At 34.4% G+C, this 71,030-nt stretch overlaps 1 protein-coding gene across 1 annotated transcript; it reads right to left on the bottom strand.

The window, feature by feature from the left end:
- Positions 1 to 18,010: 18,010 nt before the first annotated feature.
- On the bottom strand, positions 18,011 to 67,476 carry LOC138698114 (trypsin-1-like). The gene is made up of 5 exons (XM_069823846.1): positions 67,310 to 67,476; positions 54,619 to 54,689; positions 36,684 to 36,772; positions 26,417 to 26,561; positions 18,011 to 18,624 (listed from the first exon to the last, which is right to left on the bottom strand). The coding sequence occupies exons 1-5, from the start codon at positions 67,356 to 67,358 to the stop codon at positions 18,214 to 18,216; spliced, it is 765 nt and encodes a 254-aa protein (XP_069679947.1). The 5' UTR covers positions 67,359 to 67,476; the 3' UTR covers positions 18,011 to 18,213.
- Between the last annotated feature and the right edge of the window lie 3,554 nt (positions 67,477 to 71,030).

Genomic DNA, 71,030 nt, shown 5'->3' with positions numbered 1-71,030 from the left:
GCACAACGTGCTAATGATATTTGATATCAGTCTCATCTTGTTGATATCTCATTTTTACCTTTAGCTGTTCTAAAGCAGTTGCAGATAGTATTTCTTTACTAAAACCTTCACTGTTTATTTGTAACATAAAATGTCATGCGTAAGAAAGTGTAATAGAATACACGTTTTAACTCTCTTCTTAATAAAAAAATTATCTTTTTACTCGTAACTAAAGGGAAATGACCAGGAAATTATATTGTTTTTCACTTAAAACGATCCGCCACTTATTGCAGACGCTATCGAACTTGTCATGAAAGAACCGCACACACACAGTACAGCTAGTACAGAGTCCGCTCTACCTGCACTGAGATTATGTTGACACTTTGAGAGCACGAGTTGCCCACCCATGGGTATGATTATTCCTTCATTATTAGACAATAGTTTCCAATGTACAAAAACCAAGGCTGCTGCCTATTTCCTACATTACTTATTTAAATATATATTCAGGAAACACGGGTTATTTGGAGACAGAAATCTTTACAAATTGCCTATAGTAAAAGATAAACTTATTTATACACTACACTTTGCTGATAATCAAATTTATTGTTAGCTCAAGACCAAGAGGACATGGATTGTATTAGTAGAAAACTACTAGAAGAATATAAAAAGTGGGGACAAATAATAAACATAAATAAATTATAATATGTGGTAATTGGTGACAAAGCACAAGATTTGATTATTAAACTTTTTAGTGTGAAAAGTACCAAATACATTTATACAAGTGAACCGCTCCATTGAACCTTCCTCTATGCTCTTAGCACAACGCAACAGTGATGTTTGTCGTCTGGAGAATAACAGCAAAATGGAAACTATATTACGATTAGAACGTGACGGGCACTTCTGGAAAAATTATAAAATCACGATGTAATCGTGTTTGACACTCAAAGGGTTAATGAAGAGAAAACAATTATAAGGTACCACAGTGAAATCGAATATTTAGGAATGAAGATAAATGATATTGGAGATAATGAAGAGGAAATAAAAAACAAGGGAATAATAAAGATAAATTTGTGATAACAGCATTAAATGGGGTTTAGTAAGACAAAAATGTTCACAAGAAAACAAAATAAAATATATAATAGCATTATAAAAAGCATAATTATTTATGAAGCAGACGTTTGTACACTAAAGAAAAGAACAAAATTAAAATTGCTTGCTACAGACATGGATTTTTTTGCGTAGAGCAGCTTCTATATCCAGAAATGGTAAAATTAGAAATAGGCTATAATCATTAAAAATATATGAAAATAGATAGTACAATTTTAGACTACATTAGAATGAAACGTAAAACGGATAAAAGAGCAACAGCTACAGAGATTCACACTGGAATGGATACATTAAGAAAAACGCAAGAGAGAAAGACCATAACAACTTGGAGTTACTGTATAAGGCGCGCAATACCAGAACAGGGGATGATCGAAAAGTAATGCACAACAATTTTTTACAACATATTTAATAGGTAAGAAAATGGATAAATGATATGTAGAAACTACAAAGAAAATAATTGTGAACATTTAGCGGCAACATAATGAGTGTCTAAAAAAGAAAATAAATTGCCTTGTGTTCAATGATAGTTAACTTCAGGCTAATTAGAGTTACTAAGAAGGTTATCCTTTAATCTATTCTTGAAAGTGTTCATTGTCTTGGAGCCCCTAATATTTTGTGATAAGAATTTCATTGATAAGTTATGTGATGGAGACTGAAAAAGATGAGGAGTAACAAGATGTCCTATGAAGGGTTATACTTAGCGTGCCACTGATGATTGATCTGGTATTTAAATCGTGGTTATTGTGTAGACAAGAGACAGGATATGAAAGGCAATTTGGTGATGATGCGTGAAGAAATTCGAAACAGTAAACAAAAAAGAGTGTGAAATTCTACGATCCTTCAGTCGGAGCCACGAAAGACTTGCGAAGAACGGTGATATGTGACCATATCGCTGGATGTTGCATGCGTTTCTGACGCACATATTCTGAACATGCTGTAGCTTGTCTGGTAGTTCAGAACTTAGGTCACTTAACAGAAAGTTACAGTAGTCAAAGTGCGGCATTACTAGGGTTTGTACTAGGGTACGTTTCAGTTGCTGGTGCAAGAAGTTTCTTACGCGACTCAGACAGTGAATTAGGTTATTATCGAACTGGAAACCAAGATTTCTTTCCAAAGAGGAAAGGTATAGGGGCTTGGTGTGTGTTATTATTATCGATATAGGTTACATTCTCTTTCACTTGCCAGTACATCCTACATTTCTTTTATCATTAGGCCTATACATTTTTACGTCAGAAGTGGTAATCTACTAACCTCAAATCTTTTTAAGTGACTAACAGTCAGTAATTATCTTTCTTCAACTTAAGATAACTGAGCAAACTTTAGTCTATTTTTCATTCCTTCATTACGAAATTATCTTCTTTGGTGTGACACGTGTTTTATTACCTTAGATTATACATTTCAGCTATTGATAGCGAAGTTAATTGCTTTCTATTTATTACGAAAATTTCAACAGACAGGCAGCTAACATGGCTGTGTATCAGTAGCCTACATAAAAATTAATCTGACTATTTATTTCTGTTTCCTTTTTTCATTTCAAATTTATTTTTGTGCTGCCGTATTTGAAAATATTTGATTTTATTTCCTTCCTTCCTCTGATGTAGCGCATTATTTTAATATCGTCTTGCAATGCATTGCAGTTTGAGGGAGGGTATATCATTCTGGCACTGAATAAACAGAATAAACCCCCTTGATTGTGTGGTCAGTAAGGCACACTGCTACTGCTAGACAACATAGGACAACACATGACAAAGGACAAACACACAGTCCTCTGAAAGATATGTAAATATTTTCCATTGCCTACACCGGGGATCAAACCACGAACCGCTCTGATGGAAAGCGCGTAAGCTACTTATAGAGCATGGTTGCGGCCTGTATGAAAATCTGTAACTAAATTTTGTATGGATATAAACGTTATTAGTTCCTTGTAATTAATTTCTGATTACTTTTATACAAAACTGACTTTTTAAAACAATCAAGCAGAAATAATTATCAGACGGACCTTCGTAAGTACATAGCTGATGTTTAAAACTGAGATTTAAAAAGAGATACCTTTCAATTACAATCCTAGAATCTCAATATGTATCTCCCTGATCTCTAAGTTTACAATTCATGTTTTGATTTTCTTTCTTTTATTTTCATAACCGCTAGGGTTACATTGATTTTATAAAATTAATTAGTATAGACATCATTTACCTATCAAACGTTCGTCTGAAGGTGTTCTCAAGAGGCAGTAAAATTCTGTAATTATTGTTTATCAGTTTTTATAGGAATTTCAATTTGTTTTTTTCTGCTTACATAACGGTAAGTCTCGTCAACGTTAAGTTTGCTTCACTTCATGACCCATTCTATCAGTATATACTACGTGAAGGAATCTGAAATATTTATAAGACTTACTAATAGATTTTTTAAGTTTAGAATAAGTTTTTAGTTACTTTATTGAAATAATAAGAGATAAACTTATTAATATTGCAAACTAAAATGGGGAATTATTTCATTTTTATATTTTTTTTCCTCAAAACATTGCGTGTAGGAGGAAACTTCTGGATTATAATTGAGACGTGAGTAAGACATAAGTGATAAAAATTAAATTAGTGTTTCTTTGATGGAATTGAGATAATTGGATATAATTTAAAGTCACAGGGAGAGAGCGTTCTCAATTTTTACGTTTTAAAACTTTTGTCCCATAAATTGACACTACCCTGGTTTTTCTATGGTATCCTAAGGCTTTAAGAAAAGTATCGGGATGAGCTCTAAAAATGGACGATCTACCTATCACTCACCAGTATACATTTCGGATTTCCAAAGTCTAGCGTCCTCTTATCTTCGCTTGCAATGGAGTGTTGCCATTAGCAATACAGAGACTGTTGTGGGATGCGGCTGTCTATGCTGTTGTGAGTGATTGTGAGCAGTTGACTTAATTATCCAGTTGTTTTATATTTTTCCTAGTTTACTGTTTTTTCGATTTTTCCTCCCTGGAATATTTACTTAATACTGTTTTTTCGACTTTTCCTCCCTGGAATATTTACTTAATTACTTGCGTCCCATAAGTGGTGAGAATAAATCGCGACAAGTTACTTTAGGCTATGAGCTCACATAAAAGTTAAGATGAGTCGTCCTAAAAGTTAAGATCAGTCGTCCTAGTGTGCCTTTTAGCTTACACTTCTTCCTTTCTCCCTCATTGATTCTTTGATGGTCATTGATGTTTTAAGAGTTTCTTAATTTTGGTAGGGTTACGTAACTAATAAACACTGTTTTCTTAGTCCCACGACATTGGAATTAGTATAGGTATGCACAGGGTATACGACTACATTACGTCAGTAGACACCCTGCTCACAAACATAAGTAACGCACACTACAGGGTCACTCCACAACATATTCCTTACTACTAAACAAGTACAGTATTCTTCTACCCGGAAACCTTCAACTTATAGTATCCTTCAGTTTAGCAATGTTTATGAAGTTAAATTTTACAACAGAGACTATTGTAAAATAGGTTTAAACATATCATTCAGGGTAGGATCTGTGCTACTATTATATCGATGTGTAAGTTAAAATTTTACAACAAAGTTTATTGTAATATGGGATGGATGCCAAAGCGCCTGCACTGCGTGCTCTAACGAACCCGCACAACATTTCCTTAAGAGCGATTAATGTAGCTTACTTCATCTTGTTAAAAAGTGAACCTTGTTGGATTTGTACTGCTTGTAGTATGAGCACGCAGTGCAGGCGATTTGACATCCCTGTAATATAGGCTTAAGCATTGCATTAACAATAACATTTTAAGTTAGAATTTTACATAAAAGATTATTAGTCCACACCTGTGGAGTAACGGTTAGCGCGTCTAGCCGCGAAACCAGGTGGCCCGGATTCGATTCCCGGTTGGGGCAAGTTACCTGGTTGAGGTTTTTTCCGGGGTTTTCCCTCAACCCAATATGAGCAAATGCTGGGTAACTTTCGGTGTTGGACGCCGGACTCATTTCACCGGCATTATCACCTTCATCTCATTCAGACGCTAAATAACCTAAGCTGTTGATAAAACGTCGTAAAATAACGTACTAAAAAACAAATAAATAAAAGATTATTGTAGGACATACTCGTATTATAGGCTTAAACATGTTAGGAGTAAATAGAGTAATATTTTAATTTAAAGTTTTACACCAACGATTAATGTAATATAGGTTTAAACATGTTAAGAGTAGTGCCTCTGGTACAGTAACATTTTAAGTTAAAAATTTACATTGGTAATATAGGCTTAAACAATTCATTAAGAGTAATGCCTGTGAAACATAACAAAATTTAAGTTAAAGTTAATAGCAAAAGCTATGTTTATTATTTTGTAATACGCGACAGAACCGTCCTTAATGTAGGAATAGTCTGTTTTAATCGTACATCACCACGCACCACTATTCTTCGTCAATAATTCGGCTTATTGCGTAATCTCCGTACTCACTTAACTTCAAAGGGTAGAGCTAAGATTCCTATCTCTAGTAACTAACAATTACTTCCTCTGACATGAAAATTGTGAGAACATGCCGAATACATAATTATCATTTCACTTTATATGAGATGGCAAATAAAAGACACGTATTACAGCCATTTTCGTATAACTGTTCATTTTGTGCTATTCTTTCAAATAAAGAGTTGGCCTAATTAATTTTAAACAGAAATCATTGCGTTTCATAAGAATAACTTCCATTTGATTTGACTTATAGATAATGAATATAATAAAATCCTCTCAGTAGTTTTGAAAAGATTGTTGGACACAAAGAGGGAGATGGCATGGCAGAAACGACTTTTCCTGTACTAGAGACGTTGAAAATGCTGGTATGTGTGAAATATCGGACTGTGCTCTTTGAACATGACCATATCCTCTCTTTAGATTTTGTATCCTAGCTACAATAGGAAAGTAAAAATTGATGCTAAGCACATGTATTTCCAGCATCTTGGTTTTAGTAATTAATTTTGAAATTGTTACGTCATTGTCGATTTGTGAAACAAAACATGCAGATTTCTATCATTTCTACTGAGTGCTTAGGATAGTCATGTTTATGTAGGATAACAAAAATTCATTTCTGTTCACTCAATTGAAAACTGTGTCGCAGTTTATAAAAGTTATATGTTTTTCAGGATTTAATTCGCATGATTTCTGCTATCTGCACTAGAGGAGCTGTATAATATATCACAATAATAATAATCCGTGGCGCTACAGCCCTTGAAGGGCCTAGACCGGCCAGCCGGCTGCTGGCCTCACGCCCACATGCCGAAGCAGAAGTGGACGATCATCCAACCAGAATGGAGGTATCGTGTGGTTAGCACGATGATCCCTCCAGCCGTTATAGCTGGCTTTCGCAACCGGATTTCACTACCTATCGTAGCTCCCCAAGTGCACCACGATGCTGGGTGGGCACCGGTCCCATACACTGGCCGAAATTTCATGAGAAAATTTCTTCCCCCATGAGGACTCGAACCAGCGCGCATTCCGTAACGCGAGTACTAGGCAGGATGCCTTAGATCACGACGCCACGGCGCCGGACACGTATAATATATCAACAATGGGAATTCCATGCTTGAAACCATTCTAGTGAAATAGGATCAGATGTGATTTTTTTCGAGTTATTAGTGATCTTAAAACCTTATATATGCTTTCTAATGTCCTATTGTATACCAGTAATTCTGTTTTGTTATGACGCTATTCTTAAGCGATATTTCTTGAAAGAGACACAATTCAATTTTTTTTCTTAATTTTCGAATTCATTCATTTTTTTCAACAAGTATTATCAATTGATAATGAAGTATATGAATAAGAATTTATCCTCTATATTTTTATTTTATCTGGTGTATGTTTTTATACATTATGATTCAAGCATTCTCAGTATTATTATTATTTCTCGAATTTATATTGGGTTAACTCTTGTAACTTGCGAAATTTATGATGTTGGAATTACACTGCAGATCTTTACAATAGCTATCATGGCATGATATTGATAACATAGTTTTGAAGCGCTGCTAAGATCTGAATACTTTTGGAAGACACGAAGCTGAGATAATAGTGTTTGATATCTAGAGACGTGCATAAGACAAGATGTTGACTTAAGCAGTGACCTCCTGTTACCTGTTGGATAATTAATACAGTGAAAAAAATATAATATTATAATATATTAATTTTATTTAAATATATTGATTTCTACATAATTTGCATATTTTTATGAAATTCTTTAATGTTTCACAAGTACAATTAAAGCATTTGAACTGTTCGATGTAATGACAGTACAAGTAATGTGGAATTGTATCTTAGCTGATAGAAGGCCTATACCCAGAAGTAGAATTTGAATTTAACATTTTACTTAATAATCATAATCCTAAATGTAATTTCCCTTACCACAGAGATAATGATCTTAATTTCTTTTGTTCATTCTAAATATTAACTTGTTAATGAAAACATGGAGACTTTGGAAAATTGAACGGGTTACATCAGCTGCTTGTTTATGCGGATGACATGAATATGTTAGAAGAAAATCCACAAATGATTAGGTAAAACACGAGAATTTTACTTGAAGCATGTAAGGAGCTAGGTTTGGAAGTAAACCACAGAAAAAACGAAGTATATGATTATGTCTCGTGACCAGAACATTGTACGGAATGGAAATATAAACATTAGAAATTTATTCTTTGGAAAGGTGGAAAAATTCGAGTACATTGAAGCAACAGTAACAAATATAAATGACACTCAGGAGGAAATTAAACACTGATTAAATATGGGAAATGCCTGTTTTTATTCGGTTGAGAAGCTTTTAATATAGTCTGCTCTCGAAAAATCTTAAAGTTAGAATTTATAAAACAGTTATATTAGGCCTACCAGTTGTTCTGTGTGGTTATGAAACTTAGACTCTCAATTTGAGAGAGGAACAGAGGTTAAGGGTGTTTCAGAATATGATGCTTGGGAAAATATTTGTGTCTAGAGAGGGATGAAGTTACAAGAGAGTGGAGAAAGCAGTCTACTAGTTCTTATGCAAGAAAGCTTTTTGAATAATATTTGAAACAATCATAACCTGCTTTGTATTTTTGGGACTCTTTCTTTCAATCTAAGAATGCAACTGGTGTCTTTCAAATACAAAACAGGAATTAATTCACTTCATTAGCTCGTCAATTTATACCAAAAGACAGTTACTCTCTAACAACGAAATGAGGGGCACTTAATTTTTCTACTACATACACTACTCTCCCCAAGACAGCTTGTTTTGTAGGAAGAAAATACTATTAATAGAGGTTAATACCTTTTCGTATCCTAAATTATTTTTTTAGTCTTATTTATCATAAATGCAATGTCTTAATTTAATTTTTAAATGAAATAACATGACTTTTATGCTTGAACTGATTAACTGGTTGGGTTTTCTGCGAGGTTTTTCCCAAATGTAAGGTGAATGTGGGTAATTACACTGCGGATCCTGCGTCTGCAATAGCAAAAATACAATCTCGCTATCACCAATAAATTCAGTTGACAATAGATAACCGCGTATTTTGACACATCATCGTTAAGTAACATAAATAAATTTATTACTTTTTCATATTACAATGAAGAACTAATATTCTAAGTTAGCAAATTAGATAACCATCTATGTGATATTTGAAAGTTCCCTTAAAGTAACTATTTAATTCAGTGACAAATTTCGATGAAGGACAACAAACATATTATTGTATCTACTGATCGTATGAATTGCAATTTATAAGCTTTATTGTGCATCTTGATTACACAACTTTTAACACTATATCACTTCGGAAAACGTATTTTGTGTCTTTCACGTGTTAAATTTTATTACTTCGTTTACATGTTTCGGCCTGCTATTTGGCCATTTTCAGAACTGGTCTTGGCGCCTTTCATTTTGTTTCCTGTGTGGGTGTGTTTGTGTAGTGTAATGTGGAGTCAAAGAGTGTGTGTGTTCTGAAATTGAGTTGTGTGTTGAGAATTTCATTGGGATGTGTTTTTGTGTGTCTGTATATTTCGTATTTTTCTAATGTGTTTAGTTTCTGGCTGTTTGGTTGGATGTGTAGAATTTCCATGTCTGTTTGATATCTCTGTAGTTGTGTTTAGCATTTATGATGTGTTCTACATATGTGGAAGTCTTTGTAATTTTGTTACGGCTGTGATGTGTTCTTTGTAACGTGTTTTAAATGATTTGCTTGTCTGTCCTATATAGAAGTTGTTGCAGGTGTTACATTTGAGTTTGTATACGCCTGTGTGGTTGTATTTGTTTGTTTGTGTTGTTTGTGTGTTGAGATGTATTTGTAGAGTACTATTTGTTCTGGATGCGATGTTGTAATTTAATTTCTTGATTGAGGTTGTAATCTTGTGTGTGTTTTTGTTTTCGTATATTAGTGTGATTATGTTTTGTCTTTCGTATTATGTTGTCTATTATGTTGGAGTTGTATCCGTTTTCTTGTGCTATGTATTTGAGATTGTGTTTAGCTCTTCTCCTGATGGTTCACTGGTATGTTGAGTAGTCTGTGTACCAGTGTTCGGAATGCAGCTTGTTTGTGTAGTGTTGGGTGATTGGATGTATTGTGTATGTGTGTTGTTGTTATTGTTGTGGGTTTTCTACAGACTTTGAATGTGTGTTTGTTGTCGAATTTTGTTATTGTGGTGTCTAGAAAATTTAAGGATTTGTATTAACAAAGGAATAAAATTTAACACGTGAAACACACATAATAAGTTTCCCGGTTTTTTTGAGGTTAAAAACTATAATATTACTTAAAGTTTCAACGCTCTAAATAAAAATATATAGAATATTTATAATTCCATTAATTAATATTGATGTAATTGTGTGTGGACATAATGTAAACTCAGGAAAAACGAAAACTTAATGATCACTTCCAAGAGAGTATACAGCAATTAGAAACTATGAGTATAATCTTCAAAAACATCTATCCGATACCACCTCTGGCATAAGACGTATCTTCCCATGAAGTTCTGCTGTAATGAATGAAATGAATTTACATTTCTTTATGGACATATTGTGTCCCTCCGTTAGCCGAGAACCCAAAAAATCGGTTCTCTATATTGCTTACACAGACTCAAAGAATTTTTAGTGGATTTAGAACAGCGTCCAGTGCTTAGACAGAAAATAGACTACTTAAACTCACCATAAAATATAACGTACAGCGTAGGAGGTAGCTGGGTCAATTGAAAAAAAAAATGTGTCTACAAAGCAGTTATGAATTCGTCTCTGGACCAACCACGACGGCACTTGCTACTTTACATAATCGAATTTTTCTGATAATCTTTAGCTCTCTCCTCGGCTGCTGACAGAACTTATATTATTAATTACTATTAGTTTATTCTGCAAAGTTGTAATCTACTTTTCAGTAAATTTGTTCTACTAGTTTCAAGTTCCAATCTCGTGGAGTGACCTGGTATAAAATCCACATTGTAATTTGCAGTAGCCTATTACGTGGTTAATCTAGACGAAGATTACTATTACTAGACTACTTCATTTCAATACCCTATTATTTTACACATACATCGGTAGGAACTTCTGGTGAATGTAAGAACAATGCTGACGATATTTTTTTTTAACTTATTGATAAGCGTGTATCATAACCTGTCATTAATGAGGTCATTCTCACACGTTACCCAGTATAGGAATCCTCTGTCCGTGCCGTAGAATTGATGCCAACACTGTGTAGTACTCTTAAATTGAAGAAAGAATATCTTGGAACAGGTTCAAAAACTTAAATTTTGGTGATAATGGAGGAGTTATTATCAATATATTTCTCACACTTGCGTAATTTCTCCAAAATGTATGCTTAATGTGGAGTTCCGTTTATTGCCAATGCAGAGAGTAAAGATAAAATTTCGTATAATATGATTTTCTCATGGATCTAACAGTATGGAACAACTATATGTAAATGACGTCAGAAATGCTTGGTGTAGGATGCAGAGGCATGTGTGTTCTGGTATGGCATAGTGAAAGAATGCTTGCTTATTTAATAATTTAAAACTTATTTCATTGTTTCATTTAGTGATACAAAAAATACATTATATTTATTTTACTAATCAGTGCTCATAAATAGGAAAAGAATTATTTATGTTACAAAAATACGATTCTTTCAGTATTTCTGAATACATATTTACTTTACTTTCAGGATTGAATATAAGAAAAAGAAAAGGAAAGCAATTATGAAATGATAAAGAGTATGTAGTATTATGCAAATCTAGCTTTCAGGTAAAGCTCCCTGTGAAGCAGACTTGAATAAATTTAAGGGAAAAATTGTTTCGGGGCCGGGTATCAATCTCGGGACCTTTGGATAAACGCACCAACGCTCTTAAGAACTGAGCTGACCAGGAACTTCACCCGACACCGTCTGAATTTTTCCCTTTATGTCTCTTTATTCCGTTGAAATTATTCAAGTCTGCTTCACAGGGAGCTGTTACCTGAAAGCTAGATTTGTATATACGTTACTGTAGGTACGTTAACGGAAAAAACACAATTTCAAGTCACACAGAGTTTGTGTGCACTCGATGTGGGTTTCAGGCGTCTTGTCAGCCCACTTGAGTTTTCTGGACATAAAGGGAAAACTTGAGACAGTGTCGGGTTAAGCTCCTGGGTAGCTCAGTTGGTAAGAGCGTTAGTGTTTTGAGCCAAAGGTCCTGGGATCGATACCCGGCTCCCGAACAATTTTTTCCTTGAAATTGTTCAGTATGTAGTATTGAACAGAGTGTCAGATGATAAGTCCTTATGCATGTAGATCAGCGATGTCATTTCATTTTATTACGTGTTGTGCTTTAATTTCGTTCCACGAACAGCACACATTCGAGCCTTACCTCCTCTGATATTAATATCCTATATGCAGTCTTATACTAGACGTGATAGAGGGGTACAAACTTAATACAGTGCATCTCTCGACCTCATATGAGTAAAGTGTATTGAAGTCATCACAACGATCTCAATTACTTCTATTTGTACTTTTTATTTTAAATAATAAAATAAAAAGTCTCAAAAATAATAATAATGCTCGAAAGTACGTATGCGAGTAGATGTAAATTTTTTTCTTTCATGAAACTTAATAAATCTAGGCTAACGGGTCGACTGACAGACAATCATGTATGTTCAGTTTTAAGGAGTGCAACTGCTAACGTAATATTACCTATGAGGATTGAGAATGTTATATCCAAAATATACATCAAGCAGTCCTTCAAGTGAGAAAAATGACACTCGTCATTTAAGTAAATGTGTATTTATATTAAAAACATTGGAATTCGAATACATAAACAATGAAATAAAGGCTTAGAAAGTAATTACCTTTTTGTTTTTCAGTTTATGTATGTATTTACGTACCATTATTTGTTTCTTTTTTATTTCAGTGTTTCGTGACAATATAATTCAAGTACAGTACACTGTATTTTCCTTTAGATTAGAAGAATATACTATATTATTTAACGGGAAGTACTGTCAATTGATAAATAAATAGTCATAAGATCATAATTATGTATCACAAATATTTCAATTTTCAAATAATGTTTGTGTCCTATTCTTAGAAGTTGTTACATAAGGGCCATTCCATCGTTACGTATGTTACATTCGGACGTATTTAGATCCATGTAATTACAAAAGTATTCCAGTAACTGAAACTACATATGGAACAGAAGATCGAACAAAAAATGTACTTTCAGAATATATATTAGTTTGTTAAGTAAGTGGAAGAGATTAAATAGTATTCTGATTGAAGTGAGTGTTACGTATGTTACAAAAAATGGACATAGGATTTGAGGTGGTCCATCATCAATTACAATCCCTGTGAATTGTCTGATATAAGAACGCTATCATATTTTTTTCTTAGTAGCTAAGATTATACCCTTGAACTTAGTACCATAGGTTTAAGAGTAAGGTTCATTTTTAATGTCTTCAATTTTTTTCTTCTTTTACGTATTTTACAGGGCTTTGTTACGTATGTTACAAAGTACAAAATCATAGTTATATATAATGTTATAAAGTAAATATAATTATGTATCTTCATTACACAACTTTTAACACTATATGACTTCGGAATATGCATTATATTTCTTTTTCGTGTTAAATATTACTGTACCTAGTTAATAGCCTATGTTTCGGTCTGTTATTGACCTTCTTCAGAAATGGTTGTGCTGGTCTTGGCTCCTTTTATTTTGTTTCCTGTGGGGGTGTGTTTGTGTAGTGTGATGTGGAGTCAAAGAGTGTGTGTATGTTCTGAAATTGAGTTGTGTGTGGAGAATTTCATTTGGATGTGTTTTTGTGTATCTGTATATTTCGTATTGTTCTAATATGTTTATTTTCTGGCTTTTTGGTTGGATGTGTAGAATTTTCATGTCTGTGTTGATGTCTCTGTAGGTGTGGTTTACATTTGTGATGTGTTCTAAATTTAATTGTATTTAGTCAATAATTTGTATGTTTTAAGCACAGATAAATCTATATTTTAGTTATTTATAGCTTGAACGGAACTTATTTATGTTTATTGTCTCTCAAAAACATATGTTCTCTGTCCCAATACGCTTCAATTATGGTTGGGGCAACATTTTTATTATTTTTTTTATCAAATATTACGTCACAAATCCTTTCTCAATGGTAACAGATGTATTTTGATTTCTGTCACGTACATTCACACACATTACTTATACTTCAAGATCTAATCAACCTCAGTCTCGCTATCAGCTGCATAACGACATTTCAGAGTTCTTCTGGCATTTTATTTGGAGGTAAACAAATCTACCAATAAATTTGTACCTGGTTTTATGTCCTGTATAGTTGGATTCCGAGCAGTAACATACTGTGATTAATATCATTACTTATGTAAGATTCATTTCTGTGATTTACTTTCTTGGAATAGATAAAACCTTTTCTTTATTGGAGCACTAGTACGTAAAAAATTGACGTTTACTTCTATGTCTCAACGAAAATAGTTTTTTCAATGGAGTCCAGGGATTGGCTGTATTTTCATTCACTTGTCATTGAGAACTTTCTTGCTGGCATCAATTTCTTCTTCTGTTAATAGTATTACTTTAATGGCTCACTTACCTTCTGAATAAATTTGCATAAATGAGAGGGTGGAATGGAATGGAAGGAATTTAACTGAGGGGGGCACGGGTGGCCCAGCACTGCGATCTATTGAGATCAATTGCGCTAACCCTCGATATGGAATGAGTTGCATGCCACAGATCCCCTACGCGCACCGCTCTGATTTAATTATTACTCTCCTTTATCTTTAGTCGAACCTCCTATCTCGTCGACAGATCTCTTCCCGTTGGAAGTGGCGAAAAATTTTCACTCTCCCTCGTCTATGTCAAATTTCTTTATCATGAAAGCGTGTATTCATTTCTGAATTGTGCTACACTGCCAGCAGAAAGCACTGTTATCGTCAGCGAAGCAGGGAATTCATTCTTTAGTTCATTTAATACCTTTTTACAAATGGCCACACAGAAAACTCGTCATGAAATGTGCAATCGCTGACAACTGCAAAGGAGCAAGTGTAACTATCTTTTAACCAGGCACAGCAGGTGAACTGGCTAATCTGATCAGGCCTTCAATGAGCGCCTTGGATTCAATTCCAGAATATATTGCTGAAATTTTCCTCATTTTCACTTGTATTACAATATGACTTGCTCCGATGTTTTTCTCCCTTGTCTGAAAATTTTTGGATTGTACTTTCTTTAACGAAGGAGTGAGTTTTAAACACAGACAATTGGGACTGGAGTTAATTTACTGCATCCTCAACTCTGCCTTCAGTGTCAAAAAATTAGGGTAGCCTTCAATATATTTCTATTGCTTTCAAGATTTCTGTTATCAGCTGGAAGGACAGACTCACTGTTCTTACAGTTATTGCAAATACCAGTCATTCATTGCTCACTGTCTACATTACAGCATACTATAGCCAATAATACACTGCCACTTATAGGAAAATCAATTTTAATTTGTTATGCAGAGTCAAAAATGCTACAGAAATTTGCTTGATACCTAGAAATACAAACGTTATGTTTTCAGTACTCAAAGAAGTGCTTCACCAATCTAGACGAAATTCATGGCATTGTACTGAAACTGTGTTACGTAAGTTACATTTATTAATCATATATTTCATAAGGAAATAACTGTTCTGTTAATGAAAATTGTTTTACAATTATTTGAATATGCTGCTAACCTTACTTCAACAAAGGAACGGAAAATTTTCTTTACTCGTAATCCTTACATAAAGTAAAATTTTTCGTAGTTTTCTGTTACGTATGCTACATTATGACTGTGAGATCTTAATATGACTATTAGACTTTAATTACCTGACTGATTAAAACGAAATACTGTATAATATAGTTTTTTTGTACCGTTTGCAGAGTTGGACAAAAGTCAGTGGGTAACATTTGTATTCCTACATAAATAAACTTTTTAAATTTCCTTATATTGTAAACATATTAAAGATGGTCCAATTTACGCAATCTGCCCCTAAATGAATATTCTATTGCTTTTTTTAAGTTAACAGAGTCTTTAATCTAACGTTAATTTTTTCTTTCCAGTATGTTTAATTAAATAAAATTGCTTCTTTTCTTTCTTAAATCATGTAATTACAATCTTTGACATTTTTATCTCAATATGACAAAATACATATTTAAGAATGGAAACAAAATAAAAATTTATAAACCTGTTATAAGACAGATACTCAGTTATACAACTGAAGCACAAGCTGACAATGTAAGAACAAAACAAATGATTAAAACCATAGAAAAATGAATATACTAAGAAAAATAGTTAAAAAGACTAGATTGGATCGTATTAGGAATGACGATATTAGAGAGAATGTGAGGTTCAAGCTAGAAGGAGAACAGCAGAATGGAGAGAATATGTTGATAGAATGCCAGAAGATATGATAGAAGAGACAACTCTCCGAAAGGGAAGAGGAGCGCAGGAAGAGCTCATAAGAGATGTCTGGATTCTTGTCTCTGAATGAAAAGACTTGTTAGTCTCTACGACGGACAGAAGAGGAAAAAGAAGAAGAGAACAGTTTTATCTATGGTAAATTCTTTATTTTTGTTGTTTAGTGTATTGGATATTCAATGTACAGGGTCTTTCATAAGTAACAAGTCTATCGAAAAATTAATGATTTTGAATAATTTTTTGAAATGATGTTCATCCTCACGAGAAAGAATCCTTCCCGGTGCCGTACAGTCGATTTGAAAACAAACACCCCCTCCTCTCGTCGTCAGAGATATTAAACAAAAGAATGGTTGTGTTTTAACCTTTATTAAAACACATAAGTATACAGCAGACGTCTCAATAGGGCCTTCTCGAAGCACTTCCTCCTCTCTCTTCTTTAAAGTAAAAGTGGAATAAAATGCTGGAGCAGTTCGTATATCTCCGGATGGCATCATTGTCCGCGACGTTTGAGTAGACATCTCCAACCACTACGATGTAACGGCCCGTCATTGTGTTAATCTCTGGGGAAGGAATGTCCTTATTACCGCGAATGTATGTAGACATAAAGGCTTTCATAAGGAAGGTGAAATTGTGGGTGTCGAAAGTTTCAGTGGGTAAATGTTACCACTTCATTAATCTAAAATATTATCTAATTTGAATCAAGATGTAACACATAGGTATAGTTAAGTACTGAAGGACTTGCGAAAAGGATTTGAGATCAGATTTAAGATTTGAATAGTTCTAATTTAAAATAATTGTTTGTGAATTTCTAAGTTGTTTTTGTTATTTTTAATTATTGAAAACACCACGAAACATATTATTTAATTAATATACTAATTACTGTATTAATATTGGCATATCATAAGAATACGTACTTTAACAAGCAACAAGTTTAATAATTGTAATTTAATTATTATCGTTTAATTGAATTTTATTGTAGTAAATGTAAAATAAACTTAAAATAAAAGAGATATACCAAAAACCATTTACTAGAAATGAAGTATTATTGTTAGTCAACTGTCCGAAGACAAGTCTGAACCTCACAAGCAATACCAACAAGGTACCACTTATGAGGCAACTAGACCAGGAGATAATGGTGTAAGGTGGCCAGTTCCTTGTGCTTAAATAATTACGTAACATGTATGGTTTTGCATTCTTCAAATTTCTTCTTTCTACTCATTGATATATCAGAAAATAAATTTACTATTATTGTTATTATTATTGTTATTATTATTATTATTATTATTATTATTATTATTATTATTGCAAACTACTTAAGAAATTCCTTCCGAAAACAACCGTCTATTGTGACATGCATATTAGGCCCTAAGTACTCAAAATTGCAGCTTTGTAGCATTTCTCCCGCGACAGTTACACTTAGCTCGCTCACGCTTCTAACATGAATCAACGATCGCCTATCTTCGGGTATTGTGCTTATCACTTCAACTGACTACACTATCTACACTTGCTCTCTGTAACAACTTCTATGCTCTGGCCTTGAGATGTCTACTACGGAATAAACGCTGAATTTGAGCAACATTGTTTCCAAGTTCAAACCAGACAGCAATTTTTGTCTTCTGTAATAACATTAAGCAGCTGCGTGGCATTTTATCATTCCAGTCTATCACAACAATGCATATAGGCATGGCCGTGTGCCATTATTCTTGGCGTATTGAAGGCCATGCATCAAATGCACATTACACTGGTTAAATAGCTTCCTTTGGTGGCGGAGAAGGGGATGTTTGTTTCCAAATCGACTGTATGGCACCGGGAAGGGTTCTTTCTCGTGAGGATGAATATCATTTTAAAAAGTTATCGAAAATAGTTTATTTTTCGACAGGCTTGTTATTTATGAAAGACTCTGTATATTCAAGTTCTGTCTTGTCTTGTTAATATTATTGTCACAGCAATATTTTGATCATTCTTTGGTTCTCATAGTATTGTAAAGTGCTGAACTTAATATTTATGATACTAAGGAGAAATAAACTGATTTTGAATTCCTTATGGACACATATTTATTTCATAATTAATTGTCAACAGCAGATGAAAGTTGAATTGAATGCAGTCCACATAGTCACAAAATTAATTTTCATGTTGTTTCATTTAATGAATCCACAAGGGAGCCAAGTATTGCTTCAAATTGTTGTTATAATAATCTAAAGCTAGTATTATCACGCTCCCTTTTTATTGAGAACGTAGATCACAATAAAATTCCAGCTGTACTTTCTATCCAAAATCTGAACTGTGTGACGTCAGTGAACACGGCAGGAAACCTTCTCTCCCCACAGCCGTAGCTCCAAGACATCATGCCGATGAGTCTGTTTCCGTAGATCAGAGGGTCTCCGCTGTCCCCCTGGCACGGTCCGCCTCCAACAAGCCCTGCGCAGAACATGCGTTCCGTAACAGGATTACCCACCGACTCGTAACTGTACTTGCACTCATTGAAGTAGACTATGGTCAGTGTTTGATTAGTCAGAAATTTGGTGAACCACGTGCCAATGATGCGAGCGCCCCATCCAAAAACTGTCGCAGAATTTCCATCCAATGGAAGCCGGAGGCCTATGTGTATGTTGGTATCTGTCCCATTCACATCGTACAAATCATCTGCAGTCTGAAAAGGAAAATAATTTAACATTAGTTACTTACAAATGGTTGTAAGCAACCCGGAGGTTTATTGCCGCCCTCACATAAGCCCGCCATCGTTCCCTATTCTGAGCAAAATTAAACCAATCCCTACCATCATATCCCACCTCCCTCAAATATATTTTAATATTATCCTCCCATCTACGTCTTGGCTTCCTCAAAAGTCTTTTACCTTCAGTTCTTTCAACTAACGGTCTATATGAATTCCTAGATTCACTCATATGTGACATACCCTGCCCATCTGAAACACCTGGATTTAATATTCCTAATTATGTGAGGTGTAGAATAAAATGCGTGCCGTTCTGCGTTGTGTAACTTTCTCTATTCTCCTGTAACTTCATCCCTCTTAGCCCCAGATATTTTCATAAGCATTTTATTCTCGAACACCCTTAACATCTGTTCCTCTCTGAAAGTAACAGTCCAAGTTTCACAACCCTACAGAATAACCGGTAATATAACCGTTTTATATAATTAAACGTTCAGCTTTTTCGAGAGCAGACTGGCTGATGAAAGCTTCTCAACAAAATAAATACAGGCATTTCCCATATTTATTTTTATTATTTTAATATTAACATTGTGTAAATATAATAGGCTTTATTATTTCTTTATTCTGGTTTAATTAAAGCCATCAGGCCTTCTCTTCCACTACATTGTTTATAAATACGTATACAATAACAGAAAAACAAATCAAACTATAAGCATGAAGTAAAACCATATGGAATTATACAGGCTTAGGCGACTCAGACTTTAAATTAGTTTAGCAGATGTTAAGATTAAGTAACATTAATTAATTAATTATGGTTTATTTAACGACGCTCGCAACTGTAGAGGTTATATCAGCGTCGCCAGTGTGCCGTAATTTTAGTCCCGTGGCAGTTCTTTTACATGCCAGTAAATCTACTGACATGAGCCTGTCACATTTAAACACACTTATATGCCATCGACTTCGGCCGGGATTGAACCCGCAACCTCGAGCATAGAAGGCCAGCGCTATACCAACTGCTCTACCGAGGGCGACTTAAGTATCGTAATATTATATTCTAACTACTTAAGGAGGTTAAGATATTAACGAACGTAAACAAGAAACTTGCAATTTTAAATCCAGAGATAAAACACAAATCAACACATTTAGCAATACTTAAAAACAATTGAAAAATGAAACACAGTGTTTCAATTTCGAATTGTGGTCGTGTCCGGAAGACCCTGATGTTATTAGGTGAAGAATTGCACATGCGAGGTATTTCTACAGTGCATTTTTAGTGGGTTATTTTACAACGCTTTATCAACATCTTAGGTTATTTTGCGTCTGAATGAGATGAAGGTGATAATGCCGGTGAAATGAGTTCGGAGTCCAACACCGAAAGTTACCCAGCACTTGCTCATATTGGCTTGAGGGAAAACTCCAGAAAAAAGCTCAACGAGGTAACTTTCCCCGACTGGGAATCGAACCCTGGCCACCTGGTTTCGCGGCCAGACGCGCTAACCGTTACTCCACAGGTGTGGAATTTCTACAATGAAAGACGATAAGTATAAAGAGGATGAGAGATAGAAAGAATTGCTTGATGCCGGTTTCGTAAAGTTGTAATAAATTGAAACAGCGATACAGATAATTCGAATAGAATTATGCATGATTTTAAACAGAAGAGACAATGAATGAATTATTCTTCGTTCCTTCAGACGCACCGATGAAAGTGCTTGGAGGGAAGGCGTTACATGATGAAAAAATATTTTTTTGTGAGAGATCGTGCGTATTTGCTTGGTTTCCGCACAAAACCAATCCGCGGAAAGTCTAAAATTCCACATTCAGTATTCACAACCTAACAGACATAACAATTTCCCTCTTCTTAAAGCTTAAGTGACATATTAAGTTTACTGCTTTACGCTTTTAACATATTATTTTTAGAGACGTTCAATAAAGTAATAATTATAAATTGGAAACTTACCACAGCAATTTCACCACCTAAATTGCACTGTTAATTATTGTTTCTAAATATTTGCAAAAATTAAGTAAACTCTACAACTCCACTAAAGTTACTGCATTCGTGATGCAAATAACATTAAGGAAGCCGTGAAAAAATCAACAAGATTCCAGACTCATTACATAACCTTACCGTTTGTTTTAAGTTCGCATTTATAGACTGGGGGGAAAAAAAGACAGACGTATATCACAGCCTGCTGGAGTATAGTAAACACAGAAAACATTTTAAAGCAACAATGTTGAAGATAGATATTTTTGTTTTGCAAATTTGCCGTCATTGAACAGAAACCAAGATGGAGATTTCATTGCAACTAATTAGAATTTCCTCTTTCAGGTATGTAACAAACGACCTTCGCACAAAATAATGTACGATACACGAGCGGTATGTTTTCTTTCAATTCTCGGAAATTAAAAAAGCTCAACTACGTTTCGCTTTTTCAAACTTTTCCTCGAACATGAAAACTTCAACATACCGCTCTTGTAACGCATATTACTATTTCATACAGCAGAAAGACAAGGTTTTACGCATACAAATTTTCATTATTGCAAAAGATACAATAATGGAAGAAAAAATGTTGAATATTACCAACATTTTACTGCTCTAAGCTGTACCTAACTCCTAAATGTCATATTTAGAGGTATGGTGATGCTAAAGAGGCAAGCAGTTGCACCCATAAATGGTTTTAATGTGAAAATAAGTATGCATGGAATTTTGACCTACAGATTGAAGGAGATGCAAAATGGCTATTGAAAGTAATTTATACTGAAGAAAGATCTAAAATATTATTTTATTTAGTGCATGGCCTGTAAAAGTGATCATACGATGATAACAGTAGGTACCGGTATAAATTGTTGGGATAGATGTGGACTTATTAAGAAATAGTCTCAATTTTAGTTTATATACTGCTAGTGTAAAGTTTTCACAACAGTTCGGATCGATCTTTTCAGGTATGCAACGGTATGTAGGTATGAGTTTATGTGTTAACCGTAATCGGTGACAGAATGGGTAAATTTGGTTTTATAATGTTTGTCTTGAAAGTCTAGTCCGCGTGCGTACTGAGCCTATATCTGTGACCACCTTCATGCGAAAAGAGACAGCTTCACTTACTCGGAGTCTTGAGTCGCGACAAGATCAGCTCAAACTCCTCTCTTTCGAGAGATGCTAAACGGTTAGTGACGTCCAGTGAATGAATTCATGTAGCGACACCTTTTTGATGTAATCATTTTGTCTTTTCTAATTATACATTTGGAAAACAAAACCTTTGTCTTCTTTTCGATCACCACAGTTTAATCTCCTCTAAATGAACAAAGCATTTCAAAATCAAATAATCTATTGAAAGGTAAATTAATTCATGCTGTGTTCCTTCGTTGCCTAAGGTTTCACTGGTCAAATGCCGTGTTGAACTTTTGTGCATTGAGGTAATTCGTTAACATTATTATCATTGATCGTTTTGGGTTTCGGTAATCTTTATACATTTTAAAGTTATGTTAATTTTCTGTCAGTTACATTAATTAAACATGATTTTATTAATTTACATTAATTAAACATGATTTTATCATGTCCATTGTATCTGATTTATAGACCTATTATTGATTGGAGATACCTGCTGCCCATATAATTACCACTTTCCTCAATTACACATTTTCGTACTGGATAACTTTCGGTGCTGTACTCCGGACTCATTTCACCGGCATTATCACCTTCATATCATTCAGACGCTAAATAACCTAGATGTTGATACAGCGTCGTAAAAGAACCCAATAAAATAAAAAAAATACATATTTTCGATGTACTATCCTTTCTCAGTTCCACGGTACGTTTCACGTAAAATGTCACGTTAAAAGAAGAATGTGCTTATTTGATAGGATTATTACACATCACTGAACAACGACTGGCAACAGTAGTCAAGATATTAACAATGTACCAAAACAATTGTAAGTGTCAACACCAGCGTAGCTCAAATTTAAAGAGTACCGGTAAGCTCGCGGGCGTGGGTCCCATTCAGGTGATTACTGGATTAACTTTTGTTTTTAATTTTCCACAACAGTAAAGCAAATGTTAGCTAGTCCATGGTGAATCCTCGGTTTTAATTCGCCAATTACAGTTTCATGATGATTATCATTTCGACCGAAGCTAAATAACCTCTTAATTAATTAAGAATCGTTAAATATCAGATTCAAGAAACACGATAGTTGAATGAAAAATTGTAACTTAAAGATGAAACTAAATACGAAATGTGCTTGTAGATAAAATAGAAGTATAAGAAAATTAAGAAAATAATTCCTATGGGGAGAGAAAGTTAGCAAAATAAAACATAGAGGCTGAAAAATAGTGTAAAAGAAAATATAGGATTTCTACCTTTATATGATCGATGAAGAATTAACGAATAGAAGATTGAGATATTTAGATTCAGTCTTGCTAATTCAGAGTTTTTGCCTCTAGATACAGCGTTTTTCATTGTTAGTTTAGCGGGTAAAATTTGTGAAATTTGTATTGCTTATATAGTGATCTAGCGAGTTATTTTAATACTCACAGCGGTGAAATAATCTTATTTTACACTGACAACATAGCAATTTAGTGGTGTCTGCACTGCATCTTAGCTCTTAGCGGGTTTTTAAGAATCGAGTTGGCAACATTGTTTAGGTTTATTATACATTATTTTATCTGTTATCTCGTTCGACGAAGATTCTTCTGCGAATATTGAATCGAACGTTTATGTTCTAAGAAGGATAGAAAGTCGGAAAAATATAAAGTTGACATTAGAAAGAGAAAAATTACGAGGGATGCAGTTGGACTGCTGGGAACAATCTGCGAAATATACCCAAAGAATAGTACAGAAGTGTATGTAGTATTTATGAACCTGGAAAAAGCTTTGTCGGAAAGGATTGGGTTAAATTTATGAAATACTGAAGCAAACTGGTGTGGATTGGAAAGAGAAAAGGCTATTATGTAAAGGGTGCGGCGAAACATCCTCCCTAATTTAAAGTTTAAATAAAAAACAGATGGATCAAAATAAGGAAACTCTATTAATATGAACTGTATCTAAACAGTGGGAAATTTAGGTTTGCAAGCGTTGCCATAGAGATATCAAATGTCATGCGCAAAACAACAAGAATTGAATAGGACATTGAATACACGGAATTTACATTCAATTAGTGCAAATTGTAATCTGTAACGAATTCCAACTATGCTGAGGACGGATGAAGGACGTGCTTACGCTGTGGTATCGTTTCTGGTAAGTGGCAATTCTGTTGTCGCTGCTCAGATGTTTCCCGGACGCTTAATTTCTTCACGTGGCGACGTCCCCTGGCCAGCACGATCACCAGACCTTGCACCCTGCGATTTTCTTTTCTATGGGAGCATCTTAAGGCGGAGGTGTTCAAACATCGGCCGAGGACTTTGCCAGACCTAAGAAATGCAATACAGGAAGAAATTGGACTTATTCCTCAAGAAATGCTAGTTAGAGTGATTCAGAATTTCCGAAGTCGCATTCAACAATGCATTGATAGTGAAGGACACCATATGAGAGACACGTTATTCAAAAAATGAAAAATTCCCGCTGTTCTGATACTGTTCTTATTAATAAAGTTTCCTTATTTTGATCCATCTGTTTTTTATTTAAACTTTAAATTAGGGAGTATGTTTTGCCGCAGCCTTTAGTAATCATTTTATAAAAACGAGTCAAAATAACGATAAGAGAAGAAATATCTGAGGGAAGTGGAATAGGAAGAGGAATACAAGGATGTATTTTGTTACATGCCCTGTTCAACATAAAATGCGCAGGATTTAGTGCAGAAGTATTTTTAGAACATGGGAGAGGTGATAGAGGAAGAAGAATAAAGGTAGTAAGAGGAAGAGGAATAAAATGTATGTATGTATTTACACGCAAGTGGGTAAACACCTGGTGGCAGTGGTAACCTAATTACACAGAATAAAAATAATACACACTACAATTAAAGTACATAATACAAATAATATAATAAAAATAATACATAATAATTACATTAATAATACATAAAATAACCCAATTAATAAGTGAACCAAATTTTCTATTACAACTCAAATATGTATAGGCCCTACATATGTTTCACATAGATACTGATAACATTTCACTTCACTCTCATCTCACTCACTGCACTGGCACTATGACACATTTCACTAACACTTTAGAACACATTTCACTGACACTATATAACACATTTCACTGACACTATAGAACATACTATAAATGATAACTGATCGAAACTATTCACTGCCATTGTAAAACCATAACTTCACTGACTCACCATGCTTCACTGATACAACAGTTCAAATAAGACAACAATTTACACCCTTATTCATACTTATAAACAAAACTACATTAATGTGCATGATGTTATTGTTTTGTTAGCAGAAGAGGAGATGATACTAAGGGATATGTTATTGGAGCTAAATCACAGTAAGTTAGCATTATGGGATGAAGATAAGTGCAAACAAGATCATGATTATCGGAAGAAAAATAAAGAAGATTGAATGTGAAAATTGGAAATGATGAAGTAGAACAAGTGGACAACTTCATATACTTGGGGCGTACTATAAATAATAGCATGAATTGCTGCCGGGAAGTCAAAAGGAGAATAGCAATATCGAAGGAAGTTTTCCATAGAAAAGGAAGTATCTTATTCGGATCTCTGAAAAAAGAACTAAGGAAGAGACTTGTCAAGTGCTTTGTGTGGAGTGTGGAATTTTACGATACAGAGACATGGACATTGCGACGAAATGAAGAGAAACAACTGGAAGCATTTGAAATGTGAGGATATGGAGAAGAATGAAGAGTATGAAATGGACAGAGAAAATAAAAGAATCTGTGATGGAAAGGGCGGGTGAAGGAAGAATAATGCCGAAACTGACTAAGAAGTAACTGCCTACTGAAGGATGTACTGGAAGGAATGGTAAACGGAAGAAATGTTCAGAGCAGAAGAAGGTATCAGATAACGGATCGTTTGCAGAGACTAATGGGAAGGCGGAAAAGAAGGAAGGTTGGAGAATACTGGGATTGCAGTGAATGACCTGCCCTTTAGTGGAAAACTATCTATGAATGAATAAATGAAGGAGTCAATCTCCTTTATTCTGTTAATGAAATATGATGTAACTATGATGTTTTTTTCTACGCTAAAAATAGTATAAACTATTGGTAACTTCTCTTTGGCGAATGCCAGAATTCTTGGCTTGACAATTTGAAAACATGTTTTATTAATTAAAATTTGAGTATGTACTGTAAATAAAAAGAAACAAAATGTCATTGCTAAGACAGGGCCTAACTGTAATGTTCAGCAAATGAATAATTGTAGTTTACTGCATCACGTGAATATAAGTATTAATGCATGAACTGTTTTCATGTTTGATGGCCGCTTTAAATTACAAACGATGGGATACAATGGTCTTAGGTAGAAGTAACGCAAAACTCTCGCACCGTAATTGGCCACAAGGCCTAATACATATAAGGACTGTGGGGTATATTTATTGCTGAATATTGGTTATTACAGACTGGATGAAATGAGACAAAATAAATGTTAAAATATGGACAAAAGTACCAAACTTCAGTTATAAGTTTAGAAGCATAACATTATAACCTACACTTCTAAGTTTGCTAGCACACAAACTAAAATAAATTAGAAAAACATGCACTAAAGTACACTTCTTTATATAAAAGACTGAGTAGGGTCTGAACTAAGTTTGTTGAATCTTTGTATTAATTAGACATTTATACACATAATTAAAATATATATTTAAAGTACTTGCATTGATAAGTGCTATATCGTAGTCGAGGGTTTTGAAGTCAAAGTAGGGATGAAGAATAGTTGAATTCACAGCAGACACTTTTCCCATTAATCCTCGTATCGGTATCACAAATGCAGATCGCACCCTCAGAAGTTCAGTATCAAGACTAGAAATAGGAAATAAATAAATACTGCATTAAAGTATGTTCGTCTTATAGTTACCGCTGTTAACATCATCATTACGAACGTCCTCGTTCTCTGAGCATACCCTAGATGCCTAGATATATTAGATCAGTGATTCTCAATCGGCGGGCCGCGGCCGCCTAAAGGTCCGCAGAAGGTCGTGAAAAGTAATAATTTTAATAATGATAATGATAATATTAATAATGTTCATGACAATATTAATAATGATAATAATAGTAATAATAATATAATAATAATAATAATAACAATAATAATAATAATAATAATAATAATAATAATAATAATAATAATAATAATAATCTTAATATATAAAATTGAATGTGGGTATGTATGTATGTATGTATGTATGTATGTATGTATGTATGTATGTATGTATGTATGTATGTATGTATGTATGTATGTTCTCTATACAAATCTACACGCTTTGACCGATATGTGCCAAAGTTTGCACATTTAACCTTCATAACCAGGAGAAGAACATAGGCTACATTAAAATTGTGCAAATGGAAGTTAAATTAATTAAATATATAAAAAATATATATAAATAGATCAAATATTCATGATATTAAAATGCAAAATCTTCTACAGTCAGTTGTTCTTTATTATTGTCTGTTGTATTCAACATAGACATTCACGAGGCCTTGGAAATTTTAATACGAAATTGAATTACATTGTTGTTACACATCATGAAGGCTAAAACTACATAATTCATGCAATAAGTATCTTTACGCAGTCCTGGACCGCATTATGAATTCCTCGATGCAGTTTTGTAGATAGTGAGCAGACTGTTTTATCCAATTGAATTCTAGAATTCTTTCAAACTACAAGGATTGCTACCACATAATTTACTTAATATTGAATAGCCATAGTAGACCTACTATTGCGAAATATTGACTCAACAAAATTATACACTAACAAGAATTTGTGTCAAAAACTCATGCGAAACGTAATATGAGTGGCAATATTAACTGGAAAAACGAAAGAAGTTAATGTTTTATCCCACGTATTGCTATTATAGCCATTCGATTTTAAGCAATTATTATAAGTGTTAGTAATATTTGTGATAATATTACAATATTATAGTATTGCAATAATAATATAGAGCCTATTTTACTGTTACTGTTAACCCGTCTCTTATTAATAAGTTATGGTCATTAATGACTTGGCCGTTTATAGAAAAATATGATTTTCTGTTTTGGTAGTGTTCTACATTGCCTTCTCCAGGAGACTGAATTCTGATGAGTATAGTCTCTGTTTCTGCAAAACACCCTGAAATCCATGTATTTGATAGAATCCATCAGTTACAGATTGTAGTTTGGCCTTGAGGGAAATTAAATATATTGTGGGCAGAAAGGCTTAATAATGCATAATGCCGTGGTACGATAAATATTATCATCAATCACAATTTTAAATATCTTAAATATCCCTGTAGCATAAGGTCTTAATGTTGCTAAAACTCTATTCATAGGTGAGATGGAATTATTTCGATTAGTCAGTTTCTTTGGATATTAGTGGCACTTTCTTTAATATTCGTCACTAAGGAGGAGAAAACATAAGTAAATATAGTTCGTTTTGGTTTTATATAGTTCCCTTGCCGAGGTCTCCGATAAGTATAACATACAGTTTATTTAGAAATAGACCAAAATTTAAAACCCGGGCAACGCCGGGTAATTTAAGCTAGTAATATAATAATTATTTAAAGCTGTCCTTTGAAAATTTAAACATCCCATTATTATTTTTCATTGAATAAAGACATAATGTAATTATTATCTTTTCAAATTGATAAATAATTTCATAATTACTCTGCTCTACATTCTGCCAAAGTGTTCCACTGCCTTTTGGATGAGGCTCAACTTTTTCAAACGTTGCTTTAGTATGGCTCCATAGCGTTTAATGTACGGTACAATGCAGAACATAGTTTTGTGATATTTGGTTTGTTTTAAAAACATTGCAGCTATGTAAATGGACTAGACTTAGATCATTAGGATATTGTTAATGATATTAAAGTTAAAACTTAAAACAATGCATTATTATTATTATTATTATTATTATTATTATTATTATTATTATTATTACTTTATTTTCAGCTACTATTACTATCACTATGGGTGAAACTTTAGTAATTTTTACGAGAAAAATAATTCGACTTCGCAGAAAAATTATCATTAACTTTCATTTATATGTTGGCCAATTTTATCAACAGTAATCTCACTAGAGGTTTTGATTTATCTAGAGAAAATCAAAACTCGAGTGGGATTTAATTGACTATTACACGATTAGAAGAAAGTATAAGAAGATTAGAAGTACCAAAGTACTCCAATACAATAAAATATTAATTGACTTACGAAAATACAACTGTCTTCAAATGTATTATTGCACCGTCTCAACAATACGCTATATGTCAGTAGTGTGTTATCATTAGCTGTTTTCTTGTTATCAGTTGTGCCAACTATGAAATCTTCAATGAACTCTGTGGACGGTTACTAGTCAAGAAGGCTTTGTTGATTCAGTTTCATTTTTATTAAAACATTTGCATTTCACTTCAATCATCCGGATCCCAGTAATCAAAGTCACTTGACAGATGATTTTCAATAAATCTTAGTATTAAACAATCTCCGATACGTGACTATCCATAATATCATATAGCAGAAGCTATAACAAACATAACCTAAATAATATAAAAAAGTGTTAGAAATGTTTTAATTAGGGATGATGAAATAAACAAGAAACGTTTTAATTAACGATGATGAAATAAAAAATAAACATGAATAATTTTAAAAGAAACAATTATTGAAAGTACAATTTTCAAATTTGAATGTTTTAGTGGTTGGTAGTTCAGTTTATGTTATATTGGACGTGTGCGTAAAAGAAGTGAACTCGTTAATGTACATGGTGTATCCCTCAACTTATTCAGGATTTCCGAATGATGCTCTTCATTTATTTGTAAATAGGGTTTCAGGGAAGATGCATAGTTATTATTAATTCTTGTTCCTGAATCTCAATGCGAGTCATATTTTTGAAAGTGCTGTGCATCGACTGGAGTGGTTTGTAATATTCTGTTTTTTGACGTCCAGAGCAGTGAAGTTTGAAATATTGGCAAACAAAGAAACAAATGCTGGGGTAGTGATAAAAATAAACAAATGCTAGGGACGCGATAAAATTGTGCGATAAGCAGCCATGATTGGTTGGAAGACGTCCTTTCATACAGTTTTATTGGTCAAAAGCAGTGTGACGTAGTAAAAGTGTAATAGTCAACATAATCGTGCCCAAAATTCATGATTTAACAATTAAAAACAGGTTCTCGCGATGGAAAATCGACATTTTAAAGTGATTTTTCCACACCTATTTTTTCTCCACTTACTCACATTAAAATAATACACGTTATAGGCTCGCAACAAATTTAATGCCAAGAAGTTGAAATTTGTACCTATCTAAATGCTTTTGTTAACACAACTAAAAAGTCTTTCTTGGATAAAGTAAATATTAATTCAAAGAGTAAAACATGTAACATATTATCCGGACACTAAAGTGATGAATTTTTAAACTGACTTTCAAGTCTTTTATACATTCAAAATTTAAATTCAAGACCAACTCGGAAAAAAGATGTAACATCATATTCTTGAAATATGTGATGTAGATGCAGAAAGTAATTTACAAATATTTATTTATAACAATTAATTATTGCATTCAATGGCGGAATAAACCTATATCCTTGTTTAGTCAAATGGATGTGATAGTGTATGTTGAGCTAACGAAATATGCCCCTGATATTATTTTCCTTTCTTCTGAAACATCAATTACAATTTTGTTGGCTACATCCATATTCCGAGGAGGTCTTCAATTATTACTCTGATGTTAAATTATATGCGTGTCAAAGATACTATGCATTTTTTCTGGTCTGTAACTTGTATTCTATGTGATTAGATACATCTTTAAAAATTAATACTAATAACAAGAAGTTGAGAAGTTGCTGTAAAGAAAAAGTTGTATCTAGCTTTAAAAAATGTATAAAATGACAATGTTACACATTTCATCCCTTAACTGCCTCTGTACCCCGGTTGGGAATCACTGTCCTACATTAGGACAAAGGACTTCAGTAAAGTATAGAGAGGAAAAGGGTGCCTTATCATCAAAATGGATGAGAAACACTGCCATAGGTCAGTGGTCGACAACTCATCTCGGTTTGCCGATGGACCTACCGAGGGCGAGTGCATTCATTGTGCTAATATTCTTTATATTTTGTGAGTTCATCCACTACTGGTGTGCTCTGAATTTTTATAACGTGACAAAGGAGTTTACAAATTTATCACGGAGTGTCATAGAAAGATACTGGAAGAATGGAAGATCATTTCTCAGTAGTTCTTATCTGATTTTATAAGTTCCTTGTTTTAAAATTACGATCACATTAAAAATAACTATTTCACTAGCTTTGGTTGGTTGCAACTTAAAGTTGAGGAGTTAAATATCTTAGTATCTTAATAGTGTCTCTAGCCACTATAAATATTCCGCATCCTGTTACTACTAGTAATGAATTTCTCCATACATGCATGGACGAACATTCTATGTGCTTCAGGGATATATTGATCCATGATTCATTTATACAGGGTGTCCCACAGCGGGATCTCCATAGCTCATCTACCTACTTGTTCCTGGGATTATTTTTAGTGAAAAATGTCTAACCAACATGGGTCCGAATTGCCATGGTATCTACAGAAAACACAATTCTAAATTAATAACATTACTTGTGAGTTACTTACAACAATATGCAACCTCGTCGTTAGGATGTAGTTCGATTAATTATAAACAGAATGCGCACACATCGCTCAGCTACATAACTTTGGTTTATAGACATTTCACATCCAAAGTGTCCAAGCTCTGCAACCAAACGATGTTCCTCTTCTTATCAGAAAAGATATGGCTGCAGCAAGATGGTGGACCTCCACACTTTGGCAGGTGTGTGACTATATTTTTAAATCAACAGTTTCCACATCATTCGATTGGCCAAGGAGGTCCAGTGGCGTGGCCACCAAGCTCACCAGATCTATCTCCATTAGATCACTTCCTTTGGGGGCACATGAACTCAGTTGAGAAATGATGGCAGTGTTGTACTGAGAGCGATAAACTCTCTTACAGACGGAGGTCAAAGATGCCATGACAACCATGGTGGTCATTTTGAATCTCAATTGTGACAAATCAGATTGTGTATTCCTCAAAACAAAATTATAAAACAATCACAAGTAATAAAATTATTAATTTAGAATTGTGTTTATGTAGATACCATTGCAATTCAGACCCATGTTGATTAGAACTTTTTCACTCAAAATAATCCCAGGAACACTTAGTTGAGCTATGGACAATCCACTGCGAAACACTCTGTATAATAAAATAGTCATAATATATCAGCATATTCAGTAGTACACAAAGATTTTAAGCATTATTTTTGTACTTAATGAAATGTGAACATAGAAATTATAAGTTGAGTTGACAATCAAATAAAATTTTACTCGATCTACAGGAGTATTTCTGTATCTCAGAAAATGAAAAATAAAACCGACACATAATTTTAAACTGATCTGAAACAAAACCATTCTGTATTCGACTTAGGACGATAAAAAGTGAAATATTTCAGTTCAAGCTCAGTACCTATTTCAAGTTAGAGACATTTATTTACTGCATCGCAGTATTAGCAGTAAAATAAAAATCCACAACTTTGTAAACTCACTGCGAATCCTACGTGCAAGACAAAGTATCCAAATAAGAGACAGGGCCCTAATAAGAGATACATTGTTAACTTCTCCGGTATAATTTGCCATCTCTCGACAACTATGGAAAATCAATGTTTGTGCTTCTAAGGCATCGTGTTCTTTGTCTAATCTGAGTTGAAAGTAAGCAACGAAGCTGAGAGCAAGCAAAGTAATTTTTTACACTTTGAACTTTTTAGTGGTTTTTGTTGAGGAAGTGAAGAGCAGATAATGTAAGCTACAACAAATTTATTATCAATTTTATAAAATTGCTGGCAAAATGTTGCATATAATAAGGTAGATTGCTAATAAGGAAGATAATAATTTATGATCTTCGGTAGCTATTTCATTTTTATTTATTCTGTTCCCTAATAAGAGATAGCTAGGGGTCCTATTAAGAGATATTATCTCTTATTTAGAACTCTTATTTGTATTATGATGCTCACCTTTGAGAGTTTACGAAAAGCGTTAATGATTCTAGTCGTGTCAATTTGTCTGCCAGAACTACACATGAACCAATGTAAGATTAATTGAACTATTAATTAAAATTAATTACGAATTAGGTCAATCATTAATTATCCATTGTCCTCAATTATTCATTAAAAATTACTATTAGAAATGATTAAGTTATCATTATTAATGACTAAAATTAATTATTAATTGAGATGACAATATCAATAGCTAAAATCAATTAAAATTGGCTAGACCGACAACATTTACCTTACTTAAAGATCAAAACAGAAGTGCGTAGTTCGTAAAATATTTCAAATAAATATCTTGTATAATTATCCAAACTATTATATTTAATTGTGATTCCTGGTTTCGAAAATTTCGCCACTACAGCCAGTGCCAGCGTTCGTGGCGCGTGTCCTTTGAGTAAATAGCCAGTCCGTGCGCACTTGTTGTCATTGCAGCTGAGAACGGTACTACCAAACACGTCACGTCACCAATTGGCAGTTGTCAATCTTATTGCCCACTGACTGCGTCAAAGGCAAGACACTCGCACTTTGCGTTTCTGCAATGCGTCCTTGAGTACACTGTCCAGTCAGTGGCATCTGTTCCCACTTCAGCTGAAATTAGTACCACCTCCTAAACAGATGTGACGTCAGCGATCTGCCAATCACAGTTGTCAGCTTTCATGCCCACAGACTATGAAAAAAATGTTATTCGCTTTCAACGTTCCCATTACTTATTTCACGCACCAGAAACGGTGACTTTGGTTATAGCACAGTTACAGAAGCAGCAGCAGCAACAGCAACGACAACCACCTTAAGAGCCGCAAGCTTCAACCAGTGTGGAGTCAAATGTAAAGTCATCCAGGGCAGGAAAAGGAGCTATCATAATATCAACTCTTTATCAGAAACAAATGAGAGCGAGTTTAGATAAGGAAAAACAAAGGAAAAATGGAGCTCGCAAGAAGTTGTTCAAAAAACAACAAAAACGGCAGAAAAAAACTCAGTCCAAGAAGCACTGCTTGAGTTCGTCCAGTGATGAAGAAGCCGATGTAGAAATGCGATTAATTAACCCTAGTGACTCTGAATAGACCTATGGAGAAAATTGTGATGATGGAGAGTGCTTGTTTTGCACTGGATTTTTTTTTCAGATGACACCAAGATCCAGGAGGGAGAAATAGACTCAGTGTTCAAAATGTCGTCGTTGGGCACAAGAAGACTGCAGCACTGCTGAAGAACCTTTCATTTGTCGAACTTGCTCAATAGAGCGAATAAGAACTGTGTCACTTAAAGGGATCGGCAAAATAAGTGAAATCAACTTAAAATTAAAATATGGAGATCGAAGTTTAATATTCTATCATTTATCTTTCTCTAGCAAAATATTAATGTCAGCAATAGTAGCCTAAATAAGATTAGTACATTCATATCCGATTTGATCGATTTCATATTCTTTTCGTAAACGATCTTAATTTCACTTGGAAAAATGCCAACTATACAACAGAATTTCTGTTGAGAGGAGTTAAACCACTGTTGCACTGACCCGTTCAATTTTAAAATGTTCCTGGCTTGAAGTATCTACATGATTTAACAATGTTATATATTGCTTCAATTTTCAGCCAAATGATAATAATTTTTGTCCACGTTCAAAAATAAAGTTAAATAACACACGTATCTCTTATTTGGAACCCCTTTCCAAAACATCATTATTTCCCAGTTTTACTTTTTTTTACAATTTAAAGTACTAATAAAAAAATTAAAATTTGTAATGTCAATTCTAAAAATAGACAAAATGCTGTATGCATTCCAGTCATTGAGATTAAAAATGTCTATTCCCATCCTCATTTATAATCAGTCGAAAAAAAGTGTCTCTTATTTGGATAATTTACCTTATTAAGAAACCAAAAACGTATAACATTTTTATTTTTGCTTACACAGAGTATTTTCAGAATGAGGTATAAAATTTAGGGATGAAACGTAAATACGAAGAGAAAAAAAGTTCCAGTTAACATGAGTCCGCAAATTAACTGTTTGCGAGATAATGCTATTTTTGCTGATTGAGGCAGTGAGTGAACAGAGCGCCCGGATGCGGTAAAACGTTTTCATCCAAGCTTCTTACGTATGCCACACTCTCCCCATCCCATTTCTTTCTAAGTGTGAGAGGATAGCTAAAGAGACGATATGTTGAGAGGTGAATAGACAGAGGAGGAGCTGTTCCTAGATCACCGGATTTAAATCATTTGAATTTTTGTGTGTGGGGTTATGCAAAAAGCCTACTTTACATAACACATAATATCACACATCACCACACTAGAGAACTGCACCATCGAATTCTAAATGTCTTCCAGCAAATGAAGAATGATCAAGGATTTCTCGAGCGCATTCACGGTTCTTTACGGGAAAGATTAGACAGATACATGCAAGTGCATGATCAGCATTTTGAACAACTGCTGTAAAATTATTCAGTTAACATATTCAAACTCTACTGTACTTCTTTAGCCACAAACTTTACTATTGTTAATGTGTGTGTGTGTGTGTGTGTGTGTGTGTGTGTGTGTGTGTGTGTGTATATATATATATATATATATATATATATATATATAGTGCATGTTCAGTCATTTTTCTGTAATGCTGAAGACAAAATTATGAATTTTGCCGTTCTAGTGGTTGCTAAATTAAACAAAATTGTCTCTATGGAACGATATTATCAAATCTAAAGGGCCTTGGTCTGTTGGCACTGTTGCTGCCATACATTTCGTCTGCTGCTCCGGCACACATCATCAGTAGCATGGCACACGGCAACGCAAATATCTGCTTAGAATGCTAGGGACGTCGTTGTAAGCATTTTTGCAAAGAAAGGCTGTTACATAGGTAACCTGAATAAGAAAGCATTTCATTGTAACTTTAGAAATGTGAATTATAACAAAGATAAACCAAACGGTTTTTGTCGGTACTAAAACCCTTTTGACATTTACACATCTCTTGATTCGAAATAATGCAAAGTTAAAGTCCAGTGTTTTCCAATGTGAAATTTGAAAACATCAATTTATTTAAGGTGTTCAATTACAATTACATTAAAATTACTTAGTGTATCATTTTGATAGTGAAGCGCAATACACAGGACTTATAAAAATGACGGAGCTCCTGTATCGTGGAAGCAGCAGGAGACCGGTTCGTACAAACAACACAAGATTAGGAAGAAATTTCCTATATCCTAATTAGTGTTGTGTGAGTGTGATATAGGCTATATAATTAAGGGCAAGCTCAAAACATGACTCCTAGTCCATGCGCAAGGGATCAATTTCTTTCACAGAGAATAAAATTTCAATCCGCTAAATAAATATATATATATATATATATATATATATATTTAGCGTTTGAAATTTATTCTCTGTAAAAGAAATTGAAATTAATTCCTTGCCCAAGGACTATGACTCATATTTTGAGCTTGCAATATAGATCGAGAACTTTCACTATTTGTGAATGTCTAATGCTGGTCCATGACCTTCTCGGGAATGGGGGCAGTACATATGAAAATATTAGTCTTGAGCGCATACAACTATTGTTATGGATGTGTGTGAAAATAGTTAAAGTTCTGCAGAAAGAAAATAATTTCATTGTCATATGAAACGAATTCAAATATTGTTTCTCAATATTTGTACATATTTAACATTCCGTTAGCAGTATTACCTCAATATGTTTTTAAGTATTGCAAACTGGTGCAATTACGAAGATATGTCTAAAATTGTGTGAAATTGCAGTATTTAAGTAGACCTACAGTATCTTAGTTAACGCATTATAATACAAAATTCAATAAATGATTTGTGGTTGTTCTTTGTATTTAAATTCCTGAAAATGGACTGTCAGAGAACGGCAATATAATCCGTAAACTTACCCATGAACACAATGTGCGACTGTCAAAATCCAGTTATACGAGATAATACTGCCAGCGCAGCGATGATTCTTATTGTACTCTACAGATGCCTGAAACAATACAATGATATTTATTGTCATTAATAGCATTAATAAAGTCATCTTAACTTTATTTCGTTTTTATTACTATTATAATCATCATCATCACCATCATCATCTAACTTTTTTATAGAACCTAAGCATATTATACACGTGTAGCAATAATCATGATTCATTTACAGTACTGTGGACTCTCCTAAGTTCGACAAAACAGAATTGAAAGTTCAGTCCAATAAGGGTAGTAAGTGTGGCAGATGAAATGAATACAAATTCTTATTGGTTATCCATCAACGAATAGAGTACTGTACTTGCATTTCCTGCCCGCCCCGAGACTTGTGTATGCGCGTCTAATACCACAGTAGGTTTCGAAAGTTCCGTCACACAAACGGCACAATTCTCAAATAGGAAAAGAAGAGTTCATTAATTTAAAATCAGTGATCAATATGGATGTCCTAATCAATAAAATATTCTGTTTTCCCTTAACAAAAGTATCACTACAAGACAAAGAACCAATGCCCATTCAAACGGCAAACCCATTTCTTAGTGCCCATATAGAGGCGTGTCTAATTCTCCTTTGTTGTAATTGTTCGCGAACTTTACGTGGTTGGCTTTATGGTACTCACAAATCAATGCAGTGAGAGATTTCACCAGGATATTTCTGTCATGGAGAGAAGGTATGCAGGAAAATCGGTACAGAATATGTTAGCAGGCTATTGTTGGAACCTTAAGGATAACGTTTCTGGTGGCAGTTACAAACGGAAGAGTTCAAGAAAACATTTTGAAAATATGAGTAGAAATGTGTTTTCCCCTTTTTTTTCTATATTTTTGCATGGAATTTCTTCCTAGAGCAGCCCTATATTTTTTATTTCATATTTATTCACTTCAATATTTAAATTATTTTCAAGGACAAAGAAAGAAAAGTAGTAAAAAGGAAATTAAATTTCTATAAAAAATAAAAGTGAAAATCCCGGGAAAGGGAAAGGGAGAGGTGATACTGCATTTCCACTTCCAGGTTTGGATTCAGCAGGGTCGAATTATAAATATATACCTACTGTAATATCGTTCAAAGGAGCAAATGAAATTTAAATTTTTCTATCAGTGTAATTAACATTATGAATGAAAACTGGTATGTTAAAAATAAATATTCTACAGAAGTAATATTTGAGCCATTCAGAGCAGAAGTGGTGAAAGTTAAAAATGGGTAATGACGTTTAAATAAAAATTCTGTAAAATACAGCGCAAAGTAGCAATTAATATGTCCTTCGTGCTATCCACTGACTACTAATAGTTTAAATAAATTGAATATTAATTGCTATTTTGCGCTGTATTCTACAGAATGTTTACTTTAATCCTCATTACTCATTTTTGACTTACACCACTTCTGCTCTGAACGGCGGCAAAAAGTAGTGTTTGTGACAAATAAGCTTTTGAAATGTCTGATAGCTGTTTACACTACGTACACTAAAATACATTATTTTCACTATTGGACCATCAAAAAGAATGAAGGCTTACATTGGTCAAACATTTGTTACACTATTGTACGGAATTTACAAAATAAGTCGTCTAAAGTATTATGAAATAAAATACCTTGAATTGCAATATACAACACTGTACATAAGCTAAATAGTGTAAATAATGTTCGATCAATGTAGACCTACATTCGTTATTTTGTTGTACATAGTAAAAATAGCGTATTGTAGTGTACATAGTCTAAATAATTTCAATTGTAAATATTAATGTAATTATTGTTTAAAGTGGTTCATGTTTCGTTCTGCCTCACTTGACGGAACAAGACTCGCGCGAACCGTCAGTCAAGTGCTTCGCTTGCTAGAGCACGTGCGTCTTCTACTTAGAAACTCCGATAATACTTAATCTTGTACCCTCCTGTGACAATACAAAATAATTATCATTTATTATTATTATTATTATTATTATTATTATTATTATTATTATTATTATTATTATTATAGTATCCGTATTCTTGTCCTTATTCTGATTTGTTATTGAGTAGTCACTGTTAGATAACACATTAATATTCTCCTTCTTTTACCCTATTTATTCCTTGTAGGAATATAGAGACATTAATATTAGTAATGAATAAGTAAATTTATTATTTTAGATCTCGTATTTATAGCATTTCATAACAAAATATTATACGATTATCTAAAGGGGGTGCGCCTGGAAACAGTTTTCTCTTAGTATGAGGCATGGAAAAGTGACATGGGCAAGTAACAGTCAACGTAGCACTGTTATTGCGCATCAGCTTTCGGAAATAAAATTTCACGACAGATGTAATTTATTGGCTTAACCTTGAAAGTTCTGGAACTGTCAACCATCCTGTCTAATGCACATTTCACGTTTCTGCAAAAGGTTCGTATACTGACGCTGGATTTCATCTTTATGGATATAATTGAACCATAGGCACACGGTCCATTTAATTCAATTTATCAACCAGGTACTATTTTATTTATAAGCTATAAAGGCTTCCATTTTAACAATTTCATCCCTTTCTAAGCTGATGTCTAGTATACACTGTCCTGCTTTTTGAGCTATTTTATTTAGACATTTTATGGAAGATTGTTCTAGCCTATAGTCCATGTAATCGAGTTTTTATTCTGTTACAACGTGATTTATGCCTCTTCATTTGGTATTATAAATGAGACGATTTTTCTCACTTTTTTACTTTATTTTTGGGTTATTAAATGACGTGCTTTTTGAAGTTTAGGACAATTCCGTAGGAATATAGGACGAATATTTCTTTGTAAAATGTCTTCGTTATATACGTATGAAGTACCATAAATGAAGATTTGCTGTTTTAATAGATACTGCGTTAACATGAACTTGAAATGCATCGAATGGAAGTCAGCTGTATACTAGTCACCTCTAACTTTAACATTTGAGCCTGTGTTTTCTCTCCATACTATGCAACACAAAACACCTTCCCACGTTAAATTCAGAGAAAATTTACACACTATTTTCTTCTCGACAGTCTTATTCCATCTGTAACATAGAAGGCCAACGGTGTTTACTGGAACAAAATATGGTTCTTAGCGAACGCTCTATATATTACTCGCAAATACTTGTTATTTATTCGATGTTTAACTAGATGAAAAGCACTGTTTTCGAGAATGGAGATGATTACTGATTACAATAAGGATGGTGGTGGTAGTGATGGTCATGATAATGATATGACAGTGGTGATGGTGAAAATGATTATGATGATGACTATAAAGGTATGAAAGTGAAGAAAATATAGGAGAGGATGAGGACAAAATGTATCACAATGATTACAATGTAGAGGTGAAAAAGAAAATAACAGATTGTAATATAGAATAAGTAAAAAAAATCAAGGAATAAAAGGACAATAAAACTGAGTTCAGCTACTGGTGTAGGGCAACAATCGAGAGACGAGAAAGGAAACTTGTGACATGTAAAAGATGTAGATAACAAGTTAGTAACAAGGAATCCTTTTCACGAAAATGACAAGTTTTCTCATTATGTCTGTTACGTATTTTTCAACAATTTATTTACTTTAATACATTGCGAATAATATTCCCAATTACAAATTATATTTTGAATGAGTTTGAAGATTGTCCGTAAGGATTTTATTTAAAATGTACCCAAATAAGAAGAAAGCTATATTTTCTTTGTTGCACACATAGAATGTCCTTTATAGAACCATAGGAACTTAATTATCTTACTTCCTTTACAATTTTTACATTTAAATGTTTTTAAGTATGTACAGAATCACATTAGATACAGGCATGTTATTACCGATATATCGTGATAATTTCTAATGCGTTTATAAAGGATGTTTCTAAATTATACCGATAAATTTTGGCTTCGGATAGATAACCTTCATTCAAACAGTTTTTGTTAAGGAACCGATGGGTTGCGACACTTCCTTTCAGAGCAAGAGGTGTTTATGTCATTACATGGTTCGATCGTACTGGAAGGGTCTCAAGTACTTAGTTACGTGAAAAGTGAATAACTATATCATTAATGTTACAGACACAATTTATTAATCCAAACATATAGAAAACACACACAAAGCAAAGCGGGAATGTAAAGCAAAACACTCACTTCAGTGTTAAAATAGAAGGATGGATCCATTGCATTACTATCTCATCACTACAACAAGTGCTGGAACACACGTCCATTGATTTCCAGATAAGCATTGCATCGACATGCCATAGTTTGTCGTACCCTAGCAAAAAAAGCCAGGAATTTCCCTGATTTCAGCTACTGCTCAGACAGTGCGTGTTGCAAGATCTTCTTCAGAGGCAATAGAGGTTTCATAAACCACAGACAGTAATCAAATTGGATGATTGCATGTTACCGAGCTCAGGGTATAAACAAACGCGGTGGAAAAATGATACTGCGATGACAAAGGAAACAAACTGTATGGTAGCATTAAACCCCTCTTGCACTGAAACGAAGCGTCTGAGCCCATGGGTTTCTTAACGAAAAGTGTTTGAAAGATAATCTACCCGATCCAACTGCTTGTCGGTCTAATTTTGAAACACCCTCAATTTTTTAAAATATAATTATATTACAAGTGATGCTGTGAATTATGTTATTCTTTTTCTATTTTTAAGAATTTAAATAATTTTCCAGAAATTCAGAGGATAAAAATTTTCTTCTGTTATCTTCGCTATCACAATTCCTTTCATATTCACACAAATTTGATAAGAGCTTTCAGTTGTGAAGTAAGGAAGACTTTAACAATGAATTAAGAACTAAGTCTAATTTGACAAAAATTAATAAATTTAAAAGTAACTTGATTCAACTTGTCCGTTGAACGAAAAGGAATAGATTTCTAAAATTAATTCACAAATACATACCACAGGGCAAAAGAAATCATCACCGTATTCTGAAAAGATTTCTGGTGGACTGAAGCCGGAACAGGCTATCAAATTGAATTGAAGAACAGGAAAATGGGAGGAGAAACTTTAAAAAGTGCGTGATAACGCGTCCTCACAAAGTAATTTCGAGGCTGAGAAAATTGAATATATGAACTCCAAGCCTGTTGACCACTTGTCTCACTCCTGTTTTCGCTGCTCCCCTAAAAGGAGTACTAGAAAATTTTTAAGGGAAAAAGCCGAAAATAGATATAATCCAATAGTTAACACATGACAGGGGATGGGGAGCTCTGGAGAAGCTGGGTGCAGGGTAGGAAGAAGAAACGTGGGAAGGTGTAAGTCTGCAAATTGAAAGGTACTATGTCCTTTCGCAGTGGGAGTTGTCGAGTAAACTAGTTCGTGCAACAGGTTCGAAGGCAAGGCCGCCGGAAGAAACGCCGGGGGTTGTAAGACTGCACATTGAAAGATGCAATGCAGTGTCCTTTCGCAGTGCGAGTAGAGTCGAGTAACCTCGCCCATGTAAGAGGGTAGTGTATCAAAGCTAAGGTAGGGCATCTCTGCCCGCTCCTTAGATGACTCAATCTATTAAAAACCTTATGAGAAAACGAGAAGTCGCATACAGAACCATTAGGCGAGACAAATGTGAGCAAAATCTGAACGCCTACAAAACACTAAGAAACAGAACTCAGGCCATTCGAAATGCAAAGCTTCTGTACGCTCATAAAATCACCGATCCTTCTGCTAGTACGGTTGAAATGTGGAAATATACACGTTCCAAGGACTGATACAAAAAAAACTTGCATACTGATTATAATATTTCTGTTGACAGTCTTTATGATTGTTTCACAAAACCACCATAAAAATTGAAAATAAAAAATAAAACTCAGACTTTAAGTGAATTATTCGACAAATCTTCACCCACACGAGATAAATTTTCCTTTTTAGACGTTACATCCACTGAAGTCTCCAGATCATTAAGACGGATTAATATAAAATCGCAAGGTACAGATGGAATCAGTGTAATTCTTTTGAATAATATAATTAACATTATACTTCCTATTCTGACTCATATATTCAATTCTTCACTCATAACCGCCACTTATCCTAAAATTTGGAAAAAAGCCATAGTGCGACCCCTTCCGAAAATTAATTCCCTTCTGCTCCCAGTGACATTAGACCAATCAGCATTCTTTCTGCTCTCTCAAAGGCTTTGAAATATATTGTTCACAAGAAAATAACAGATTATCTTAATTCTTATTAATCCCTTCCAGTCAGGGTTCAGGTCAGGCACAGCACAATCACAGCTCTTCTCAAAATTACTGAAGATGCACGCGAAGCAATGGACAATCGACAGATGAAAATATTAACATTACTTAATTTCAGCATGGCATTTAATTCGTTGACGTAGATATCCTTCTCAGCAAGTTAAGTGTATTGTGTTTCTCTGAGATCAGTATCGCCTGAATGGAATCTTATCTTCGCGATCGCTTACAAAGCGTTTCCCTTAATGATAGGTTTTGAGCATGGCTCATCGTGGAGACTGGGATTCCCAATGTTCTTGTTTTAGGGCCTCTTCTATTTTCAATATATACAAACAATGTCTCAGAAGCAATAAGATCTACAACTGTATATCCTCGCCAGTCCTGATTCGGTGAATGACAGTATAAGTAAATTAAATTCGGATTTAAAATCTGTACCCTCCTGGTCACTGAAATTTGGTTTAATTCTTAACCTTGAAAAATCACAGTCTATCTTACTATAAAATCAGAGACTTCTATCGAATTTAACAGATCTGTTTTTCCCCTCGTAGTTGTAAATAACACTGAAATCCCGTTTAGTGCAACTGTGATAAATCTGGATGTTGATGTCGACGTTCTATTAAGTGATCTCAGCCATGATCTGATTAAAAAATTACAGAGTAAGTGTCTATAATGCCTTTGTTCGGTTTATATGCAATATCCGTCTCTATGATCATATCTCACCGTCTTTCAAAGAATTGTCTTGGCTCTGGCTGGTTGACAGACGCAGTTTGCATTGCCTTTCTCTTCTCTATCAGATTTTGCATACACCAATCCTTGAATACCTTGCATCACGATTTCATAATCTATCCACAAATCATAATCTGTATAACCGGTCACGACACGACAACTTATTGTCAGTCCCTTTACACAGATCTTCTGCAGATTCTTCGTCTTTTACAATAAACAATTTCCGTTCTTGGAATTCATTACCTACAGACCTTAGGGGCTGCCCGACCTTAAACGCTTTCCAGTCCAAAGTGAAATATCGTATTTTGGAACGCACAGTGTCTCTGGATATACTATATTAAAATTCAAAATTGTAACTAGTTTGTAAAGTAATCATGTAATTTAATTTGTCATCTAGTTTAAGTAGATATTTAAGTTCGATAATCTTCTGGCTTATGCATATGATTTCTGTTTATATCTTGTCTTAGGCATATCTTCAACTTTCTGTTGTATTAACATTATATTATCATGTATATCCTTTTTATCCTCTGATTGAGTGGAAGAGAAGGTCTCACGGCCTTAACTCTGCCAGAAAAAATAAAGCACGATAATAATAATAATAATAATAATAATAATAATAATAATAATAATAATAATAATAATAATAATAATAATAATAATAATATTCTTTTGAGAAGATTAACTCCATATGTAGACGAAATTACAGGGGAGCATCAGTGCGGTTTTAGCTGCAATAGATCGACTATTGATCAGATGTTTGCATTCGAAAGATATTGGAGAAAAAAATGGGAGTATAAGGGTACAGTACATCAGTTATTCATAGATTTCAAAAAAGCATATGACTCGGTTAAGAGAGAAGTTTTATATGATATTCTTATTGAATTTAGTATTCACAAGAAACTAGTTCGATTAATTAAAGTGTGTCTCAGTGAAACTTGCGTATAGGCCAGTCTCTAACTGATGCTTTCCCAATTCACTGCGGGCTAAAGCAAGGAGATGCACTATCACATTTACTTTTTAACTTCGATCTAGAATATGCCATGAGGGACGTTCAGGATAACAGAGAAGATTTGGAATTGAACGGGTTACATCAGCTTCTTGTCTATGCGGATGACGTGAATATGTTAGGAGAAAATCCTCATACAATTAGGGAAAACACGGTTGAAGCAAGTAAAGCGATAGATTTGGAAGTGAACCCCGAAAAAATAAAGTATATGATTATGTTTTGTGAGCAGAATAGTGTACGAAATGTAAATATAAATATTGGAAATTTATCCTTCGAAGATGTGGAAAAATTCAAATATCTTGGAGCAACAGTAACAAATATGAATGACACTCGGGAGGAAATTAAACGCAGAATAAATATGGGAAATTCCTGTTATTATTCGGTTGAGAAGCTTTTGTTATCTAGTCTGATGTCAAAAAATCTGAAAGTTAGAATTTATAAAACAGTTATATTACTGGTTGTTCTTTATGGTTGGGAAACTTGGACTCTCACTTTGAGAGAGGAACAGAGATTAAGAATCTTTGAGAATAAGTTTCTTAGGAAAATATTTGAGGCTAAGAGGGATTAAGTTACAGAAGAATGGAGAAAGTTACACAACGCAGTACTCCACGCATTGTGTGTTCGTCACCTGACATAATTAGGAATATTAAATCCAGACGTTTGAGATGGGCAGGGCCTGTAGCATGTATGGCGAATCCAGAAATGCATATAGAGTGTTAGTTGGGAGGGCAGATGGAAAAAGACCTTTGGGGAGGCCGAGACGTAGATGGGAGTATAATATTAAAATGTATTTGAGAGAGGTGGTATATGATGATAGAGACTGGATTAATCTTACACAGGATAGGGACCGATAACGTGGTTATGTGAGGGCGGCAATGAATCTGCGGGTTCCTTAAAAGCCATTGGTAAATAATAATAATAATAATAATAATAATAATAATAATAATAATAATAATAATAATAATAATGTCAAATTTTATTTTTAGAACTCTACCGAAATATGTATAGGAAAGGAAACGTAGATCATAGGCCTAATTCCGTAATAGCTTGATGATGATAATATGATAATAAGGATGATGATAGTGAGGCTTAAGTAATGCGATTTCTTATTTGTAGATTGAAAGGAATACCATTTCACTGAAAATATAGTAGTCTTATTTGAAGGCAATATCTCTCGAATACAGTATTGGTGTTTGATTTTCAAAAATCACATGGTGAAATCTATGGTTTTTTCTCAACAGAGTTTATTTGTGCCAAAAAGAATTTAGACTTTACATACAGTTACTATATGCATCCAAGCCCATGACACGTACGCCTAGGTGTCCTCGTTATTTTAAATCCTCAGTTTCTCTTAAAGCTATTGAAGCACCAATTTCCTTGCACTTCTTTTCGCAATAGCAAGGATTTAACAATTGTTTTGCGAAACAACCTTATCGCTATTTTAAACACTACAATTTCCACGAAGATTGTGATTAGAATGTATAGGCCTACTTCTACAGATTGAAAGTGAAATAACCCTGTAGTTTGAAAGGTAGTATAGGGTATACTTAAATCAACAGAAAACCAATATTACGTTTCGTGATTAAAAGTAAGTATTGTTAATTAGAAAACTGAGTTGGAAGTTTCAGTAGTCTGGCTATATCGCCGCTAAAACAGTCCTCTTTCTTCTCCTAATACAAATGGAAGAGGTCAACGAACTCAGGACTGTTTCAGTAAGTGAATTACCTCGCTCCTCCGTCTCCGTCTGCAACGTAACAATCTGGTTGCATCGTTCAGTGGCTTGAAATTAGTGGTTTTAAATTAAATTTATACAAATACCGTACACGCTATTAAAATACGCCAGGGGTAAATGATTATTTATTATATGTCCTATCGATATAAACAAAAATCAATATTTCTATTCGCAATAGTTAAGTACCGAATAAGAGAGTGCGTTAGAAATTTAGAAAACATTTTTTTTTCTGAAAAACTATTAACTTTCCACCAATATAGTATTACACATTTTGTTACATACAACATGAGATATTGGCTCTGAATATCTGAAGGGTTCTTTCACTTCCAGTCTGTATAATGCGGATTAAGTTTTCTGATATGGCAGTTTTTTAGATACGCTGTCTGTATCGTTCATTTTAATAAATTATCTGATGTAAAAATTTTAATTTAAACTAAGTGTAAGGGCCGTTTCCAAGTAACTAACTTTTTGCTTATTTTCCAGACAAGATTCCATTAATTTTAAATTACAGTAATTATAATATGAATTTTATTATTTTCGGTTTAATTATTTTGCAAGGTAGGAATGTTAGCAAAATCAATCCATTGGAAGACATAGATGCAAGAGACACACAAAATGCTAAAAACAACATTAGTGTTTCAGAGGAATCATGCATCCCTTTTAAAATATCTAAATTTAATTTTTTATTAGTTTAGTGAAACTATCACTTCTGAGAGAGGAACAGAGATTAAGGCCGTTTCACAATAAGGTGCTCAGGAAAATATTTGGGGCTGAGAGGGATGAAGTTACAGGAAAATGGAGAAAGCTACACAACGCAGAACAGCACGCTTTGCATTCTTCACCTGACATAATTAGGTGCAGCTGTCAAATGAAAAAGCGGCCGCTCTCTAGATACTAAGTTCCCTTCGGGTATCTCCGCTACAATTCGGAGACAGGCGATGTTACACGTTGTTGGACCAGGATGCCTAATATTTACAATTATAATTAAAGTATACTACGTGTTACTCTTGTAGTGTAATGGTAGCGTTCCAGGCTGGCATTCGTGAGATCGTGTGTTGGAACTCCACCGAGTGCTTTTTGTGTTTCGTTTTGAAGACAGAGAGAAAATATAATTGCTGCTTTCCCTTTTATGACTGCTTTAGTAGGCCTAATTAACATCAGGTTCATGAATGCATTATGCCATAACTTTATCATTATTTGTTATGACATTATGGCCGCAAATGGAAAGAAAGAAAGAAAGAAAGAAAGAAAGAAAGAAAGAAAGAAAGAAAGAAAGAAAGAAAGAAAGAAAGAAAGAAAGAAAGAAAGAAAGAAAGAAAGAAAGAAAGAAAGAAAGAAAGAAAAAGTTTATACTCAAAAACAATATATTTTGTGGCATAAACAAAACAAGCATACTGGCGTCTGCTTAGAAAATTCAAACAATTAAAAGTTAAAAAACCAAACCAAAAGCCACGATTCAATATTTAGTCCATCTTCCTCCAATTTCGATCACATTGCCCAGTCGAGTGCACATGTCCTGGACGAGATTCCACAAATCATCAGGACATCTTGAAGGGGGATTGGACCAATTTTTCCGCATATTATTATGCCCCCGTGGCTCATTTGGAAAGAAAAGTCGGAATTCCGATGTTAATGTCTCAGGCATAAATCCTAGTCGTTCCATTTCTTCTTATTATGTTACAGGATAGTATAATGTTATAATATAAGCAGAGAAAACTAACACTAGTATTATGCAACTTAATTTTTCCAAATCTAATATTAAATTTATATTAATTATATCGCTAAAGAACATCACAGAATATAAATGATACCGGTAACTTGAATATTAATTATTTAACTAAAGAACAATAACAGAATATACGTGATAACTTGAATATTATTCATATCGCTAATTAACGATAATAGAATATAAATGATAGTTTGAATATTATTCATATCGCTAAAGAACAATAACAGAATACAAATGGTAACTTTATTATTATTTATATTGTTAAAGAACAATAACAGATTATAAAACATAACTTGAATATTATTTATAACACTAAAAAGTTATAACAATATAAATGATAACTTGAACATTATTTATATCGCTAAAGGACGATAACAGAATATAAATGATTACTTGAATATTATTTATAATGCTGAAGAACTATAACAGAATATAAATGAGGACCGTTTTCGCAAAACTCAACAAACGCCATTTTAAAAATTTTACAGGAAACGTTTGTTTCAGTTTATTCTCAGACCTTTGACATAGTAACTCTGAAAAAATATATATTGTTTCTCTTTCAGAGATGCATTAATTGATATAAGGTGCAACTATTATTCTTATCTTATTTACTCTGAAAAAAATATGACAAAAGTTAAGAATTTCACAAAAACTCAACATATCCACTTTTTTTAAATGCACATACCTAAAAATTTTAAGTATTTTTCAGTTTCATCTGGTAAAATCCTCATCAAAATTATTACTGCGTATTTTAAAATAATGCTTGAGTACTGCTGAATTAAATAGCAGTTAATTGAACACACTGAAACCTAATTTCAAGCCCTTTTCTTTTTTTTCTTCCTTTCTTTCTTTTTTTTTTCAAAATTTGTTATTGACTCACAAGACCTGTTTTATTTGCATGAATTAAATATTTCTATTTGTGTAATACATTACCCAAATCACTGAAAATCAATATCGTGCAGAATAATCTCAGTGCAATGGTTCATCATAATCCATTCTATTGTCAGAATCTTTCGCACATCTCTTTAGAACATTGTGATAAAATACCTTGTCCTCTTCCGAAATATCATTATGGATGTAACTCATTAACTTCCTCACATCATTAGCTTTGTTTTTGCTGATATGGTTCACCAGTAGTAAGTCAGGTGTTTTAGACATTACAGAAGCACTTGTCTTTCTTGGATTAAACACTTGAACTTCTATTGGTGCAGAAAAATATGTTTTGTATATAACACTTTACACAATTGTTACAAAGTTTTTGGTACGTACTGTAAGTATCCTCATCTCTGACATTTTAAATGGTAATTTGGTTTTACAATATTTTTTCCACCGATTTTAAGTCCTAAGTATGCCAGACTTTGCCCAAAACTTTTACATCCCCAAACATTGCCATAATTTCATAATATTCTGATGGCACTATGATGTATTCATGTGTTCTCAGCTCTTTCTCTATCAATCGAAACACATGGTCCGGAGGCATATACCTTTCCACGGATAGGAAAGAAATGTTTAATTTCTTTAAAAACTTCAGATCTTTCCAGATAACTAAAAAGCATTAGCCATAATTATGCAATTTTTATTCTGAGATCCACAGGAATCTGAAAACGATCTTGGAGTCAAATTTCTGGATTTTTCTGTGAGTAAACATTTTTTCTAAATTACCTATATAATCCTTCAATGTTATAATAACAATGTCTAAACTTAGCTGCACATACAGGGAAATCTTCTCCATTTTCACCTCTTATGAAATATGAAATAGACACATATCTTTCTAGCTTTTTGACGTTCTACTTTACTCTACGCCGTTTAGGTAGATCAAATTTCATATGTCTTAGCAAAAAATTGTACTGTTCAACATTTGTACTATTTCTGTATAAATTGTCTCGAAAATTAATTAGATTATTTAAGCACAAAGAACCTACAGCAAGATTTTTTCCCCCTGTACTCAATGATTACAGTTCATTTTGGATGAATGTCATTATTTTTAGGCCCAACTGTATATTTCTTACTCTTGGATTAACATACTCTGCTCCTAATTTTCGTGCCCCTTCCAGTAGCTTGAACGGATTTCAATACTCAGGGTTCTTATCCATTTTTCATCACTACTCACAATACATGCACTTACAACAGCGGCCAGATTGATACCGAATTGACACCGGAAACAACAAAATATTATATAATATTTGAGCTTCGAAATGTGTCACTGTTGTAAAATGCAAATGTATTACATTGTTGTAAAATATTGTAGCTTGTGAAACAGGATAAAAGTGTGAAATGTTTAGTTAGAGGATATGTTGAGTTTTGTGAAAATTTAAGAAATGGATATGTTGAGTTTTGTGAAAACTCTCTATATTGAGGCTCTCTTTTCACCGGAAAATGTTGAGTTTTGTGATATTATGAGCACTGCATCATTTTCCTCTCATTACAATTGAGGGCCGTTTTAACAAAACTCAACAAACGCCATTTTTTTCGAATTGCGGGTTTTGACGGATTCTGGTCAATTGTACTGAGATTATTCTGCACGATATTGATTTTCAGTGATTTGGGTAATGTATTGCACAAATAGAAATATTTAATTCATGCAAATAAAACAGGTCTTGTGAGTCAATAACAAATTTTGAAAAAAAAAAAAAAAGAAAAGGGCTTGAAATTAGGTTTCAGTGTGTTCAATTAACTGCTATTTAATTCAGCAGTGCTCAAGCATTATATTAAAATACGCAGTAATAATTTTGATGAGGATTTTACCAGATGAAAATGAAAAATACTTAAAATGTTGAGGTATGTGCATTTAAAGAAGTGGATGTGTTGAGTTTTGTGAAATTCTTAACTTTTATCATATTTTTTTCAAAGTAAATAAGATAAGAATAATAGTTGTACCTTATATCAATTAATGCATCTCTGAAAGAGAAACAATATATATTTTTTTTTCAGAATTACTATGTCAAAGGTCTGAGAATAAACTAAAACAAACGTTTCCTGTAAAATTTTTAAAATGGCGTTTGTTGAGTTTTGTGAAAACGGTCCTCAATTGACCAGAATCCGTCAAAACCCGCAATTCGAAAAAAATGGCGTTTGTTGAGTTTTGTTAAAACGGTCCTCAAATGATAACTTGAATATTATATATATATCGCTAAAGAACGATAACAGAATATAAATGGTAACTTGAATATTATTTATAATGCCGAAGAATAACAGAATATAAATGATAACTTGAATATTATTTATATCGCTAAGAACGATAACAGTATAAATGATATTTACTGAAGGTAATTATTTTTTTAGTCCTACAGAATATATCTGTTGTGCTAACAATTAATATCAGAGGAAAAGCATTCGCTTCAGCGCCGGGGATCGAACCCGAGTCCTTGATTCTACGTACCAAGCGCTCTCACCATTGAGCTACGCCGAAGTCCGAAGGCCGCAAAGAGAAAAACACTGGAGGAGGGGAGTTCCATCCGGTGCTGTCGATTGGACTATAGCGTAGCTCAATGGTGAGAGCGCTTGGTACGTAGAACCAAGGACCCGGGTTCGATCCTCAGCTCCAGAGCGAATTTTTATCCTCTAATATTAAAAGTATAAATGATAACTTGAATGTTAATTATATCACTAAAGAACGATAGCAGAATATAAATGATAACATGAATATTATTTATATCGCCAAAGAATTATAACAAAATAAAATGATAACTTGAACAGAGCTCGAACTCAGAAAATTCGATTCATTAAGCGAGCACTCTACCTCTACTCTACGAAACGCAAATAGCATATGCCTACATAATTCTCAAAATGCTTCTACAAGCGCGAGCATCATGTAACATCACCGTGATCCTAAGTGAACTAAGAAAATATTCGCTGTTCACGATTGCGGGCACTTTTTTTTAAGCTGTACATTAAACCCTCACGTTTAAGATGAGCACTACATGTAACACGTATGGGCGAATCCAGAACTGCATATAGTGTAAGTTGAAATGCCAGAGGTAAAAAGGCCGTTGGGGAGGCCGAGACGTAGATGGGAGGATAATATAAAATAGATTTGAGGGAGTTAGGATATGATTGTAGAGACTGGATTTATTCTTACTCAGGATAGGGACCGATGGCGGGCTTATGTGATGGCGGCGATGAACTTCTGGGTTCCTTAAAAGCTGTAAGTGAGTAAGTAAGTAAGTAAGTAAGTACAGACCAGTTACTTTATGGTGACAGCTCTGGCCTGGCGACGCAGTGGTTTGGGCGAGTTCACTGTTTGTTTGAAGGGGTGTTCATTTTAGTCTTCCCCTGGCTGCCTTAGAAGTCACATCTCGGGAGCGTTAGTGTGGGCGTACAGTCGCGCTAAGGACGTACTACACCACCACTGTCTTGTATATTGCAATTTAGTGTGTTACGTACATTTCATTTAGTTACTTAAATAGTTGTAGTGCTTCTGTTTTGTATTGTTTAGTATGTAGTATTTATTGTCTAGATTCACTGCTATGATCTGTTTGTGAAAATGCTGCCTGTTAGAAGCAAACTGAAAGGTCGGGTATTGCACTCGCAGTCGCAAGAAGTCGTGAGTCACGTGTAGCGCTTTATGAAGATAGCCTCGGAAGAAAAAACGTAACAAATGTTGGAAAACTTGTAGCAGAGTTTACCGCTGTCTGAGAGCTGTGTTATCCAAATAATAAGGGAGAGTAAAGCCATTGATAATCGGCGCCGAAATCAACTGTAGACAACTTTAATGAAGCTATCATAAGACGAACCAAAGCACGAGTTCTATATTTCACAGAAATAGCGGCCCACACTCAAATATATATATATATATATATATATATATATATATATATATATATGTAATTAAAATTGAAAGACTATTCACTTTCATGTAGGTATGTCGACTTTAAGGAAAGTTAGGCCTATTTTCAAATTAGGATTTCATTGGAAAATAAAAACACAAAATAATCGCCAAATTGTGATGGAGCATCACAGCATTAGGGCCAAAAGTTTGCAGTATTTGAGGAAAATGAAGAAGTACAGAGAAGAAGGCCGCCCCATCATTCACATGGAAGATGATGATGATGATGATGATGATGATGATGATGATGATGATGATGATGATGATGGAAAAGGTAACAGTGAAGCACTGATGAATATTACCGGTATTTCCACATGAGTATATTTCATTGTTAATTAGTGATTAACTGTTAAATATAATGATTCGATTGCTGCTCATTGTATTTCCACATTAGTGTTTATTAGTGACTATTGTTCCGAACTGCTGCTCATTGTATTTCCATGTTAGTTTATTTCTTTAGTGTTTATTATTGTTCCGAACTCCTGCTCATTGTATTTCCATTAGTTTACTACTTTAGTGTTTATTAGTGACTATTGTTCCGAACTGCTGCTCATTGTATTTCCATGTTAGTTTATTTCTTTAGTGTTTATTGTTGTTCCGAACTCCTGCTCATTGTATTTCCATTAGTTTACTACTTTAGTGTTTATTAGTGACTATTGTTCCGAACTGCTGTTTATTGTATTTCCACATTAGTTTACTTCTTTAGTGTTTTTATTATTGTTCCGAACTCCTGCTCATTGTATTTCCATTAGTTTACTACTTTAGTGTTTATTAGTGACTATTGTTCCGAACTGCTGCTCATTGTATTTCCATGTTAGTTTACTTCTTTAGTGTTTATTATTGTTCCGAACTCCTGCTCATTGTATTTCAATTAGTTTACTACTTTAGTGTTTATTAGTGACTATTATTTCGAACTGCTGCTCATTGTATTTCCATGTTAGTTTACTTGTTTAGTGTTTATTAGTGACTATTGTTCCGGAGAATGAAGTGAACACAGTGACAGGAGCTCAAAATTATGCAGACGCCGCAACGTGCGAGAGAGCAACGTGAGACTTCATTTTTAATATGACTGTATTTTCCTCCCTCAATTCATAAGACGCTCCCTCCGTCTCGGATCGGTCTCCCTCCCACAGTCTAACCTTCTCCTCTCTCTCGTCGACGAGCTGTAACTGTAACTGGGCTGTAAGTAAGTAAGTAAGTCAGTCAGTCAGTCAGTCAGACAGTAAGTAAGTAAGTAAGTAAGTTTATACCTATAGTCGAAATAATAGTAAAGTAAAAAGTCGAGTTCTTTTGGTGGAGGGGATAAATAGTTACGTATATCTAAAACTTGTTTTTGTACAACTGGAAAACAACAGAATTATTACAGGCAGGATACGCGGCCTCTGAGATCAGCAAATTGCTTAGTTTTTTATTGTAGTGAAAACGCTTAACATTTAATAGAACTTAAGAACTACTCCAAATGAGAACATTAGATAAAACTTGTCTAATAGATAACTTGTTTGGCTGAAGGAGAGGTGGATGTGAATATGGTTCCTACATTATATAACGAAAAAATCTGTAAATTGTGTAAGATGTTATTACAATTTATGATCACCTGACTTATGCTCTATTTTTCAATTAAAAGATATATTGTAAACTTGTAAAGAGTTATGGAAGTACACTTTTTATTTTTAAATACTTAGATTGGCTTTGTTTTCTGTAAATAATTCAAAGTACCATGTAAGTATATGATTCCGCATCCGTATCCACTCCATCCAGAATGCGATTGCTTGGGTGATCAGGGAGACCTGTGAAGAAACAGTAAGAATTCCTGTTGAGAACAATTAATATTCTATTTTTTTAGTTAGTCTGTACATAAAATTAAGAAAATCATGTTTTTGTAAATTGGGTTAATATCTTATAAAACGAGTGATTCAGTGAAATCATGAAAAAGAAAAAGAAAAAAGAAGTAGGGAATTCACTACTGAATATTTTAAGATAGGTAACTTGGAAGTGCCTTCATGGCATGTTACGGGGATACCTTTACCTTTTACCTTTAACTTGGGGTCTGAGAAGCCAGATTAAGACAGTACTGCTCCATCGTACTGTAGACTTACATATGAGCCGTTCAGAGCAGAAGTGGGTAAGTCAAAATTGGGTAATGAGGTTTAAAGTAAAGTTTCTGTAAAATACAGCGCAAAATGGCAATTAATATGTCGTTCGTTCTATCCACTGACTACTAATATTTTAAATAAATTGAATATTAATTGCTACTTTGGCTTGAATTTTACAGAATGTTTACTTTAACCTTCATTACCCATTTTTGATTTACACCATTTCTGCTCTAAACTGCTCTTATTACAGTATGTTTCATTCTTCTAATGGTATGTATAGGTCTGTCGTTAAAGCATGACATGTTTTCTGATGTGACAATATAAATAGGATAGAGAGAACCATCTTTGTAAACAGTAGATCAATAAACAAAATATGACGGATTTCCTACATGTAAATAACACTGGTCTGCAATTTTGAAAAAAAATCTGTTGTTTGTATATGATATGCGATTCTTAACGAATTTTTTGTGCTGAATTCGAAAATAATATCCATTTTTTTCCAACACGTGAGGTTTTCATAAAAATCATAAAAATGAAATTAAATTCTAATAAATCAATTTCAATCTAAAAATGAAGTTGTATCATTGCGAAACGTCGTTAAAATTACTTTCAACAAGCATTTTGTGAGAAAAAAACAGGGTTGCAATTGAAGCAGTGAGAGCAATAAACATTCAATGCACTTCTGGTCAATTAATTTTTGCAAATTTGAAATTAAATCTTGGATATTTCCACAAGTGTTACGACTTTAAAAGTTGGTATACTACTTTATTTTGATCTCTAAAACAACCAGAAATATGTTGGGCAAAAAATAATAATTTGGTAAAAATAAAAAGTAGTAGTTAGCATTTTCTCGAAACTTGTGTAAATGAACTTGAATGGTTATTGATCTCACCGCTTCAATTTGATATTAACCAATAACAATCATATTCATAAGTTTACCTCAATATTGTACTTCAAATATCCTCCTTTTTGAAAGAGAATTTTCTTTCACATTTTAAGTAATGAAATTTAAATTATAAACTGTCGTGCCTTTCAAATATTTGTTTTTAACAAATGTCAGGCGCAGAAAATAATAATGATTTACTTTATTATGAAAAATACTACAAGCAACAGTTTTAAATGTCAAAAATTCTGACGTATGGCACGAAAAAGAATTCCATTTTTGTAATCATCATTAAATTCTGATTCAGAAACACTAATTTTCTTCAAAACAACAAAACCGTTGCAGATCAGTGCGAGAAATACAAATATTAAATGTAAGTAATAACTGCACACAACAAATAAGCAACATGGAAATAATAAGCGACAGCTATAGACTTATCTAATCCCGCAGCGCCTTAAACTGGCTTCAGAGATCTCTATATCAAGATGTTCAGTAGAGCATCCACTATTTCCAAATTAATTTTTGCACGCTTTTACTGAATCATTCGACTTACAGTGTTACAATAATTGAGACACTGAGATCAAAAACGGGACTAGTCATGCAGAGATAATTTTGAGAAAAACACAAAAAACTTCACAGACTGCACTATACTTCATTTAACCCCTTATGTTTTTATTGTTACTTTGTACTTGGCCAGATAGTGTTCCACAAGGAGTTAATTTTTTTAGAAAACGTAACATAGTGCTATAGAAAATAGTTTTGAACACTGTTGACATGTCTCCTTTTATGATCTAAAGGAACAGAATTTCATTTAAAAAATAGTAAGTAAAAAAGTAAATCCATGGCGCTACAGCCCATGAAGGGCCAAGACCGATCAGCCGGCTAATGGCCTCACGTCCACATGCCGAAGCAGAGGTGGACGATCATCCAACCAGAATGGAAGTATCGTGTGGTTAGCACGATGATGCCGCTAGCCGTTATAGCTGGTTTGCGAAACCGGATTTTCGTTACCTATCGTAGTTCAAGTACATCACGATGCTGGGTGGGCACCGGTCCCATATACTGACCGAAATTTCATGAGAAAATTTCTTTCCCCTTGAGAACTCGAACCAGAGCGCATTCCGTAACGCGAGTCCCAGGCAGGATGCCTTACACCACGACGCCACGGCGCGGGACAAAAAATAGGAAATAAATTAAATAAGGTAATCTTTCTTCGGTATTATATTACTCTTCTTATATAAACATCAAAGCACATAATTTTTTATAAACAAGTTGACACTTCAGTAAAACACTATCCAATTGGATCACCTTCACTGTCTCACAACTTACTCCAAAATCTTGGAATGTTGGGTCATTTTGTGAATGAAACACTTTGTTAGAAGAAGGGGACTAGTCACTTGACAAGTCCCGTGTTTCAATTTAACGCTAGAATTCTACAATGTTCCAGGTATGTGACAACTTCCATTTCTACATTAAACGATGAAGGGTCGCTCATATCATATGGGAGCACTCTTAACTCTAAAACCCCAAAATTGATGACAAGTCTCGTTTTTAATCTCAGCTTCTCAATTGTAGCCATGAGATCAGTAACCATTCATGTTCATTTGCACAAGTTAGGCTATAAGGAAAGTGGAGAATATTTGTTTCATCCTTGTAATTGTAATTAGAGGAGAAAAATTCGCTGCGGAGCCGAGAATTTAACTCGGGTCCTTGATTCTACGTACCAAGCGCTCTAACCACTGAGCTACACCGAAGTTCAATCCACAGCACCAGATCGAATCCCCTCCTCTAGTGTTTTTTTTCTTTGTGCCTTACTCCAAGTGCGACATGTATGTTGACATATATTGAGTCAACCGCAGTTATATAAGGAGTGCACTCAATTGAGTGACTTGGAGGCCGGGATTCCACAGTATATATATATATATATATATATATATATATATATATATATATATATATATATATATATATATATATGCACTGTTGGGCGAAGAATCTACGTAAAGATTAATTTTTGGTCCTACAGAACTTACCTGTTATGGTAACAATTGTAATTCTGTAGGACCAAAAATTAATCTTTATGTAGATTCCTCGCCCAACAGTGCATATAAATACTGTGGAATCCCGGCCTCCAAGTCACTCAATTGAGTGTGCTCCTTGTATAATGGCAGTTGACTCAATAAATGTCAACATACATGTCGAACTTGGAGTAAGGCCACAAAGGGAAAAACACTAGAGGAGTGGGATTCGATCCGGTGCTATGGATTGAACTTCGGCGTAGCTCAATGGTCAGAGCGCTTGGTATTAGAATCAAGGATTCGGGTTCGATCTCCGGCGCCGGAGCGAATTGTTCTCCTCTAATTACAATTGTTATCATAACAGATATATTCCGTATGACCAAAAATTAAACTTTACGTAGGTTGTTTCAAACTTACCTAATTGATGTTATTTCATATCATTTTTCTGGTTGAATTATAGTTAACAACACAGTAGTATACCCATTTTTAGCGACGTGACGCTTATACAAATATCCAAAAATTAGTTTCAAAATTAAAAAAATAATAATTGTTATTGATTCCATTCATCGAAACACTTGTTACCATTATGATTTTATTGACAAATATGTTCTAATATACATGTTCATGTAAGTTTCGTTTTACATATAATAATAATAATAATAATAATAATAATAATAATAATAATAATAATAACCTTTTATTTTACGGTCACTGTTATTGCCATTTTCCACACCTGCGGCCAGGCTATGAAAAAGAGATAAGGATTGATGGTTCGGAACAATGCTTTCCAGACAATTTTTATATTAGCTGCTTTAGAAAGCTTAATTTTCAGTTCGCCAATGTAAAGTCGAGAAACATTACACACATCTGGCCTCTTCTTACAAATTAGGAATGTGCCTACATAGTCTGGCCTCTATTTTCGTGCCTCAATATGTTCCCCTTTCCAATGTTTCTTCTCCATTGGCGTTTTTTTGTCAAATTACATTAAGCTTCCGATGGAGACTGTTTCATTCGTTTGAAACCGATCTCTCGATCATCACTATAAATGCTGTTTTCATTCATGCTGTATCCAAATTATAAGCCTATACACGCCATTATTTCGGTTTACTATGTTATGACATGGATACTACATAATAACATTGGAAAATTCATTAGACGCACCTGTTATATTAAATCAATATTGCAATAAATGAATACCAACGTACAAAATTTCTAATTTGTAACACAACACTGGAGTGACACGATTTCAACACCACAGCCTCAAACAACTATCAGCCCCTTCCCTCTCAACTGCAAGACAACCATAGTAAGAACCTTTTCGACGCTTGGACTTGAATGCTTCTTAAACACAATGCTTGAAAAAGTACTGTTTAAAATCACATTCTTTAATGATTCTTTAATGCAATTGATGAAAAAGGAAACGGAGTAGCTGGTTGTATAACAATATTATTTTCAGTCAAAAGTGGACTTCAATGCTTTTGATCTCTCCGCTGCAATTATTTTAAAATCAGCAATGGAAAATATAAAATAACAAAAATATTTCTGGTTCGGAATTATATTCTTCGAATATTGTTTATGAATGAGACGAGAGTAGACGAAATTTATTAATCATTCTACAGACGATAGAACCGTAGGAAAATAAAAAGTATCCCATAGTCGAAATATTTTCTTTTTTTAAACGTAATTTGAAAACGCGTTGTGTTTGAACACCTTCAGATTAATTAATTTTTTTATGAAAATGCAAATTACAATGCAATGGTCGTCTTCTGGTCCGCCTCCACGGATAAAGGTTTTTAATTCAGTAACGTTGATTTCTACGCACTCTTATTACCTTGTGTAGGAAGCTATGTTAACGATTTCTATAACAGTAAAATTCTTCGTCGTTCTTGTGAAGATTCTGATGTTTTTTTATTCAGTCATACCAGTAAATATAAAACTGCCAATAGAAAAAATCTTGACGGATTATTATAAATTTTAAATAAGGAACCTGAAGGGTTTTCTGTTCCTAACCATCCTTTCCTTTAAGTATGATTTAACAAGTCTATTTTCCAGCGGCTAGCTCAGGAGGCAGTGTGTTTTCCTGGTGATTCAAAGTTGCATTCGAGTGTGGGTTCGATTCCCGCTTGGACTAATTTTCAAGTTCAGTTTTACCCGAAGTTTTCTTCAACTAGAAAATAAATATCAAGTAATTCATGGCTAATCCTCGTCCTCATTTCTTGAAATTACACCTCGCTATCACCGATTCCATCGACGCTAAATAACTTAGTAGTTGATACAACATCGTTAAATAACCGATCAAAATAAAATAAACTAATATACTTGTAGCTATGGATCTGGTAACATTATTGATCAATGTGTTTTATTCGAAGTATACCTTTGTTATCAGTATATTACCTAATCCTGACTTTATGGAATTTATGACGTACTTATCAAAAGAAACTGATAAATGATAAGGAATGCTGTTATAATAACAACAAGATAAGAACAACATTGAACTCCAGATATATAAGCGGTAAACTACTGACTGAATATGAACAAAACTTAGGCCTACATATTTAAATACGTTGGTTCATTTAATTTAGCACGTCTTTAATTGAGACAATATGGTCGGAAAACGGACACATAGGCTTATGTATTTTTTTTGAACATCGATCTCAGTTATCTGTCATACTTCTGCCTATAATGTCCGCAATTTCTGTTTGAGTGAAATAACTGTAGAGGTTACTTTGAATTAACAATTACTGCTGCAGAATGATGTTTGTTATCCTCCAGAACTATACGTGGTGTGTCTAAAACGTTCGGTGAATGGTGTCATATCTGAACGGCAACTTGGCGCATGTGCTTGCGCATGCGCATGGTTCTTCAGAGACTTGGGGAGAATAGATATACAGCATGCAATGCATGTGACTGGCAGTGTAAACAGACTGCGACCAGTTGAACTTAGTCAGTGAGAGAGGAAGTGTCACAGCGCAATGGAGCAACGTGTAAACATCAAGTTCTGCTACAAATTGGGGAAGACTGCAACCGAGACCAATGGAATGTTGGTGCAGGTGTACGGGAGGGAAGCCGTGAGCAGAAAATGTGTTTACGAATGGTTTAAACGCTTCCGTGAAGGGAAGGAAACAATTGAGGATGAGCCACGTTCAGGTCGGCCATCGACAAGCAGAACCCCAGAAATGATCGAGAAAGTGCGACAAATGCTGGCACAAGATCGGCGACTGACTCTAAGATCGATTGCGGAGGAATTGGACATTAGCAAGAACACGGTGCACACCATCGTCCGCGACGATTTGGTTAAGCGGAAGATCTGCTCCCCATTTGTGCCGCACAAGCTCACAGACGAGCAGAAAGCAAAACGGATGGAAACTTCTGGTGATTTCATTTCCATGTGTGACTAGGATCCATTGCTTCTGAAAACCATCGTCACGGGAGATGAGACCTGGTACTACCAGTACGATCCGGAATCAAAACGGCAATCGATGTCATGGTGTTCACCGACTTCCCCGCGACCAAAAAAAAGCCGTCTGCAAAAATCCAAGGTGAAAACACTATTGATCGCCTTCTTCGACAACAACGGCATCATCCACAAGGAATTTGTTCCTGCAGGTCAAACATTAATGCTGCATTTTACCAGTCCGTTTTGAACCGATTGCTACAACGTATCCGGCGGGTTCGTCAAGAGTTGCACAGGAGTAGAAAATGGATGCTGCTCCATGACAATGCCCCTGCACACTGTGCGATCCGTGTGCGCCAATTCCTGGCTCAGAAGATGGTAACTGTTCTTGAACACACTCCGTACTCCCTTGATCTGGCTCCTGCGGCCTTCTTCCTGTTTCCCCACTTGCAAGGGGCCATGAAAGGTGAACGTTTTGCGGACGTGAATGCCATCAAAAATCGTGTGACAGCCGTTCTGCGTTCGATTTCACAGGAGGTCTTTGCTGATAGTTTCTAGAACCTGTACGAATGTTGTCAAAAGTGTGTTGTAGCGAGTAGCGACTATTTTTCTTGAAGGGTAATAAAGAAATTTTGTTTGTATCTTTGTTTTGCTTGTTTTCTGATAGCATTCACCTAACTTTTCCAATTCCTGGCTCAGAAGATGATAACTATTCTTGAACAACCTCCGTACTCCACTGATCTGGCTCCTGCGGACTTCTTCCTGTTTCCCCGCTTGAAGGCGGCCATGAAAGGTGAACGTTTGCGGACGTGAATGCCATAAAAATTAATGTGACAGCCGTTCTGCGATCGATTCCACAGGAGGCCTTTGCTGATAGTTTCCAGAAGCTGTACGAACGTTGTCAAAAGTGTGTTGTAGCGGGTGGCGGCTATTTTTTTTTGAAGGGCAATAAAGAAAATTTGTTTGTATCTTTGTTTTGTTTGTTTTCTGAGAGCATTCACCGAATTTTTAGTCAGGAATTGGCGCACACGGATCGCACAGTGTGCAGGGGCATTATCATGGAGCAGCATCCATTTTCTACTCCTGTGTAACTCTTGACGAACCCGCCGGATACGCTGTAGCAATCGGTTCAAAACGGACTGGTAAAATGCAGCATTAATGGTTTGACCTGCAGGAATAAATTCCTTGTGAATGATGCCGTTGTTGTCGAAGAAGGCGATCAATAGTGTTTTCACCTTGGATTTTTGCAGACGGCTTTTTTTTTTGGTCGCGGAGAAGTCGGTGAACACCATGACATCGATTGCCGTTTTGATTCCGGATCGTACCTGGTAGTACCAGGTCTCATCTCCCGTGACGATGGTTTTCAGAAGCAATGGATCCTGGTCACACATGGAAATGAAATCACCAGAAGTTTCCATCCGTTTTGCTTTCTGCTCGTCTGTGAGCTTGTGCGGCACAAATCGGGAGCAGATCTTCCGCTTAACCAAATCGTCGCGGACGATGGTGTGCACCGTGTTCTTGCTAATGTCCAATTCCTCCGCAATCGATCTTAGAGTCAGTCGCCGATCTTGTGCCAGCATTTGTCGCACTTTCTCGATCATTTCTGGGGTTCTGCTTGTCGATGGCCGACCTGAACGTGGCTCATTCTCAATTGTTTCCTTCCCTTCACGGAAGCGTTTAAAACATTCGTAAACACATTTTCTGTTCACGGCTTCCCTCCCGTACACCTGCACCAACATTCCATGTGTCTCCGTTGCAGTCTTCCCCAATTTGTAGCAGAACTTGATGTTTACACGTTGCTCCATTGCGCTGTGACACTTCCTCTCACACTGACTAAGTTCAACTGGTCGCAGTCTGTTTACACTGCCAGTCACATGCATTGCATGCTGTATATCTATTCTCCCCAAGTCTCTGAAGAACCATGCGCATGCGCAAGCACATGCGCCAAGTTGCCGTTCAGATATGACACCATTCACCGAACTTTTTAGACACACCACGTATTTTCATGTTCAATGAAATTATAGTATGTGTTAAAATGAATACGGAGCAGATACATACTCAGCTGCTTCAGGAAAGAAACAGGAAGTATTTTATGATATTGAATAAGTTATATGTAAGTTTAAAAATAATTGTTGTTTTATTTAACGACGCTCGCAACTGCCGAACTTTTATCAGCGTAGCCGGAGAGCCGGAATTTTGTCCCGCAGGAGTTCTTTTACATGTCAGTAAATCTACTGACATGAGCCCGTAATCTCGGACATAGAAGGCCAGCGCTATACCAACTGCCCCAACCAGGCCAACGTTAAGTTTTGTATATTAACTAAATTACATTGTAACAATTTGCAAGTAGGGTAAAAGTTGCTAATATTGTGATACGAGTAATATTGTGATAGTTTTTTTTTTTTTGAGAATTTAGACTATTACAATTTTACTGTGCGAGAAGAAGATCGGTTTCTTGTGTCAACGTTCTGAGGGAATATTCGTGGACAAGGTGCTGCACAAACCGGTCTTTCTCTTGCTCAGTAAAATTGTAATACATTCTCAAAAATAACTATCAAAATATTACTCATATCACAGTATTACCAACCTTTACTCTATTTCTAAAATTGGTATTCATTTAAAAGTTCAATCATTATATTACCAGATTCAATATTTTTATCTTTACTGGGTATTCAAGTCCTTTCAGTACCCGTTGGACGGAAGAGGACATATAACACACTTTTTTTTTAAACCTTTTTCGTTAAAATATGTACAGTTGTCAAGAAAAAGTGGCCGCACTCGTGAACAACGAATATTTTCTAAGTCCACTTCGGGTCACGGCGATGTTATACGATGCATGTGCTTGTAGAAGAAGTTCCGGAACTATGTAAGGATTCCATATCTGCGTCTCGTAGACCAGCGGTAGAGTGCTTTCTTAATGATTAGAAGGTTGTGGTTCGCACCTTTTTAAAATTTTCATTTTATTTTTAATCGATGTTTAGCGATATAAATCATATTCAAATTATCATTTATATTCTGTTATCTTTCTTTATCGATATCAAGTTATTTATATTTTGTTATTGTTCTTTAGAGATATAAATAATATTCAAGTCATCATTTGTATTCTGTTATCGTTCTTTAACGATGTGAATAACATTCACGTATTTTATATTCTGTCGTCGTTCTTTAACGGTATAAATAATATTCAAGTTATCATTTATATTCTGTGTTAGTTCTTTAGCGTTTCAGTATTCAAGTTATTTATATTCTGTTATTGTTCTTTCACTATATAAATAATCTGTATTTTATATAGGCTAATTATTATAATACAAATAACCATTTTTCTTTGTAAAACAGGTTATTTTGTTTTAATAATTATATTATATAACATCTTATAATAATTAAACAAACCGATATTTATCATTAATACTCTGTGATACTGTATAAATAACATCAAGTTATTTATATTGTGATCGTTCTTTAGCGACATAAATAACATTTGAGTTATAATTTATATTCAGTTATCGTTCTTTAGCGATATAAATAACATAAACTTAATATTAGGTTTGGAACAATACAGTTGCATAATACTGATGTTAGTTTTTTCTTTTTATATTATTACATTATAGTATCTTGAACCACAATAAAATGAAAAAGAGTGACGAGGAATTGAACCTGAGACGTGGATATCTAAATTCCGACGTTCTTCCGCTGAGCTACGAGAGCACAAGTGTGGAAACATATGCGGAAAAATTGGCCCAATCCCCCTCCAAGATTATCTGATGATTTGTAGAAGCTAGCCCAGGATGCGGGGGGCAGAGGATAATTGGGATTTCCCGGTCTCTGATCGGGTCAAACATCCTGATAGAACTAATATGTAACCCTTGCGGTGAATTTCGGTGAAGTCTGGAGGGCCCAATTAGTCAAATCTACTCTTCTAATCTCCAGCCTGGGCCCCCTGGGATCTAATAAAATCCGAAAGAGACGGTGGTGTGCGGAAAGCAACGGGAAGTTACAGCATTTATCCTTCCCAAGAAAAACTGCAAACATGAGGAAAGGAATCTTTTAAAAGAAAAAGGAGCATCTTCTGCATCTTAAGGAAGAGACTATGTGGAGTGTGGCATTATATGGGGAAGAAACATGGACATTACGACGAAATGAAGAGAAATGAATAGAAGCATTTGAAATGTGGATGTGGAGAAGAACGGAGCGTGTGAAGTGGACAGACAGAAGAAGAAATGAAGTTGTGTTGGAAAAAATGGGTGAAGAAAGAATGATGCTGCAACTGATCAGAAAGAGGAAAAGGAATTGGTTGAGTCACTGGTTGAGAAGAATAATAGACGACATTAGGATATGTGGATCATATTCGGAGACTAAGAGGTAGGCAGAAAATAGGAAAAATTGGAGAATACTGGGTTTGTAATGAAAGACCTGCCCATGGGCAGAACACATATATCTCCAGAATGCCTGGAATGTCGTGTCTAAGAACAGTCACTATTTGCAAAGACTAGTCGATTCCATGCCCACTCGACTGCAAGGTGTGATGAATATAAGGGAAAGATAGACTAAATATTGAATCGTGGCTTTTTTTGTTTTTCGAACGCTTAATTGTTTGAATGTTCTAAGGTAGACGCCAGTAAGTTTGTTTTGTTTATGCCACGAAAGATATTTTTGTTGAGAATAAAATATTTTTCTTTCCATTTGCAGCCACAATGTTATAATGATAAAGTTATGGCATAATACATTAATGAACCTGATGTTAATTACTAAAATAATCGTAAAAGAGAAAGAAGCAATTATGTATATTTTGTCTCTCTCTCTTAAAAATAAAACAAAAAACAACATAAAAAGAACTAGGTTGTATTCGAACGCAGGACCTCACGAATACCAAGCTGGAACGCTGCCATTACACGACCAAGTAACACACGGAATATTCTAATTATAACTATAGGTATCAGGCAACGTGGTCAAACAATATGTACCACCGCCTGTTTCCGAATTGTAACGAAGATACCCGAAGGGAACTTTGTTTCTAGTGAGCGGCCACTTTTTCTTTTGAAAACTGTACATAAAATCAAGAAACTAAACTTAATGTAATGAGAAAGCTTAGTCGTAACTCAGAGTGAATAAGTTATAGTCATGAAAGAAACAAATGAACTTTCTCAAAGAGAAAGAAAATTTTCGACCTTTCTCAAAACATGGTTTATGTCTACACGCCCTAATCCCAGCCACGCATAAAGCACAAAATACAATTAACAGTATTATGTAAGTGATTTTATTTTATCATAGAAAGAATTAAAAGTATTTATTATTACACCTATTCATGTATAATTTCGTCCCTTGTACGAGTGTAGCGAAGAATTTGTATTAATTGTCCAGTGTTGTTTTAATCCGTTGGTCTATGTTGCTCTAGTCACACGTTCAAAATATTTAAGTTAAGTAACATATAATGAAGTCTCTCTCTACGAAGTTCATTTTAACGATATGAGGTAATTGATTTTTGACTTTCCTCCTCATAGCAGTAAATTAGTGACCTTCAAAGAAAGATATGAAGGAAGACAATGACAGCAAAAATGTTTGACATTGAAAATTGAAACGTTTCGGAACTAATACTAGTTTCGTTTATAGCTATATGTCGTTGGTGACCTTCGAAGTTTCACCTTCTCAGATGGAAAAGTTGTCAGAATTATCAGGACATAATGGATCTAATTACGTACGTACCTAAGTTACGTTTTGATTGCCATGAACAAAATATCCTTGAAAATGAAACATGTAAATTGTTCTACAAAGTTAGACAGATTTTAACACATTGCTGAAACTCTAAAATTCTCCACGTTTCTTTTGTATAAATATGTGTTATTTAATACATTGCACTTTATAATTAAAAACATTTCATAAACCTATTTTCCATTATTTTTAATGGCTTAACATAACAGTGTTACAAAATGTTGTATTTCAACACGTTAGCACAACTGTTTAACTGACGCCTTCGGGCTACGAAGATAATTAACATAATGCAATTTATTGTTTGCAAACATACCCAAGCAGCAGGCAAAGAGAATAGGAGCGACGGCCAAAATTCGTAACATGGTGTTGAAGTTTGAAGAGCGTTCTGCTTCAGCAACTACCAACTTACACCAAACACCAAAGTGTCTGGAACAGTTGCTTCTTGAGCTCCACCAACTGTTATCTGCACGACCTCTACACCGCTTATCTTATCTCTTATCACAATAATCAATAACCTGCCAAAGCTGTGAAGCTAAAATGCAGACGTGATCAATATCGTATTAGGAGACCATTTTATTTATTGATAATTTTTTACTTAACGTCTGTTTTCAAGTAATTGATAATTAATAAATGGGAGGTGTTTCCTGCTTAATGATATATTCAATATCTCAATATTTCTCCCCTATTTAATTTGTTAGAACTTCAAACTTTAAGTTTCTTCAGTGTGACGATGAATTCTGGTAAAACCTTGATTTCTCTGAACCGACACATGCGAGGTGCGAGCTACCTTTGCACAAATCCGGACTATACGAGAGAAATATGAGATCTAAGCACTGTGCACCTCGCTGCTATGTTGATAGAAACCACTCACTATCTGTCGTGTAGTCCGGATTTGTTCAAGGCGAGCCTCACACCTCGCATGCGTCGGTTCAGAAAAACCAAGGCTTAAGACAACAGATATCTGGTTTTAAGGACCGTCTAGTTATTGCAATAACTTCCGCGACTTCTTTAATTGAAAAGAAATTGTGACATATTTTGAGTTTAATTCCTGCTCAGTTCCACAGAGTTTCTCTTCAGCATTAATTTATTATATCTTAATGAACTTACTATTTTGAGCAATAATGATGACACAGTGATAAATTTGAAAACTTAACCTGAACTGATTTTCACAACTACTAATCTCACAGTATCCGCTAGTAATTGCATCTTTGTTCCTTTCATGAAAGCTGGAACTTAATAGCTGCAAAATATTGGACTAGTCCATGTCTAGGAATAGATACTACATGAAAATTAAATCATAATGCATCAAACACCTTAGGATTTCGGAGAAGTTACGGAAACATTCATGGTTTCTGTAGGTGACAAATTGAATTAAAAACAGAATTAAAATAATATGTAGGCAATTAAAACAATGAAATCTGAGTAAGCATGTAGAAATTAAACCTTCGGATTATATACTGAGTATTCTAAGGTTGGATTCTTACGAGAAATGTGTGTTTTGAAATAGAAATATTTCAATAAAATTGAAGACTTCGGAGATAAATAGTGATAATCCTCAAAATAGATATTTACAGTTTTTCTGGTTGTTAACAACCTATAAGGCACATTACCTTTGATTTCGTTTTATGTAAATATGTTAACAATGATTGGATTATGCTGATTGAAAAATATCATAATCCCCTTGTGTTTTTAGTAAAAATTAAAATGTATGCAATTTGTAAATGTAGGTTATCATTATTTACCCCAGAAGTCTGCAATTAAGAGCAGCATAACACAATGCAATCAATATATTTGATTCTCAACAAATTCGTAGCCCATCTTGTAACTAAGGTGGCCCTTCTTTTAGTCACAATGTTTAATAAATGAAATAAATTTAATAAATCCTTCAATAACTGTCTTTTTTAACCTAATTAGTAATACAAGAAAATTACATTAGGTCATTACACAATAAAATATGACTAGCGCTTTCGCCAATTAAATGACATCTTCAGGTCTAATTAGCATATGGTAATGCTTTAAGCATAAAGACGTAGGTAAAAAGCAACATAATAAAATATGATAAAGTATATGATGTGAGATAATTATAACATTATATGAATGACTGCACAAACAGAAAGAAATATGATAATAATAACTTGAAAAAGGCGTAATGGTTGTAGTAATTAAACCTCATATAGAGTCTACATGTTAAAATATAGAATCTGTGCCTTAAATGGAAGTCTGCAAAAACATGTGTGCACCTTATGAGTATAAAGATGATACGGATAACATGGGTAAAAAAGTTCCAGCAGTCATCACGACGCAAAGAATGGTAGCGTGTTATGAATATGTAAGAATCAATAAAAAATGTTTAAGTAAGGAAAGTAGACATATACGGAGCAAAAGAAAGTTATCTAGCAATAAAAATCTTACGAGATTTGAAGCTGTAAGAAGAACCGATGTTATATGGAGAGTTGCGTGGTGTTGACTGGTGCATTGACATATGAAAGAACCACATCATGATGTAAGTGGAGGGGGGTATGTGTTGCAGTAAAAAGAACTCCTATTGGCCAATTTGAATAAAGAATTATTAGGATTAGGTAGTTGCTCATTAAGTAAAGAAATATTATTACCAAGAAATTTAGCTAAGTAAAATTCTTCTGCAACTAAATTAATATTCCCGTTGTTGATAGGTTTTAAAATTTGTAAAGCATCTGACATTTTTTTAAGTTTATGTTTATTCTTTATTAAGTGGGAAGCGAATTATTTGCTCCGCTCTCTAGCTTCTCGCGTAGCTTCTTCACCTCGTTCCGAAGACCGATGAGCTCCCTATTGCCTGCCTCGTTCCCGCAGTCCTTGCACAGCCACGTTTCTTCTACTATCTGTTCCCTCTTGATCTTCTGACAAGTCAGATGGAACCACGTCTCACACTGGTTGCACAGCACGCCTACTCGTAAGTTTTTTCTGCAGCTCCCACACTTGACATTGGTTATATCGTTGCCGCTTTCAGGTCCTGGATTTAGTTCAATGCCATCAATAATTAGCTGTATTGCAATCACTATGTGAAAGAAGAGACACTCAGACAGACCTGCCAAAGCTGTCCCTTTCACTCCCCGCCGCATCCTTGACCTTGCCGCCCAGCTGCCTATCCTATCCCAGTACAACTCCAACTCACAGCCCATTGTTTTAACCTTTTCTCCGCTACGTAGAAATGCGTCCTTCCTGTCCACCGGACTGAAGGAGAATGCTAGTGGATTGTGCAGCAAATGCTGCATATAAGTCATTAGAAGTTCAAATAAAAATTTTTCAGTTTTATCTTCAATAAAGAATACAAGATATTTTGGAAATTATTTACTTCCATAATAATTAAAAGAATCCCTCTGAATGGTGTTTTTTTTTTGGCAAATACTTTTTCTTGAACCTATCCATCATAAGTTTCAAGTTTCAATGCAAGAAACAATGTCAGGACGATCAGTGTGTTTTCCATGTGGGAGTAAAACACTAGCTATTTCAGGTCACTGCGGATTGTAGGTGAGAGTTAAGAAAATATCAGGTTTGCCATGCTGTTCAGCAACAGACATAGCATCTTGGTATAGCTGCTGCATGTTTCGTGAACTGCCTTGAAATATAGAGGACAGAATAACTTTTTCCTGCTAAGAGATCTCGCTGACGTGATCGGGAGACTATAAAATCTTGTAGGCTTCTTATTTTATAAGAAATATGCTTTGGTCTTCATTATGAATATTGTCATTTTTGTGCTTCCTCCAGACATTACTGATTTACCAAATATTGCTTGATTAACTTGTGTGACTAATGAATGTATGGTAGCATATGTTGAATCAATGACACATAATTGGCCCTAAGCTCGTAAAGAATTGTTAATGACTAGAAATTAGAGACGTAAGTTATTATGTATTATCCCATATATTTTCAGCAGTAAGTATAGGCTGTTGTGAGGAATCCAATGCTCAGATATGCAAAATCATGGAATTGCTTTATCAGAGTTGTAGAATCTTACATGCGCCCTAAATAAAATTGTTAATCGTAAATCTTTA

The sequence above is a fragment of the Periplaneta americana genome, chromosome 4, assembly GCF_040183065.1.
Source record: "Periplaneta americana isolate PAMFEO1 chromosome 4, P.americana_PAMFEO1_priV1, whole genome shotgun sequence".
In the NCBI taxonomy this organism is placed as follows: Eukaryota; Metazoa; Arthropoda; class Insecta; order Blattodea; family Blattidae; genus Periplaneta; species Periplaneta americana.
This window is presented reverse-complemented; position numbering and strand designations above follow the sequence as displayed.

Coding starts and splice junctions, on each gene's coding strand:
- LOC138698114 (XM_069823846.1), bottom strand. CDS start 67,358: ATGTTACGAATTTTGGCCGTCGCTCCTATTCTCTTTGCCTGCTGCTTG. Junction 54,690..67,309: donor TCTCTTTGCCTGCTGCTTGG/GTATGTTTGCAA, acceptor GTTTCTTCACAG/GTCTCCCTGATCACCCAAGC. Junction 36,773..54,618: donor CGGAATCATATACTTACATG/GTACTTTGAATT, acceptor GTATTGTTTCAG/GCATCTGTAGAGTACAATAA.